Source organism: Dasypus novemcinctus, chromosome 5 (genome assembly GCF_030445035.2).
Source record: "Dasypus novemcinctus isolate mDasNov1 chromosome 5, mDasNov1.1.hap2, whole genome shotgun sequence".
Classification (NCBI taxonomy): domain Eukaryota; kingdom Metazoa; phylum Chordata; class Mammalia; order Cingulata; family Dasypodidae; genus Dasypus; species Dasypus novemcinctus.
The window spans coordinates 67,523,952-67,596,040 of NC_080677.1; the positions used below are offsets into that span (position 1 = coordinate 67,523,952).

A 72,089-nucleotide genomic window follows, 5' to 3' on the forward strand; every position below is an offset into this window, starting at 1 on the left:
GCAGCTGGGGGTTGTATACATATGGTAATTTAGAGCACAGCAGAAAATAGCACAACCAAAACGTGATTAAAAATGCATATGCCCTGCAGGAAGAAACACTAGTGTGGCTCAGAAAATAGAAAAGTGCTAGAAAGATCAGTATGTTCTATATTAGGCATTAATACAGCACCCAAATTAAACTTAAACTATAAAGATGCTGCTATTTTATGAAGGAAAATATGTCTTGTGGTTTTATCCTCAAACATTATCAATGCATGATGATATATGAACCTAGAAGGCTAAGTTCTCTGGGTGAAATGTGAATCACTGAAGGAGTAATTCTTTTCTGCTCTGCCATGCAATTTCATATAGAATATAGTACCTCATGTAATACTTCTACAGAGTTGGTCAAATAATGAGATTTGCAGAGAGGATATATATTGAGCTCATTGTACTTTCCATGAATAGATCATATTGTAAAATGGTAATATGGAGTCATTAATATGGCTTATTAAGTCTAAGAAGGGATTTTGATACTTTGTCCAATCTTTATATGTTGGGTATTTATTTTCGTGACTCAAAGACTCTTGCACTGTCAGCCCCAGCTGGCCCCTTTTCCTCTGTTCTGTATTTAAACGTGAATCTCTTGCAGTCCTACAGATTATCTTTTAATTTTTAGTAGAATTTATGTTATGACAAAATTGAGAGAAACTTCCCCTATTCACGTAAACTGTACCTTCCAACTTTCTTTGGTTACTCACTTTAATGTGATTAGTAAAGGCCTATAGATTAATGTTCTGGTTGGAGTTACAGATAAATTAATGCATTTTTAAAAAGCTGTACTGTGTCAGGTGTTGCAAAGGCAATACTGAAAATGACAGATACCTTCTGTCTGTCAGAACTTTCAATCTGTTAGGGAATATAGGAAAATGAATATAGGATTACATCATACAGTTTTAAGTGCTTTGGATGAAGTACAGAAAAGATAAGAGTAGAAAGGATTTGGAAGCTACACTGGGGTCAGGTAAGAAAGGAGATGGAGGGGGAGCTTCCAGAAGGAAATGGCTTTTTAATGGTGACATAAAGCAGAAAATAGAGTGGAAATTCTTTATATGGGTTATGGCATGCAAGATAGTCCAGAGCCAAGGAAAAATGTAGACTTTAAATATTTGAAAGAAGTCAAATTTTACTTTTTTAAGGGGGGTGTGTGTCATGGGAGAGTGAGAGCTAAAATAGGAAAAGAAAGTAGAGATGCGACCATTTTATTAATACATTTCATTCCTAAGCACTTAATATTTTTAAAATACCTGTCAAATAGATCATGTCTTTTGACCCTTTAACACTACTCAGATGGGTGCTGCAGTTAAAATGACAATCTTTCCTTATTTCAGGAGCTAAAACTGATAGGAACTTGCAAGATCATAGGGAATCTGGGGACAGCATCGGAACTAAATTCTCCATGTCTGGTCTCTCAGTCAAATAACTGCACTATGTTGCCTTCTCTCTTCTCTTGTCTGTAAGAAAGATAAACAACTGATTTTGCTATATTTAATCTCTTTCTTTGCTAGTACAATACTGACAAAATTGCATTCATAATGGAACTAAAATATGGAGCAAATATAGTGAAGTCTTTCTTGAAGAACAATCATATTTTGCTCTATTGGGGTTAAAGGGTATTGTATTAGTCAGGGTTCTCTAGGCACACAGAATCAGCAGGAGACACCTGTCAATAGTAAGAGATTTTATGAGTCTCTCACGTGACCATGGGGATGCACAAGTCCAAGTTCCGCAGGGAGGCTGCAAACCAGGGTTCCGATGAAAGTACAATGAAGGTCCTTGATGAGTTTCTAGGAGACGTTGGCTGTCCAAACATGAGCTGGGAAATTCTCTCTGAATGCTGAAATCACCTCCCCTTTTAAGGATTTCAACTGATTGGATAAAGCATCACTTATAGTTGATGGTAATCTCCCTGACTGATGTAGATGTAATCAGCTATCTATGCAGTAAAGTCACTGGTGACCAAAGTCCATAAATGTCCTTGTATTACAATTAGCCCAGTGCTTTGTTTGACCAAACAACTGTTCACAATTACCTGGCTGAGTTGACACATTAGCCTAACCATCACAGTTATTAAGTGACGATATTTTCATATGCAAGGCAAAATTATGGTCAGTACTCAATTTGGCCAAAGTGTTCAGTTTCTGAGCATCACCTGTAATTTGCATTTGATATTCTAATTCTAGGATGGAATAATTATAGCATATTATATACAATTAGGGTTGCATACTAACAATGTACAAACAGGAATGACATCAATTAAAGGTACACAGAGAAGTTGATGACACGTTTACAAAAAAAATCAAAGTCATTTACATCTGAGATAGAAGTGGTTTTAGTCTGAAGATGATGGCAGATTTAGGATTTGGGAAGGAGGTGTACAAAGTATATATATATATAATATCATACTTGGAATAGGAAGCTTAGTTTCTCACTTTGGCTCCATTTAACCAACCATGCAAGCTTATCATATTAATACAATACTTTGGTGTTTTCAGTAAAAGGGTGGAATGCCATCCTTTCTTAACTCACAAGGAAATTGTGGGAATGAAAATGCAGAACCTTTGGGGGGACTTTTAAAATATAGAAAGTACTATACACATAATAGAGGTAAAAGAGTTTAGGAGAAATTTAATGAAGGATAGGGCAGAGAAAAATTGTCGCCTTCCCTTTTATAGACTATAAAAGAAGATGGGAAACAAGGTTGTTTATAAAAGCTTAGAAAGTTATTTCTCCTGAGTTACATGGAGTTTCAGTTTAGAATATTTGGAAATCAGAATTTACCTTAGGGCCTCAGAGTCTAGAAAATCACTAGAATAAGGTATCTTGCTGTATTATCTTTTATGTGTATCATGTATTTTGTGACTTTAATGTTATTGTGTATCACCATTTTAGTAGTTTTGAAGCTGCCAACTTGTGACTACATTTACATAAATTTATTTTGGGTTTACTAGTGCTTGTTAAAAGAAGACACACTTTTAATGGTTTAGTCAATGAACAATAATTGAAAATGTTTATTGAGTATTGGCATGTTTTGGGTCAGAAAAAAATGTGTAGTTTAATAGAAAGTGATAGCTGCCTCAATTTAATTCGTTAGCCCTTCACTTAGAAAAACAAAGTTATGAATATGGCAGCACTGATCACAATATACATACCTGTGATAATGCCTAATAAAAGGATCTAAATTATGACAATTTTCGATGCTTATTCCCAGACTTATGAATAATCCTACTACACAAAAACAAATGTTTACAGTCTCAATTTGGTCCCCTCTGATCTTTTCAACTAACATATCTTCCATCTATCATTTATTTTCTTTCCCATGTCACTATCAATTTCCACTACTAATTTTATTTTGTACTTTTGCTTCTGTAATCTTATTTTCCATAGGAAAACTCCACATCCCTAACATCTTAATCAATATTTGTACCACTATCCCATTAAGCTGTTTACCTAACAACTGCCATCTTCATAATCATTATTAGGCTTTCCAATGAGCCCTAGGGTAACAATATTCCATTAAGATGTATTTTCTTATATCCTTGGGGTAGGCTAGTATACAGACCAAAAAGAAGAATCTGGGATCTGGCAGAAAAACACAGCCATGAAAAACATGGCCACGAAGACCCCACGAGATGGCTACTGGAAGAACCTTGTGAGAACCTCCATTCAGAATGGGAATTAGCCCAGGATTAAGGAAAAGTTCCAGATTTTCTCAAGGCGCTTTTATCATTGGACCATCCCAGGGGATTGATGGTTTGGGTAACCAATCAAAACAGCAAATAACTGGGATTCCTCCCCTGACCATTAGCAAAGGGGCGAGATAATTAAAGGTTTCAAAAGCAAATGTGGAAGCCAAATATGTCTTGTTTTCGCCCTTTCTCCCCCTTCCTGGATTAGGACACAAGTAGACCTGGGTATTTGTAATCTGTAATGGGGACTGGTATTCTGTAATGGGGACTTGTAGTATGCAAACCAGTCCTTTTTAGCCCTTTTTACCCCTTTTCCAATCTTTACCTGGGACCTGCAATCTGTTATTTTCTCCCATTTCTCTTCCCTCATTTTCTTAATAATCTACTGGCCCAACTGAATTGGCATGTACTTAAAATTCTTTTTTTTTTTGCAACATAGCCAAGAACCTAGAGGAAATATAGCAACATCCTCAAATATTTATATTGGCAATAATTTGACTCTTTTGCTCTAATTGAAATTTTTCTCTCTCATCCAGCTCTCTTCACTGTAGAGTGTTCTGTTTCCCCCTTTCTCCAATTCATTAGAATACTCTTCAGAAGCTGTGCTGATTATAGTCCTCTCTTCTGATATCAGCCAGCAATCATTTTTTGAAAGTACCTACAACAGCTTATCACCCGTCTCTTCACATCCTTGTGCCAGCTACAGATATTCAAAATATAATCCTTTCTCCTTGGTGACTTCATCAGCAAGGTCATAGATTCCATTGCTTGTCTTGATAAAATGCTTGGTAACTTCAATTTTAGCAGCATTTTCTTCTGCTACCTAATGTCAGACTTCCTCTATTAATTCCACGTACTTTGGTGCCATTTATACACCATTTAATTCACCCTCCATTAGAGATAGGTTATTTATTTATTTATTTTTTGCCATATTTGGAATTGATCCATCTCAATCAGCTTACATTTGCACAACAAAATCATTTATTAAATCTATTCTGCACCTTCTTTGTGATTTCTCATCCTTGGTCTCTTAATTAGCTTGGTCACCACAACAATTGAATGATTGCTTGTTTAATTGTTGCAGCTGATAATTTTTAATTGATTGTTACTTTTGAGGACTATAGCTAGGTTACAAGAGTGGGAGGAATTTGATAACAGAAACAAAGGTTAGCAATCATGATGACTTCCTTAGGGAATTTAGTTCAGTAATTCTAGAAAATCAGTTGCATTGCTTATTATCCAGCACAGTACAGGACAAAAGAACAGCCAGCCACTTGGAGCTGGTTTAACCAATGAGCCTAAAGCCAGCAAAATGTGAATGGAGAGTAGAATAGGGGGTCCAGAAGTTTCAAGGTGGGATTAGAGAGATAACCAGGTCTATAGTCTGGCTGGTTTCCAAAAAAGAATGTCATAGTTGAGGACAGATAGCATGTCACTGAAATTAGATGTTGGAATATTACCCTGAAAGATCTGTCAGGAAGTCACACCTCCATGATCAACAGCATAGATTATGAATACTAACTATAGCAGAGTTGAGAGGGGATCTGAAAAATAGAAGTAGCCTCAAGGTTCTTTATCCTCTACCATTAAGAAAACATTGAAGAATCTGATATACTCTGAGGTCATCTTGATGAAAATCGGGAAAAGGAGGGGACTTTTATGGTAGTTTAAGGCTTTTATAAGGACCCTAGAAAATTCTGCTCTTAATGATAATCCATTCCTGTGAGTGTGAACCTATTTTTGGTAGGAACTTTTTATTAGATTACTTTAGTTAAGGACCTTTTAAAAAATTAGAAATGTGAGTTTACAAAATAATCATGCATACTGTACAGGATTCCCATATATCACCTCACCACCAAACCTCATGCAGTTGTGGAACATTTATTACAAATGATGAAAGAACATCATTAAAATAAAAACAATGGCAGCAGAGGAATACTGGTATGGGATGTTATTGACAGGTGATATATGGTTGACAGGGAGTTATACAGGGCATGTGTCCAGGGAGCATGGAAATGTTTGGATATACTCATAGAGGAAACAATTAAAAACAACAGCTGGGGGGGTACTGGGTTACTGGCGGGGGGGTGGGGGTGGGCTCTGTCGTGGTCCCTAGGGGAGCAGCGGCAGTTCCCCAGGTGCAACGGTAAGGACCAGGAAGGAATTTGAGTTCAAAAGTGAGCCCCTGTTACTAATGACTATGCTTGTGAGCCTATACACCTGAAATAAGAACAAGGCCGAGAGCAGCACTGTGCCTAGGAGTTCCCTCCTGACAGCCTCCGTGTTACTCAAATGTGGCCAGTCTCAAAGCCAAACTCAGCATGTAAATGCAATGCCTTCCCCCCAGTGTGGGAAATGACACCTGGGGATGAGCTTCCCTGGCACTGAGGGATCACTACCAAGTACCAGCTGATGATGTAACTAGAAAACGACCTTGAATTAAAGGTTCAACATGGACCAGCAGAATATCCCTGTCTACATATAATAACAGGAGTTAAAAATGCTGTTAGACCTAAAGTAAGGGGGAAATGGAAAGGACAAATGAGTTCATATGGCTATGAGTCTCTAAAAAAGAGTCTGGAGGTTGTCAGGAGGAGTGCCCTTATGCACACCTGAGCAGAGTCCCAGAGACAGATAAAGTAGATACAACCCCAGGTATTGGTTCTTTTGAGGGCTAAAGAGACCCACAGGTTCTATGGTCATGGCAGAGGGAGTTCACTGCCATGTCGGTTGGCCCTTCTTTGGAGCTGGCGTTTCTGCGTGATAGAACTGGACTCAGATGTGATCTCTTTTCACAAGCCTTTCATGCTGCTTTACTGGAATTGTAGTTGGTGCTGGGGTTTAAGATATATCTAGGGGATTTGAATCTCTGGACTGACAATATGATAGCCAGGCCCTGAGACTCAACAGACTTCAGCTCCTACACTCTGATTTATTGGACTTACCCCACTCAGCTAACATGGAGTTGAAGAATGTCAACCACCACACCATGGAGCCTAGAGTGCCTACAACTGAAAGCAGGAGGATTGCATCCAGTATCCATGTGGAATCTAAACCCTCTCTGGACATAGCTGTGGAATGGCACAACCAAGCCAAGGTCCACAGAAAGGAGGAATACAGTAAGGATTAGAGTGGCCTTAATGATATCCTACTCATGAACTATTGTGTTTAGTAATCGAGAAAATGTGGCATTGGTGTGGAAAAAGTGGCCATGGTGGCTGCTGGGTGCGGGGAATGGGAGGAAGAGATGAGATGTGGAGGCATTTTCAGGACTTGGAGTTTTCCTGGGTGGTGCTCCAGGGACAATTGCCAGACATTGTATGTCCTCCCATGGCCCACTGGATGGAATGTGGGAGAATGTGGGCTATGGTATGGACCACAGGACATGGGGTGCAGCGATGCCCAGAGATGTACTCACCAGATGCAATGGATGTGTCATGATGATGGGGGAGAGTGTTACTGTGGGGGGAGTGGTGGGGTGGGATGGTGGGGGTGAATGCGGACCTCATATTTTTTGAATGCAATATTTTTTAAAAAATGAATAAATTGAGTAGAAGAGAGCATAACCTGATGATGCCTTAATTTGTACACTTTCCTCAGCATCAGAACTGTAACCTTGCAAACTAATAAACCCCCATTTTAAAAGCCAACCCATTTCTATTATATTGCTTTTGGCAGCTTTTAGCAAACTAAAACAATATTTGAAAGGCAGAATATTGATCTGAAAATGACTAAGTCATGGAAAATTTGTTTTTATGTTTGTGGAGACTATAACATCATTGTGGAGTGAGTTGCTAGAATGGTATGTCATGGGAATAAAGGTTCAAGGCACAAGAGAAACTCTCAGCAAATGATTCCTTTATTACTTGCAAAGTATAAAGAGTTTAGAAAGGGCAAATAATTTCTTTGTCACACAGTGCAAAGAATTCAAAAGCACAGGAAGAAATCCCATCACACTCAGTCTCCCATGGTAGCCAAAAACTACTTCAGGTCGGGGTTGTTGGATGACTGCGCCACATGTCCCACTTCATGTCAGAGAAGAGAGACCAAACCATACTGTTTGAGTATGGTTCTTATCTACCTTGGAGAAGAGGAGCCCCTGCCACTGAGTGTTCTATTCTAGTAAGCATCTGGGTCTGCTTCTTCCTGGTTTCTAGGTTTAATGTTCGACCAGGTCTTTTCATTAGATTTAGCATCTCTTCCAGGTTGTGGAATGGCACACAATAGAAAAGAAGGTGGGAGTAGCAGAAGGCCTGGGGCAGAGAATGGCCACTTAGCATGTGTTTGGGATTTACACAGAGGAGATGGGGATAAATGAGGTGTCTATGATTTCCTTAACCATCATAAAATGACAGATTAAATTGTATCTTCTTTATTCCCACAAACCAGCAAGATGGAAAGTTGTGAGTAAATACGGATCTTTTATAGAAAACAAAAATGCCAAACTTTCTATGCATAATATTGTAAATTTGGAACTCTGCTATGAAGATAATTTTTCCCTTTAGCACATAAGTATCTCTCTACTATGTTGGCATCAGTTACATTGAGTAAAAAATAACAAACATTTTCTCAGACATGGAAGTATTTACAAAATCCAATGAGCATTGATTTTCAAAGTTATCAACTACCTGACATTTTTTCTCAATAGTTGACATCTCTTCTGAGTAACAGCTCATTTGGAATGACCTCTAAAGACATTTTATAAGTGATTAAGAAACATATTTAGGTTCCTCTGTGGCCATACCTTGAATCTTTCATAACGTCATCTCTTTTAGCATAACTATCTATATACAAGCGATGTTTCTGCAGCCATGCATATTTTTAGCTTTAAGGGAGAATCAGTGATAATCCATCTGTCAACTAGCACTCAGGAAAAAAAAAAAGTGCTGTTGGGAAGGTTGGGATTTGCAATGATGGTAAAATTTTATCAGTTGCAGCAGCAGCAACAACCACAACAGTGAACACTGGCCTCCCGTGATTATGGACTTAATCTGTCCCAGGCACAAAGCCAAACTGTGTATATGTAATCTTCACAGCACACAGGAGATAGAAATGATTAAACCCATTTCCTACATGAGAAAACTAGCAATAGACAGAAGAAGTACCTGTCCAAGGTCACACAGGTTATAGGTAGGCTAAGAAGCTAATTCAGGCTAATCTCAAAGCCTGTACTCTTGAGAATTTGGTTTCTAAATTTGCCATTAGAATCTTGAGGGACGCCTGAGTTTGATGAATATGTTTGAGGTCTAGGATGATGCCAGAAAAGTTTATGAGGCTGATGAAACTGTGGGTAGGCCAAAATCTGTTTTCGGGGGGATGTCCTCTGTTCCTGTATCCTTATCTTCAGAGCTTGTTTAACTGCAGGTAATATAAGCTAAGCATGCACAGAAAACACTGACTCTTGTCCCTCAGATGAATGATCTTTGAGATAGTAGGAACTGAGGTCACCTGTCTTGGACCAAAATAATAAGGATAGGGTACATCGAAAGCAAATAAAAATATGAGAGGTCCTTCAATAAAAAAGATCTGGTCTAAAATCTATTCTACCATGTATGGACAGTGCTGTAATTAACCAACTGAACTATGCCAAGTCAAACACCTTCATTTCTCTCCACACCTCCCATTCCCATAAAATCTTCCTTAGCACTCACATCAGGGAGACAAATTTGAGCCTTGACTTCTGTCTCCATGCAGTCGACCTTGCATTAAAGCAGGAAACTTTTTTGCTCCACAGACCCCTTTGTCAGTCAGGTGAAAACCACAGACCCCTTCTAAGAATATAGTGGCAGATAATTTTATGACACCCAAAATTGGTATGTCTTCAAATTAAATTTTAGGATTATTCAAAATTACATTTTACAACTTTCCCATAATTTCAATACCCGATAAGCTAACACAGTTCAACATCAGTTCAAATGATCATTTTGGGGAAACAATTAGAAATTCAAGTTTTCCCACAACGTCATAAAACCCATCTCCACCATCCTTACTAACATTTTTGCAGGCAGTTATCCACTGTACTCAGAATATGCAACATCAAAATGAAAATCATAGTAAGTCCACACTATACTGTGTTTTATTTAGTAAATATATCACACTGCAGCAACATGTCCCCACAAGAACAATGGTTTTTTAAAATTTTCAATTCGGGCTCACGGACCCTGAAATCCTAGTTGAGGATCCCTGCATTAAAGCACTTTCTTTTCTTAAAACCCCAATGTCACAATATTGGCCTCTGTGTGCATTGGGCAGTAACACTTGCTCAGTAACACTGATACAAACAAATCACTTTTTATGCTGGATTATCTTTTGAAAAATTCTTAAACAATCAATTACCTTAATTTTTCAAAGAAATACCGAATGTTCCAGAAAGAAATGCTATGGCTCTGTACCTTGAGGACAGTTAATGCCTTCTAGCTTGAAATGACGTACAAGTTTTATAATTTGTCTTTTAAAAGCCAAATCAAAACGTCACAAAAGTTGGCATTCATAGTTTAATGACAAAGACAGAAAAGGAATATAAAATATAACAAAACAAAGTAATTTGGAATTTGAAAAGGATACGGGAGGAAGTGATTAGAAGAGCCATTCTGCATTTTATTTATTGATATTGTAATTATATATAATATACACAACGATTTCATAAATAAAGCTTCCATAATTTTATTATAAAATGAGAAAATGCAAATTGATTATGCAAATGATTGTTGGATGAGGAAAACTAGTTTGAAGAATTACCTAAGTAATGCTTACACATGCTTAAAAAAGCAGCATCATTTTTAATGGAAAACTAAGTTCCCTGCTCCATCCCATTTCTAATTCCATATTTTCAAAAATAATTGCTTATATTACTAATTTTGAATCATTATTTTCCCTATTATGATAAATATTTATAAAAAATTCCCAACATCCTCATGTATCTTCCAAGTTTAATTCCATCACTAATTTTGGTTAAATCAAAATATATTTACTTTGAAATGAAAATAAATATTTTTCTCTGACAACTCAGAAAGAGTAATATTACTATTATTTAAATGTATACTTTTTTCTCCTAGTTGTATTTGCTTCTCTCTTTTATGTTGCATTACCTGCCTTAAATTGTTCTAAAAACTGAAAGAGGCTATAAATTTCCTGAGTACTCTGTTTTACTTACCAAAAACTTCTTTTCTGGAAATTGAATTCTACTGTATCAATCTGGACTGATTGACATCTTTATGTCTGCTACTCAAAGAGACTGGAATTGTGATTTCATTTCTCTTGTGACTTCCTCTGTTGTGGTTATTTCCCTCTTCTGCTCTCTTCTGCTAGGCATATCCTCAAGTAACTTCCTAAATTAGGAAGATATCCAATTTGTTGCATTCCTAAAAATACCTTTTTTCTAGCTTACATTTAATTGAAGGTATTGCACATTGTACACCTGGTCAAAATAGTATCAGAATTTAGCAAATCTTGTTCCACTGTTGTTTTCATATTGTAAGGACAAATAGAAAATTAAAAAGAAGAAAGGCTTCTCTTTGTTGAACATAAGGGAAGAAATCTTCTCCTCCCTACCAACTTTCTCAGTATTTATTTTAGAAAACCCATATTTGTAAGTTCTTTCATTATCCTTTTGAAATGTATGTAAATTTGAAATGAAAGGTTATAAAAGCCTCTCTTAAATTTCACCACTCAAGATCTCCAAAAGGAAGACGTTTATTTAAAATGTAATCAAGCATGATATCTTCCAGTTTTCTGGGATGAGATATGTATTACTTTAGGAAGAGGGATTCCTATCTTCAAACTGTAAACTTACCTCCAGTCCTAAAGGTAGGAAAAATATCTTGAGAAGGTATATGTAATGGGTTGCACTGCATAGCCACATAAAATGGGTGAGTTTTCTTTCTGTTTTAACAATCTCTCTGCAAATTGCTTGTGATGCATCATCTTCTGGTTAAATATTTATTAATAATAAAGTTGTTTTTATTTGTCTTCTTCTTTTGTTGAGAGTTTTTCTGGTTTGAGAGATTTTTTTTTTTTTTAGGGGAACCAGGGATTGAACCCAGGACCTTGTACAGGGGAAGCACCTGCACAACAACGAGCTATATCTGCCTCCTAATGAGAATTGTTTTTTGTTTGTTTGCTTGTTTGTCTTGTTTTTAAGAGGTACCAGGGCTCAACCCCAGGACCTCATACATGGGAAGCAGGTACTTAACCACTTTGGCTACATCTGCTCTCTGAAGATTTTGTTTTTAATTATGTTTTCCCACAATATTTAGTGTTGTAGGGTTAGAATTCTGATGTCAATTCAACTCTCATTCCTTTCCAGGTAACTATTTCCTTCCTTCACACAAAATCCCTTCTTATCAAAGAAAAAAAAATTTCAGAATCTAATTTTGATCTGCAATTTCAAAATAATTTTTCAATGTGTTAGTATTTCTAAAAAAATTTTTTTCTTGGGCTTTGGGATACCCTTTCAATATGAAGACACATTCTTTGATAGATTGATTTTCTATGCCTTTTATCTGTTCTCTTATATTTTCCATTTTTTCTCCATTTGTATTTTCTTGGACATATTGCTCATTTGCTCTTTCAATGAGCTTACAAATTTATTTTCAGTAATCATACTTTCATTTATTTTCACTACCGATGTCATCCCTTTCTCAGCCTGTCTGACTCTTTCTCTTTCTCTCTCATTTCTTTTCATTGGAATAGCATCCCACTTTGTGGATTTTAGGTCTTCTCAAATCTCCTTGAAGATTTTTATTTGAGAGAGATTTTATTTATGTATCTTGTCCTCTATATATCATTTATCAGGCTTTCTCAAATGTAGGACAAGGCCAACTTTATGTTCATAAGTAAGAATAAGATGAGAAGAATGATATGGAAGCACTGTGTACTTTGGTGGGACTTATTAATTGGGGATTCCGTGCCTCAGTGAGTGATTGGAGAGTGGGCTGGTTTTATACAGGGATGTGTAAAGGAACATCAGTATGTGAATATCCTTTATCCTGGGGCCATTCACTGTAATTCTCTTTGCCTGCATGTCAAAATTCAGTTTTCTGTATGTAAGTTTTGCAGCAGTGCTGTGATTGGTGTGGGGTCTAATGTTCCAAATACTGTTCGATTAATATCCATGTTTTCTGTCCTGTCTCGCATTTGCCCTAATTGTTCCTGGCATTTCTGAATTCTCATCTCCTCAGAAATTACCCATGGCAGATTGCCTCACTTCTGGGCACAATCCTGCTCTATAAAAACTGCCCTTAATCTTTGGTTAATACTCATTAATCTATATTCTGGGTCTTAGAATTGTGGTGAAATTTTTTTCCAGCAGACACCTCTCATGTATTTTTATTATTGTGAAACTATATCCTTTTAATCTCTTTACTTTAATTTTAATCTTGTTTCAGAAAAAGGAAAAAGAAATATATGTGATCAAGCTATCTTTTTGAACCATAATTCTCAACCTTACAGTTTTAGAAATTAGCACAAAACTTTGGAACAGAAAGAGTGCATAACTTATGACATTTCAGGTCTTTCATTATGAGTGTTCCAAATTTATTTTTCTTTATCTAAGTAGACTTGAAATTCTCAGGGAAATGTCAAACTGCACAATTATTACCTGAATATGACTGACACTGAGTAAAAGAGATTTCTTTATTTTTTAAATTATTTTTCAAGATTGTATATGTATATTTCTTTTCATCCTTGGGATACCCAGGGCTTTAGATTCTTTTGAGACTGCTAAGAATAAAATACTTTAGAATTGGAAGGAGCCTCTATAACTGTCTAGCTCTAGCATCTCACATTAGGGAAGGAATGGCAGCTGTCATAGAGGATGACTACCCCAAACCACAAAGCTTCAGAGATAGTTCCAAAACTTCTTCTTACTTCTAATTACATTTCCTTCTATTCTCTAAAAATTAATTTTATATGTAAATGAAAGTTGCCCAGTTTTATTACAGTTGAATTTATTAATGAAAGTCTAATTCATCTTCTAGTCAGCAGTTTAATAAATAACAAATGAATCAGCTTTTAATTATCTCCCTCTTTAATTATGAAATGATTAAAAAGAAGTGCAAATGTTAGTGTATACATTGATTAATTAAAGAAATAAGTATTATGAATCTACTGTGAAGTAGGTGCTTTGCTGTGACATATAATGGCAAACTCTGATTTCTGGCCTATAAGAAGTGTTCTAAAATGTTACCAAGCTATGATAAATGCATATCTTTGGCACTAATGGGCATTATGGTGGAAACAGTTCATTCTACAAGAGACTTAATATTGGAGATGAACTTTAATTTATTAACTAAAGATATATGTGTATTTCTAAGGAAGAGAAATTTAAAAAGCATAGTTTTTTAGAGGACTTCTGGGAAAGATGGTCAAGTAGGGAGCTCTAGGACAACTATTAAATAGGCAGAAACTGTCTGAAAAAACTATATTGTAAGTGACATTTACTTGCAAAAATAGTGCTGATTAGTTCAAATGGCTACTGGAAACTCAAAACAAATGGGAAAACCCTTATTTTAAAAACCACATTCAATAGAAAGGATCATGAAACAGTTGTCTAGTAGGAGTAATTATTACCTCAAGAAAGGAAAAGTCACACAATATTTGAAAACTTAATAAAACCAGCATGTAAAATCATAATGAGTAAAGTTCTAGGACAAGTTACCATATGCAAAATTTTAAAAAGACTTTCTCCTAAAACAGCATGAAAAACAACATGATTCTGAAGACATTTTGTATAATAAATTGAAAAACAATTTCTTTTTTAAACAGTTTCTTTATCCAGGACAATGAGTAAACATATTCTGCCAAATAAATGTCATGCTCTAGCATTTTCAAAATTTATAAATGGTGGTGAGATTAAAATGGAAAAAATTTCATGAGACAAGCCAAGGTCAAGATACACTTATATTTTTGTCCTCACACCTGGAAACTAAGGTCTGTCTTAGAGGGACTATGTTGGTATCTGCACTTATGGTACCCCACCAACGGTTTGCTTCAAGAGAGGTTTCTTGGTAAATAAAAATAAATAAATAAATAAAAAGAAAGAAACAAAAAGAAATAAGAAAAATGAAAGAAAGAGGAAAAAGGAATGTAAGGAAAATCGTGACATTGTCATGATGTACTGCTTTCTTAACAGAGAGATGCTGAAGGTAATAATTTTTGATGATAAAATGATAAAATGAAAAAGGAAGTTCTGGATACTGCTACAAAAATGGCTATTTTATTAACCAAAGAGAACTTGAGAATGTTAAATAATTGTGTGAAAATGTGGGCAAAGAGGACTTGAGTCTTCTGCTAAATAAAGAAGTCTGATGGCTTAGCAGAGGAAGTCTTTACAGCAGGATGTTTTAGCTGAAAGGTAATTGCAAAAATACTTTTTAAAAAATGGTACACCAAATTTCACTTACTTCTTTGAAGATAAAGAATAGATTCAAACACTAGTCTACATGAGAGACAGTTTTCACCATATAAACTAATTGAAAAAGTCTCTGCAAGGCCCTGGAGAAAATGTTTTGACTTTAAATGACAAGATGCTTGGATTTAAAAGGAATCTAAATCTTTAGGAAAGTCATGTTGGGGAAAGAAAAAAAAAAAGGAAAGAAATCTTGAAAAATTTCCACTTCTATCTGGGCTTGAGAATGAGAAAAGAATTCACCAAGCTTTAAGTGTTATTGAAAACTACCTGGAAGAACTGCAGAACAAAATTGAACAACATTTACTACCCTTGTCAGGATGGGTGAATGTGACACTTTTTCTAAACCTTATGCTCAGCCAAAGAACCTGACTTTGAGAGAAGAACCAAGTGAGCTGTTGTGTGATTCACTCAAGCTGAAATTTACTGCTCTGCCTTAAGCAAATTCCTACCATCTGTGCCAGAAGAATATCCAGCCACTCTAATGAAATTTTGCTATCATTTTCAACTTCTTAGATTGTAAACTGTTTGTTTAATAAACATCTTGAACAAAAGCAGAATTGATCTAATTTAATTGAAAATAAATCCCTTTATATTTACTTCAGTTTGACTTAGAATTGAGTATTTTCTGAAGCAAAATCCAAGAAGTTTCACATTAAACAATTATGTCTTCACTTTAAGTATTAAAAAAACACTATTTATGCATACATAGGCTTATAACAGTGATTAAGGAAACAACATCTTTATGTGATAATTCTTGTAATTGCTATGCTTACATATTAGCCATTATTTTACCACCCAATAGGACCATGTATTTTTTAAAGTCTTATATGAATTTGTCAAGTACTAATTTGTATTCATATAGTCTTATATTATGGATTAATAAATTTGCTACTCAAAACTGCCAATAACATCCATGGAAATAAAGTTACAACATTTATATAAACAAAATATATTTAACCTATCTTTAAAATTTAAATATCATTTTATCTTAACAGTCATTTAACAGAAAATTATTATTTGTCTTATAAGTCTTTAAAATTTATGAAAAGAAAGAGATTAATTCCTCTTTTCCTGTCTCTTCTCTTCTCTTCTTTTTTTTTAATTCTCTTTTTTTTTATTGATTCTGTAAAAATATTACATTAAAAAAATATGAGGTCCCTTTCTTCTCTTTTCATTTTCTTTTCCAATAAAGTTTGCCTTTAGTTTAAAAAGGAGGCAACAGTATGGAACAAGTTGCTATAATGGTCCAACATGAGAACATAGATTCAAGGCACAGCAGAAAGTTTCAGCAAATGATCTCTTTATTACTTGCACAGAATAAAGAGTCCAGAAAGGGCAGAAATTCTCCTTGTCACTTACAAAGCAGAGTCCAAAATAACAGGGGAAGAAACACCATCACGGCCAGTCTTCTAGGGTGGTGGAAACTGCTCCAGGTTGGGGTGCATAGATGGCAGCTCCACGTGTATCACTTTGTGCTGGAGAAAATAGACAAATCTATACTGTTTGAAGGTGTTTTTTATCTGCCTTGGTTGGGGGGGGTGGCACTGCCCACTGAGAATTTCTGTTCTGATAAGCTTCTGGAGCTGCTTGTTCCTAGTTTCTGGGTTCAAGATGTGGCTGGCCTCTTTATTAGACTTAACATCTCCCCCAGGTTGTGGAATGGCCTGCAATAGAAAAGGAGGTAGAGGTAGGGGAGGGCCAGAGGATTACTGTTTCATTTCCTGATTTCCCCCAGAGAAGGAGGTAGAGGTAGTCTGAGTATTGGCCACTTAACAGGTGTCTATGACTTCCCTAACAGCATGGAAGTTCCCGTAAGCAAACCTTGAACCTTATATCTACTTCATTATTATTTGTATAATAATAAATTATTAGGCCTACTTGAATTATGTTTTAAAAAATCATGTAGGGGAATTTTTAAATGGAAAAACTAAAATTTTCTCTACCTGACTTAGTGATTTGCTTTAAAATAGGTATCTACATGGGGAGGGGGAACTGCACAAAGAGAGTAGCTAAAGCATTGCCTAAAATAAACTCATGAAAAGAAAAATATCATTCTGTACTTAACAGAGCACTGGAAATTATTGTAATATTGTATCTATGACTTATTGATCCCATTAAAATAGAGCATTGTGGGTATAATAATTTTATGTAGATCTAAAAATTATTTCAAGGGTTCCCCAGAATATCATTCTTTCTTATAGATTTAGCTATAGATGATGATATAGATGTTGATGATAGATAGATAGATAGATAGATAGATAGATAGATAGATAAAGATGGAGATAGTTCTCTTCTAGTATTATACCCCATGACCCCTAAAATACTCCAGAGTATGCTTCCTAAAAGCAAGGACACTCTCTCCTACATTATCTCCATACAACCCTTCCAATTAAGAATTGAACATTGATACAAGGCTATCTTTCAATCCATAAACCTTGCTTTAATGTTTCCAACTATCCCATCTTTTTATCTTTTGTATTTATGATTCGGGACCCTCTCCAGGAAAAAGTGCTGAATTTAATTTTTTAAAAACAATTTTATTGAGATACACTCATCATAAAATCCATTTAAAGTATGTATTCAATGTTCTTAATTTTCGTGTGTCATCAATGTCCTTTGATTTGGAACAGTTGCATAATCTAGTCCTATGCTTATATCCATGATTTTTTGGAAAGATTATAGTTCTTCCGTTCTGTAAAATGACCCTCTACCTGGATTTGGAAGATGTTTCTTCATAACTAGACTCAAGGTTTGCACTTTTGATAGAGAAACCATATGAGTCCTAAAAGTGATCTTTTTTATTTTACAATGTAGTGCATCAAGAGGATTAGATTTTAACCTTGATCACATGGTCAAGTTAGGGTCTGTCAGATTTCTCCATAATAAAAATCACCAGTATACTATTCCTTAGCAAAACTTCAGTCATCATTATGATTTTCTAAATTATGATTATCTACCACTCCTTCTACATTTTTAGTAACTTCTTTATTAATGAAGAGCTATCCTTTCTCCCTTATTTATTTAGATCAGTATGAACACATGGCTTCCTATCTAATTAAATGGGATGTTGTCTGATACTTTCATTATTTATTTTCATGCTCAAATTGTCCTAGATTTTCCCTGTGGGAGAACTTTCAATTTGGCTCTTGTATCTTTTGAAATGTTTCTATCATTCCTTGAACATATCCTCACTATAAATGTATTTCAGACAAAAGTCCTACTTTCATTTAGTGGAAAATGGTATTTAGAAACCAAGAACATCACTAAGTGAATATTAGTGCATCTATACCAATCTATGTGTGTATGTGTGTGTGTATAAGGAATTCATACCCATACTTCCAATTTCAATACAAAACCTTAAAGTTCTATGTCGCCTTCTCACTTTGATGTTTGCAAATCACAACTCAATAGGCAAATAATTGTAAAGCCAGTTATTCTCAATATTTTGATTTGTTTGCTCAATAAATAAAATTACTTGCTCAGTGTAACCTAACTCCTAATCACTATGACTGCATCTTCTGCCTGACCTTTTACCACCTCACTGCACTGGCTGCCAGGACATACAGAGCTTTTTCTTTGTAGGTCTCGTGTCCCATGACTGCCATATGTTTTTGTCACTGGTGCATATAGCATACCTTCTCAATGTACAGTCTCATTGGGTGAACCTTCTAGGTTTGCAACTGCCAGCTAGGTATCCAGGAGGCACGTCCTCTGCTTCCTAGAACATAGATGATTCAGATTAGGAGAAGAAAGAAAGAGAAGGGAAAGAAAAAATGGAGGATAGAAGGGAAGAGAAAGGAAGAAAGGAAGACTTCTAAGATCTTTCTGTGGACGTGTATGTCTTATCTTTTGAGTAAATAGGAATAAAATTGCTGTGTCATAGAGTAAGTAATGTTTAGCTTTATTTAATAAATGCAATTTTTGATAATTACTGTTACCATTTTTAATAAAATTTTATTGAAGTGTATCATTCATACATGAACATACATAAACAATAAATATATAGTAAATTTGTGAACTTAAAAAAAAGTGAATCATCATACAAGGTTCCCATACATCTCCTGATTGCTAGCACCTTGCATTGTTTTGAAACATTTGTTACAAACTATGAAATAACATTGTCAAAATATTACTACTAACTATAACCCATGTCCTACATTTGGTGTATTTTTCCCACAACCCATCCAATTATTAACATCCTATATTTGTATTATATATTTGTTATTGTTCAGGAGAAAACATTCTCATATCTGTCCTATTAACCACAGTCCATTATCCATCACTGGATTCCCTGTGTTTTATGGTCCCATGCTTTGCACAATCCATTTGAAGTGTACCTTTAATGGCTCACATTTTCATCACAGAGCTATGCTGTCATCACCTCAGGCAATATTAGATAGTTTTCATTACTCCAAAAGGAAAAATCCCATATACCTTCAAATCCCCTATTGTTGTCCCTTAGTATTGAAATAATATAGTCTTGCCACTGATGCAAAATATTACAATATTACTGTTAAGTATCATCCATAAGTGACATTAGTTGTAATTTTCCCATGTATTACCATGTTCTTAGCACTTTGTAAAAGAAGAGCATTCTTGTAGCATACTATCAACCACAATCTTCACTGACCACTAATATCACTGTTATACATTTCCTAGATTATTCTCTAGTTTCTATCAATTGACAATCACATCAACAGACTACCTTTCAGCCACAATCACATTAATAAATCAGCAGTGTTAATTATACTCATTATAATGTGTTACTCAAAATCTATTCATTTCCACACTTTTACAATAAAACTTATTCATAGTGCTACATATATTATCTTCTCTCATTCTCAACTCATATTTTATTCCCTAGTAAACTATACCATAGAGTTTATCTTCATGTGTTTACTCATTGTATTCAGTTTATATTGATGAGACCACATAATATTTATCCTTTTGTGACTGCCTCATTTCACTCAGTATAGTATTCTCTAGGCTCATTCATGTTGTTATATCATCCTGATTTCACAGCTGAATAGTATTCCATTTGGTGTATATACCACATTTTGTTTAACCATTCATCAACTAATGGACACTTCGGCTGGTTCCGTATTTTAACAATTGTGAATAATAATTCTGCAATAAATATCAGTATGCAAATGACAGCTTGCATCATTGCTTTCAGTTTTGCTGAATATATTCCTAGTAATAGAATTGATGGATCATATAGAAGTTCTATATTCTGCTTCCTGAGGTACGCCAAACTGTCTTCCAAAGAGGCTGCACCATTCTACACTCCCACCAACAGTAAAGGAGTGTCCTGTTTCTCCACATCCTTTCTAGCTCTTGTAATTTTCTGTTATTTCAATAATGGTCATTCTATGAGGTATGAAATGGTATCTCACTATAGTTTTTTTCTGCATTTCCCTAATAACTAGTGATAGTGAGTATTTTTTCCATGTATTTTGGCCATTTGTATTTCATCTTCTGGGAAATGTCTATTCAAGTCTTTTGCCCATTTTTTAGAAAAGATTTATTTATTTATTTCTCTCCCCTTCCCCCCGCCCTGTCTGTTCTCTGTGTCTATTTGCTGTGTCTTCTTTGTCCGCTTCTGTTGTTGTCAGCGGCACAGGAATCTGTGTTTCTTTTTGTTGCGTCATCTGGTTGTGTCAGCTTTCCGTGTGTGTGGCACCATTCCTGGGTAGGCTGCACTTTCTCTTGCGCTGGGCGGCTCTCCTTACGGGGCGCACCCCTTGTGCGTGGGACTCCCCTACACAGGGGACACCCCTGCGTGGCAGGGCACTCCTTGCGCGCATCAGCAGTGAGCATGGGCCAGCTGCACACGGGTCAAGGAGGCCCAGGGTTTGAACCGTGGACCTCCCATGTGGTAGACGGATGCCCTAACCACTGGGCCAAGTCTGCTGCCCTTTTGCCCATTTTTAAATTGAGTTCTTTGTCTTTTTGTAATTGAGTTGTATGATGTCTTTATGTAACATGGATATCAAATCCTTATCAGATATGTGGCTTCCTAATATTTTCTCCGATTTAGGAGGTTGCCTTTTTACTTTCTTGAGAAAGTCTTTTGAAGAACAAAAGTGTTTAAATTTGAGGCAATCCCGTTTATCTATTTTTTCTTTCATTGCTCATGCTTTGGGTGTAAGGTTTAAGAAACTACTGCCTACTACAAGAACTTGAAGATGTTTGCCTTCTTCTACGAGTTTTATGATTGTAATTTTTATTTAGGTTGGTGATCCATTTCGAGTTAATTTTTGTAAAGAGTATGAGATAGGAGTCCTCTTTCTTTCTTTGGCTATGGATGTTCGGTTCTCCCAGCATCATTTGTTGAAAAGACTGTTTTGGCCCAGCTGAGTGGGCTTGACAGCCTGGTAAAAAATCACTTGACTGTAGATATGAGGGTCTATTTCTAAGTCTCAATTCGGCTCCATTGGTCAATCTATCTTTGTGACCGTGCATGCTGTTTTTACCACTATTATTAAGTAATATGCTTTAAAGTTAGGAAGTAAGAGTCCTACAAGTTCATTCTTCTTTTTAAAAGACATCTTTTACTATTTAGCACCCCTTACCCTTCCAAATACATTTTGTAACTGGCTTTTTCATTTCTGCAAAAAAGGCTGTTGGGATTTTTATTGCTCTTGTATTGAATCTATAGACCATTTTGGGTAGAACTGACATATTAATGATATTTAGTCTTCCCGTCCATTTTTTCAAAAGTATTCTTTCATTTGTTTTAGTAATATTTTGTAGTTTTCTGAATACAGGTCCTTAATATCCTTGGTTAATTTTATTCCCACATATTTGATTCTTTTAATTGCTATTATAGGTGCAAGTTTTTTTCTGATTTCCTCCTCAGATTGCTCATCAGAAGAGTATTGACTTTTGCATATTAATTTTGTATACCACCACTTTTCTGAACTCATCTATTTTGTGGCGTTTTCAGGATTTTCTAGATATAAGATCATATCATAAGTGAATAGTGTAAATTTTACTTCTTCCTTTCCTTTTCAGGTGCTTTTTATTTCTTTATCTAGCCTAACTGCTCTAGCTATAACTTCTAGCACAAAATTGAATAACAGTGGTGACAGAGGGCATCCTTGTCTCATTGCTCATTTCAGCGGGAAAACTTTCAGTCTTGTACCATTCAGTATGATGCCAACAGTAAATGTTTCACATACACTTTACCAGGTTGAGGAAGCTATCTTTTGGAGTGTTTTTATCAAGAAAGGATGCTGGATTTTGTCAAATGCCTTTTCTGTGTCAATCGAGAGAGGCTTGTGTGATTTTTTTCTTCAATTTATTAATGTGGTTTATTACAGTAATTGATTTTTTTGTGTTGAAAAAGCCTTGCATATCTGGGATGAAACCCACTTATTCGTGGTGTATAGTCCTTTTAATGTGCTTTTGGATTCGGTTAGCAAGTATTTTCTTGAGGATTTTTGCATCTATAGTCATTAGAGATATTGATCTGTAATTTTCTTTTTTTCCTTAGAATCTGTATATAAATTTTGTATTAGAGTGATGTTGGCGTCATAGAATGTTTGGTAGCATTCTTTTGTGTTCCATTTTCTGGAAGAGTTTGAGCAAGATAGGTATATATTGATTGTCTTTGAATGATTGGTGGAATCACCTGTGAAGCCATCCGGTGTGGGCTTTTTATTTTGGAAAATTTTTTATGGAATTTTCAATCTCTTTACTTGCCATTGGTTTGTTGCGATCTTCCATTTCTTCTAAGATCAGTGTAGGTTGTTTGTGTGTTCAAGGAATTTGTCTATTTCATCTATGTTGTCTAATTTTTTGGTATATAGTTGTTCATAGTATCATCTGATGATCTTTCTTATTTCTGCAGGGTGAGTGGTAATATTCCCCTTCTTATTTCAGATTTTATTTATTTGCCTATTCTCTTTTTTTTCATCAGTCTTACTAAAGGTTTGTTGATTTTGTTGATCTTCTCAAAGAACCAATTTTTGGTTTTGTTGATTCTATTGCTTTTTTGTTGTTGCTGTTCTCAATTTCATTTATTTTTGCTTGGTTTGTGATTAGTTTCCTATTCTTTTTCTAGTTCCTCCACATGTACAGTTAGGTTTTCAATTTTAGCTCTTTCTTATTTTTTAAATATAAGTATTGAAGACTATAAATTTCCTTCACAATACTGCCTTGAGTTGTGATGTCTCAGATATTGTGATGTCTCAGATATTTTGATATGTTGTGTTCTCATTTACATTTGTCTCAAGATATTTACCAAATTCTCTCGCACTTTCTTCTTTGACTTGCTAATTATTTAAGAGTGTGTTGTTTAATTTCCATTTATTTATGACTTTTCCTTTTTCCATCTGTTATTGATTTCCAGCTTCATTCTGTTATGATCAGGGAAGGCATTTTGTATAATTTCAGTATTTTTAAATGTATTGATACTTGTCTTGTGACTCACATGTGGTCTATCCTGGAGAAAGATCCATGGGCACTTGAAACGAATGTATATCTGACAGTTTTGGTGTGTATGCTCCATAATTGTCTGCTTCCTCTACTTTGATTTATCATATTATTCAAGCTCTCTGTTTCTTTATTAATCCTTTGTCTAGATGTTCTATCCAATGCTGAGAATGATGGATTGAAGTCTCCAACTAATACTGTAGAGATGTTTACTTCTCCCTTCAGCTCTGTCAGTGTTTGCTTCAAGCATCTTGGGGTACCCAGGTTAGATCCATAATTTTCATTATAGTTATTTCTTTTTGGCGAATTGTCCCTTTTATTAATAGATAATGACATTCTTCATTCCTTATAAAAATTTTGCACTTAAAATCTTATTTTGCCCAATATAGGTATTGCTACTCTAGATCTTTTTGGTTAATATTTGGGTTGAATTTTTCCAACCTTTCTCTTTCAACCTGGTTGGGTCCTTACATCTGTTTTGAGTCTATTTTAGATAGCATATAGATGGGTCATATATTTTTTAATCCATTCTGTCAGTCTATGTCTTTTGATTGGGAAATTCAATCTATTAACATTCAGTGCAATTAATGTGAAAACATTGTTTACTTCATACATTTTATCCTTTGGCTTTCCTTCGTCATATCTTAATATTGTCTGCCTTTTTACTCTTTCACTTACCTTTCCTAATAATGTTCATTTCTATGCCCTTCTCTAAGTTTCTCCCCCTTGTTTTTTCCTTCCAGGCTGCAGCCTTCCCTCTCTTCCTATTTTCTATTATAGCTTATAACTTTTTGCTGAAGTCTAGGCATATGATGGTGAATTAACTCTGACAGTCAATTTCTCTTATTTGTCTAATTTTTTTTATGGGTCTTCTTTGATTTTTGGTTCAACTTATTCTGAGTCTAAAATTGCCCAGCTTAAGTAATCATAATCAGGCCAAGGACTCACTGATGCAGCATAGATTTTCTCCAAGGAATTTGGGCTGAAAGAGATATAAAAGGAGTTTTTCTCCTTACAATTTCCCAGTCAGCAAGCAGATGGCACTTGTTCAGCAAACCTTCCCAGAGGTATTTCTTTCAAATTCTGTTTGCTCATGCTTCTGTTCTGGCCAGTTCATAGGTTCAAAGTGGGCTCTGCTGGCCAATTTCACTAACAAACCACTCTTTACCCTCCACCACTCCCTCCCTCTTCCCAGGGAGGAAGACATTTGTTCTCCACTCATTTCCCTGCACTGGGCCATGGGTTTTATCTAGATTCCACACCTTGAGGGTGGGGGATAGGTGCCCTTATAGGCCACTTTGGGGGGTTAGTAATTCATGGCTGTTAATTTCAGATTCTTTGTCTCTCTGCCCTTCACCCTCCTGGGGATTGGGCAGTACTGTCCTAATCTGCTGACCCTCAAAGCTGGTCCTTGAACAACTTTTGGCCTTTTCTGCATTGTTTTTGTGAGAAAATTGAGTCCTACCTACCTATTCCAATGCCATCATTCAGGAAGTCTTCCAGCATTACCATTCTATTCCCTATATTGTCAACAGTATATGATGCTGTCAGTCTATTTCATTTTAGCTATTTTGATTGGAATGAGATATGATCTCATCGATATTTTAATTTTTTTTGTCCTGATGACTAATGATGTTATGCACTTCATGTGAAAATTCTGTTCAAATCTTTTGCATATTCTTTTTTTTTTTGGATTGAGGTAAAATTTGCTAAATGTGAAAGTCTCAAATCTTAAAACACTTATCAGTTGATTTTTCTAACTTTTTATTTTGAAAAACTTTCAAACTTGCTGGACAGTTACAAATATAATAGAAACCCATACAGAGAACTCCAAAATACCCTTCTATATGCCTTCAGATACCTAGATCCAAAAATTTTAACATTTTGCCACATTGGCTGTATCATTCCAACTATCTATCTTTCCATCCATTTTCTGAACAATTCAGACTAAGTTGTATATATCATGCTACTTGTACACATAGCACTGCCATATACACTTCCTAAAAACAAGGATATTCACTTATGTTACCTCTTTCTGTACAGTTACCAAGTTCAAGATATTTAACATTGAAATAAATATGACAGTCTATATTTAATTTTAAATATATCCCAATAATATAGACTCCCTTGATACACATCATCCAAGATCATGTATAGCATTTAATTATAATTGTCTTGTCACTTTAGTTGCACTTTATTTTTTTTTTTAATGTGGGAACTTATATACAACATAAACTTGCCCATCTCAACCTCTCCCAAGCATACCATTCAATGAGATTAATCACAATCACACTATTACACTTTTGTTTAACTGGAAAGGTCTTAATCCCTCCTTATTTTTATCTTTTAAAATTTTTTTATTAGACAATTTGTGAGTTTACAGAACCATACTGCATAAAACACAGGATTCCCGTATACCAACCAACCACCCAAATTTTGCACTGGGGTGGAACCTTTGTTATAACTGATAATTGCACATTTTTATATTTGTACTATTAATTAAAATTCAAGGATTAATTTAGGATTCACTGTGTAGTGTAGTTCCTTGGATTCATTTTCATTTTTATTCTGTTACCATATATATAATCTAAAGTTTCAGCTTTTAATCATGTTCAGTGCTGTTAATTGAGGTTACAAAGTTGTGCTACCATCACCTCCATCCACTACCAAGACATTTCCATTATTCCATCCAGCTACACTATATGTTTTAAGTCAATTTCCCATTCCCATCCCCTGGAAAACTGTATTCTACATTCTGATTTTATGAGTTTGCTTATTCTAATTGTTTCAACTGAGTAAGATCATACTACATTTGTCTTTTGCCATCTAGTTTATTTCACTCAACATGATATCTTCCCAGTTTATTCATGTTGTCACATGTATGAAGAATCTTTTTCTGTGTATGGATTAGAGCAGACTTACTGATATTCTACTATGGAACTATTGTGATTAGTAATGGAAGAAATTGTAGCATTGATGTGGAGAACCTGGCCACAGTAGCTGCTGAGGGTAAGGAGAGGGAAGAAGAGATATGATGTGGGGACATTTTCAGGACTTGGAGCTGTCCTGGGTAGTCCCTGGCAGGGACAGATGTTGGACATTGTGCATTCTGCCATGGCCCACTGGGTAGACTGGGGAAGAGTGTAAACTACAATATAAACCACTATCCATGTGGTGCAGCAGTGCTCCAAAATGTATTCACCAAATACAATGAATGTCCCACAGTGATAAAAGAGGTTGTTGATGTGGGAGGAGTGGGGTGAGAGGGTTAGGGGTTATATGGGGACCTCACATTTTTGGAATGTAACATTTAAAAAAAATAAAGAGAGAGAAAAAAAGAATCTATTCGTTTTTAGGGCTGAATAGTATAGTATAGCATACTGAGTAGTATACATTGTATGTCTATGTCATATTTTATTTATGCATTCATCAGTTGATGGACACTTGGATTGCTTCCATTTTTTGGCAGTTGTGATAAACACCTTATGAACATTAGTGTGGAAATATCTGTTGGAGTCCCTGCTTTCAATTCTTTTGAGTATATGCCTGGTAGTGAGATTGCCAGGTGATAGGTTAGTTTTACATTTAGATTTCCTAAAAAGGAACTGGCAAACTGTCTTCAACAGCAGGTACGCCATTTGACATTGCCATTAGCAATGACAAATGATTGTTATTTTCTGTTTTTTAGAGAGCTCTATGAACTATCTCTTCATGCAGGTCAATTTCTGAGATTGTGAGTTACTCAGGGTAACCTCAGACAGTTTGGGCCAGGCATACAAGCTCTCAGTAAGAACACAAGTGTTACTCTGCTTTCTGTAGTACCAGGAGCAGGCATCTGCACTGGGAGCACAGGCTGGCTGTTAGCGGAGCTAGTGAGCTGTTGGGAAGGAGCTATTCAAGGCACCATGAGATCCGACTACTTTTAAATAGCTTTTTTTCTTGATTCAGTACTCGCCCTGTTCCTGCATTCCTTTAATTGTTTTCAGTTGCTTTGAGGAAGATGTTTCTGCCAGTTCTTGTGGTTGTTCAAAGCTTCTGTGGGGGATGGTACCCTGAAGTGTGTCATTGCACAATATTGATCAGGGTCTTGCTAAGTGAATGCTAAAAATGAATATATGGGAAGTGAATGTAGCTCAAGCATTTGAGTACCTGCTTCCTACACCCAGGTTTGGTTCCCGATGTCTCCTAAAATAAAAAACAAACAACAAGCAAACAATGAAAAAACCAACTCAGGGGAGCTAAGTGGTCGAGCTCCGGCTTTCCACATATGAGGTCCTGGTTTCAATTCTCAGTTCCAGTACCTGAGGGGGGAAAAAAAGAGTATATTCAGGAGCAGATATAGTTTACTGGTTGAACACCTGCTTCTAGTGTACGAGGTCCCAAGTTCAATCCCTGATACCTCCTAAAAGACAAACAAACAAACAAACAGAAAATACAAATATCAAACAAACACACAGAAAATATCAGTATCATTAGGGAGCAGATGTAACCTGTTTCCCATGCACATAGGTCCTGTGTCCATTCCCCAGTTTTTTAAAAAAGAATATGTTCATATATCTCACATTACTATCAAGGCACAGATCATTCCCATCTCCCCACAATATTATCTGATGCCCTTTATCAATCCATCATACCCTCAACATCAAGAGGGAACCACTCATCTTTTTCTTATTACCATAGATTTGTTCTCCCCCTTCTTGGACTTCCTAGTAATGCTTTCTTTCTTTTTGCATATTAAGACTTATTCTACTTAGTAGAAAGTTTTAGAGATTCATCTAAGCTGTTGCATGCAACGGTATCTCATTCATTTTTATAACTTAGTGGTATTTAATTTTATGAATATACCACAGTTCGTTTATCCATTCTACTATTATTGGACATCTGTGTGTTTACTGTTTGGAGATATTGTGAATAAATATGCAATAAACATTTCTGCCCAAGACTTTTAATGTACTTATGCTTCTAATTTTCTTGTATTCATAATTAGATATGGAGTTTCCAGATAAGTGAACATCTTAAGCAACTAGAAGATATTGTGCCCCCAAATTTGTGCCTTTTAAACAATTTAATAAATTGTTTGCCATTTAATTATAGAGTTGTACGAAGTCTTAATATATCAGAGAAGTCCATTGTCATATACACATTTTGAAAATCTTTTCTGCTAGTTTGTGGTATACCTACTGATTTTTTTAAAGGTGTTTCTGAAGGGCAGACTTCGAATAATTTATTTCATTTATTTCTTTCTCCGTCATTTGAATGATGTATTTTCCTACTGCTAGGTAATAATGATGTTCTCTATATATTTTTTCCTTTTAGAATTTTATATTTTTAGCTTTTAGGTGAAGGATAATAATTATTGTGTATGCTGTTAGGTAAAGGTTGAGGTTCATGACTTTCTAAATGGATTATCAAATCAGGAACTATGAAAGTTCTGAAATATTACCCTGTTTGGAAGTCAATGAGTTAGGCTTTCACAGTTTCATAGATGCTGGCAAAGGGCATTAGAGTCCTGGTCCAGAAAAAAAAGACATTTTATTAATCACATCAATATGAGTTGCAGTAGCTAATATAGTATGTAGTATCAGTTCTTAAGACCCAATTCCCCAAAAACAATATCATGAGGACCAAGAATTTTATGCATGCATTTGGTATGCATTAAAAGAAGGAACAGCAAAGATGAAGAGGCCTGATTTTATATAGAGATGTATGAAAAGCCTGTACATCCTAAATTTTGGAGAGAGACAGATTATCTGTATTACCTTTGAATATAAGAAATCTGCTCATGGTTAGAGATAACAGGTGGATGTCTCTGTCTTTATTACCCTGGAAGGAAAGAGCCATCTCTGTATCTCCAAGACTGCATTTTTATCCAAATATCCTTGAAAAGATAGCCCAGAGCATTCTAGCTGGTAATGTGTAGGTAAGGGAAATCATGAGAAAGACAGAATTATCTCCCACAATGGATATCCATTGTTTGAGCACCATTGGTTAAAAAGAATTTATTTTCTATATGGAGTGCTCAAGTGCTGTTGAAAATCAATTGACCACATTTTTCTCAGGTCCAGTTATAGACCATATTCTGATCCATGGACTTATTTGTCTATCCTTTGCCAATCTATCCTGATTACTGTAGCTCTATTTTGTATTTTGAAGTTTGGTAGGCACAATCCTCCACCTTTGTTCATTATTTTAAGCTTGCTTTGACTCTTTCGGGTTTTTGTTAGTTCATGTAAGCATTAGAATAAGCTTGACAATTCAACAGAAAAAAAACTATAGAGATTATGATACATCATTTTGCAAATAATCTATCGATCAATTTGGTGAATATGATTGTCTTACCATTATTATATTTTATAATCCATGAATATTATTTTTTTGTAATTTATTTTTCTTAACACTGTTCAGAAATGTTGATCATTTTATGTGTATATATCTTGAATGATTTTTAATCACTTTATTGAAAGTGACATAAAATAAACTACATATTTAGGGATTATATAACTTTATATGCTTGACATGTGTATATATCAGTGAGCAATATCATAAACAAGGCAATGATCATATTTGTTACCCCCTAAAATTCACAAACTGACTCATCAACTATATTAAGTAAAAGATTGTTACCCATGTGCCAGAGTGTCACTTTTACCTCTTTATAGACAAACATATTTTTTCTTCCTTTCTTAATCATCAGTGTGATGAATTAACACTGATTGGTTTTCATATCTAAAACTAAATTTGAATTCCTGTTTTAAATCTGTTTTGTATTTTTGCTCTTTTTCTTTTCCCTTTCTTTCCATTACCTGCCTTTCTGTTTAGTCGATTAATTTGCGGTAATTATTCTTCATTTCTTTTCTTCAGAAGGCTTTCAGTTTTACCCTATTTTATAAAAGAATCTTACAACATTTTAAATCCATTTACTGTTTCTTGTTTTTATGCTATTGATGTCCTGTATTTTATGTGTAAATGCATTTTATAGTCATTAAGAGACTATTGCCATTGTTTTTTTCATTGTTATTAAGTCACTGTTTATATTTAAATGAAAATTTGTTGGGATTTTCTTCATAGTCAAATGGTGACTTTTTAAAAGAACTTATTAATAAATATTAGTTATGATTAAATCTATTTGATTTTTTGGTCCTGTCTTTTTGTTTTTTTGGGGGGGCAGATTGATTATTCATTGGTCAATGTTGCTTACATTGTAAATGGTACTTTTATTTTTTATTATGATTTCCATTTTTTCTGTTAATGTATATAAATATAATTAATTTTTGTATATAGAGCTTTTACCTTAGATTCCTTGATGAATGTATTATTAGTGGTAGGAAGTTTTTTGAAAATTCTTTGGGGTTTTCTAGATAGAAAATCATATAGGAAATGGACTTGGCCCAGTGGTTAGGGCATCCGTCTACCACATGGGAGGTCCGCAGTTCAAACCCCGGGCCTCCTTGATGATCTGTGTGGAGCTGGCCCATGCACAGTGCTGATGCACGCAAGGAGTGCCCTGCCACACAGGGGTGTCCCCCGCGTAGGGGTGTCCCCCACATAGGGGAGCTCCACGTGCAAGGAGTGTGCCCTGTAAGGAGAGCCGCCCAGCGTGAAAGAAAGTGCAGCCTGCCTAAGAATGGCGCCACCCACACAGAAAGCTGACACAACAAGATGACAAAACAAAGAGAGACACAGATTCCAGTGCTGCTGACAACAGAAGTGGACAGAGAAACAGGACGCAGCAAATGGACACAGAGAACAGACAACTAGGGTGGGGGCGGGAAGGGAGAGAAATAAATTAAATCTTAAAAAAAAAAAGAAAATCATATATTCTGTGAATGGAGACAATTTAATTAATTGTTTTCACTCCATACAACTTTTTTTGTTGGTATTACCTTGTTACAACAATAATCTTGTTAGAGTTTCCAGTATAACATTGAACAGAATTAGTGAGAGCAGATATCATGCTTTTTCATATCTTAGAGGGGAAATATTGAATATTTCAGTATTTTTGATGTTAGCAGTACGGTTTTTGTAAATTGCTGTTTATAAGATTCAGAAAGCTCCTTTCTATTCCAATTTTGCTGATATCTTTTTTTTTAATCATGAATGGATGTTGAATTTGTCAAATGCCGTTTACTGAATTTACAGCAATGAATCATATGTTTGCTGTCATTTTGTCTGCTATTATGGCGAATAACATTGATTTTTCAAATGTTAAACCAGCCTTGCATCTAGGATAAAATACATTTGGTCATAAATTTTTATTATTTTATATATTGTCAGATTCATTTAGTTAATATTTTCTGGAGGACAGATATGTTCATGAGGGTCATTGGTGTATAATTTTATCTTAATATCCTTAAATAGCTTTAGTATGAAGGTAATGTTGGCCCCATAAAAGTGTCCCTTTCTCTTCTATTTTCTGGAAATATTATATATAATTGGTATTATTCTTTCCTTAGGTACTTGGCTAATTTGTCATTGAATCCATCTGAGCCCAGAGTTTTCTGTAATGGAGGTATATAACCTCAAAATTAAAGATTTATTAAAAATAAGACTTCAAGGTTATGTACTTCTTACTGAGTGATTATTGGGTGTTTTCTAACTTTCGGGGAATTGGTACATTCTTCTAAATTCTCAGATATATGGGCATAAGTTGTTTGTATTATTCTTTAAGAGCTTTAATAATGCCTGTTCAGTCTGTAGTGACGGCCCATTTTTCATTTCTGAAATTGGTAACTTGTGTTTTCCTTCTTTTTTCTTGACCAAGCTGTACATAATATTGTCCATTTTATTGATTTTTTTCTATGAAGAAGTTTTTGGCTTCGCCACTCTCCAGCTCACATAGGCCCTGTTTACTGGTTCTCTGGACAAAAAAAGAGGTTTCCTCTGAGAGTTTTTGCTTTTTGTGACTACCACATATCTTGAGCCACACTCAACTCAAATCTTAGAGATAAAGGAGGGAAAGAAAAAGCAACAATGCATTGTAGTGGTCTTCAAGGTTTTATTTCCTAGTCAATCTACCCACTGTTGTTTACTTTTCAGAATCCTGTCAGCTATGTTTTATACAGAATCCTGTGCACAGTTTTTGATTATAAGTGGTGGGAAGAACATGCAAAATTGGACTTATTCCATTTTTTCTTACAGTGTAATGCTATTTATTTGCTATTTTTTAACTTAAAATTTTCTTTCCTATGTATTTTAGATGTGTCAATTTAAAATGTACTGAGGTAGATTTATATTTTTAATAGTCATATTATTGCTGTATTTTTTCAATCAGTCTAGTTAAGTTATATCCAATTTGTTGCTGCTGTAGTTGAATTATTTAATACCATCTTGTATTTTTGGTTTTATTTGTTTAGGTCTTTCCTATTTTCCTCATTAGAGCTTTCTTTTAATTCTTTTTTTTTTCTTTCTTTCTTTTAACTCTATTTCCCCCTGATAATTTGGAAATTCTATTCCCTCTTTTCATTTTCAGTGGCTCTTATTTCACAAATTTTAACCTGCATATTTGCTGTTACAAAGTTTACATCAATCTTGTTACCTTAACAACTTTGAACACTCAAACTTCTCTTCTATTCCAATGTATGCTATTTTATATTATTCCCAAATTAGATATTATTATTATTGTCTTATTTAATTTGTATTTGTTTGGCTATCCTGGCATATATACCACATTCTTTACTCAACATTTCCTCCTTTATTTCAGACTTTAAGTCATTGTTTTCTAGAACATTTTAAAATTGTTCCTTCTGCCTTTTCCCCTTTCATTTATGAAAGATGGTTTTTATGGGCTTAATACTCCAGAATGATAATGTTTTTCTCATATTTCTATGTTATTATTTAACTATCTTGTGGATGCCATGGTCCAGGAATTATAGCAAACCCAAAGCAGAAAACACATACACACACATGAAAAACTATGATCATCAAACTCTTGAAAAACTGATACTGAGCAAAAGCAGGGCTCATGGCCCAGTGTGCTTCATTAATGACCAATTCCTGAGACGTAGAGGTTTCAAAGAGTTGGATTATTACCAGTGCATGGTAAGGAGACCAGAGGCCTCATGGCCTAAAATCTGTCTTCACTAGTTTGAGAAGTTCAGGATTTTTATGGATTTAAACAAGGGAGGTTACTACATTACAATAGCAAGTATACACAAGGATGAAACTAGTTTGAAATCCTATAAACAAAGATAAGATCAATCTAGGGAGTTTAGTAATTTTAAGTAGTAACTTTTGGCTACTCTATAATATACTGGAAATATAAGAAAAAAACATTTTTAAAGTGTTTTACAAATCATAATACATTTGTTATTCCTTAACTGTAATTGTTCACAGAGCCATTGCATACAGTGTTTTTTTTTTATTTGATTGACAGGGAATATTTTATCAGACAAAACTATATTACCATATTGCCTGGCTAAATAATGAATAACATGCCCAGATAATGGGTAACTGGACCTAAACTTTTGCAAGTTAATTAAGTCGTAAAAAGCAGAAATTAAATTTTTAACACTTAGAACCACTAAAAAATAAGGCAAAACAATATAGCTAAAAAGTATAATATTAAAAACACACATGTAAGTAAAAACAAACATGTAAATAAGCCTATAAGAAGGCAAGAAAGGAAGAAAAGAGAAATAGGAAATAAAATGAAGACAAAGCAAATTAAAACACAATAGTAAAATAATTGAATTTCAACCATTTTGATAATGATAGCACAAGTTAATGGATGAAACACTCAATTAAAAGACAGAGATTTTTCAGTCTATATGGAAAATCTAGACTCAACAATATGCTTTGACAAAAGAACCATATTTACTATAAGGATACAAATACATTGAAAATAAAAGGAAGGACAATTCTTTACTCTGCATACATGAGTTGTAATAAAGTTGGAACATCTAAAATAGGGATAAATAGATTTTAAGAAAAGAAGTGTTGCTAGAGAATAAAAGTGCAATTTCATTATGATTGCAGAGTCAGTATATCAGGAAAATATAGCATTTATGCTTTCCCTAAATAATGGAACTCCAAAACACATGATATGGGGAGTGGGTGTAGCTCAGTGGTGGAGTGCCTTCTTCCCATGTGTGAAGTACTGAGTTCATTCCCTAGAACCTGCTAAAAAAAACAACCAAGAACAAAAACATGATGCAAGAACTGGCCAAACTATAGTGGCAAATCCACAATCATAATTGTAAGTTTTAACACCACTCTCAGTAACTGGAAGATCTACTAGAATATGGAAGATCTGAATGTCACTATCATTTAACTCAAATGATATTTCTAGAACATGACATCCAAAGTTTGGCGAATCTAAATTCTCTTCAAGTGCACATTAAACATTTACCAATATAGATCATGACCTGGGCCATAAAACAAGTGTCAATGTATTTCAAAAAGGGCAAATCTTGTAGAAATGTTCTTTTGGCATGAGAGCAGCAAAGTAGGACTCAATAAAATTAGATACCTAACAAAACCCAAATGTTTGGAAATAAAAAACCTACAACAACAAATCACTTGTAAAAACTCATAGGTCAAAGAGGAAATTATGGGAGAAGTTAGAAAATATTTTGAAATAAATCATAATGACAATATTACATTTCAATATTTATAGCATGGAACTAAAACTGCTAAAAGAGGTGTGTGAAACTTTAAATTCATATAATAGAAAGGAAGAAATGTCTAAAATCAATTATTTGAATTTTTACCTTGCAAAGCTAGAGAGTAAAATCAAATAAATTACTTAGTATATAAAAGAAAGGGAATGATAAAAATATGAAAAGAAATTATTGACATAGAAAGTAAACAATAGGTTAAATTGACAAGGCCCCAAATTCTTTAAACAATTAACAAAATTGATAAATCTGTAGTAGTACTGAGAGAGAGAGGAGACAGAAAGAATGCAAATTACTACAATGAAGCAAAAGTGGGGCTATATTTACAAATCCAAATATATAAAAAATAAAGAAATATTATGAACATCTTTATTCTAGTAACTTCTCTTGAGTTAGAAAAGTTTTCCTGAACTTTATAAAAGTTTGCCAGAGAATTTCTAAATGTTTTGGAATAACTAATTTCATGTACAAATGAGCAGCAGAAAATATTGCAGTCAAACACCATGTTAAGTTATTTTTTTTAAAAAAGAATAAAGCACAGAATAACATCTCAACACTCAATGAAAATAATTCAGAAAGATAATGCTCACAAATCAAGTAGACTTGTGATTTACTATTTTAACAGGAAAATTCCTCAAATGAGGTGACAGTATTCAAGAAGGAACTAATAAAAGGAAAATTAACTTTGAAAATGAAAAATAAACTACAAGAAAGACAAGTGTGAACAAACACTACTTACACTTCCTTACGGAAAATAAAAGTTTCCACATTTTCTGTGTCCTCATTTTAAAATGCTGTGTTTAAAGATAAGAAATTTAAGTAATAGAAAACACATGTGTAGGAGGGAAATTTAACAAAACCAAAAGCCTGTACTTTAAAAAGTATAATAAATTTGATGTGCCCCTTTACATTTGTTCAAGAGAAATAAAAGGGAAATAAAATCATATAGGTTATAACTACCAAGATTGAAATAGAGGACATGATTTCAGATCTAAAGAAGAGATAAAAAGAAGTAAATTTTGGGAACTGATGTGGCTCAAGAGGTTGAGCCTGCTTCCCACATGGGAAGTCCCAGGTTGGGTTAGCATGAACCTCCTAAAAACAAAAAGCAAAAACAAACATGAAGCAAAACAAACAAAAAAACAACTCAGAGTGGAAATGTGGCTCAGTGGTTGAGCACTGGCTCCCCACATATGAGGTTCCAGGTTCAATGCCTAGGCTGTAACTCAACAAAAAAGAAGAAGAAAAAAGTGAATTTAAATTTCCACACATTCTAATATTTTTGGCAATTTGTATGAACTGGACACATCACTCAAAAATAACAGTTACTGAAGCTGACAGAAGGAGAAATATAAGGTCTCAATAGTCCCATGGTTCTAAATCTGTGTGCCAAAGCACACTAAAATGACCCAATAAATTGAGAGCAATAAGTGCCACAATATATCTTAAAAATTTTGAAGTAAATGCAGTGAAATGTAACATCTGTCACACTCCACAAACTACCAGTTCAAGGTAGTTCACAGTTTCTACTTTAGATGCTTTCTACATTTCTCACATCTTTTTGAAACTGGTATTTTCACTCTTGCAATGATTAAAAGCAATTGCTGGAAAACAGATGTGGCTCAAATGATTGAGCTCCTGCCTAACACACAGGAGTTCCTGGGTTCACTTCCCAGTGCCTCCTAAAGAAGATGAGCACGAGAGCAAGCCGACACAATGGACTGGTGCTCAGCGAGCCGACACAACAAGGTGATGCAAGGAAAGAGACACAGGAGGAAAAGAATGAGAGACATAAAGCAGGGAGCAGAGGTGGCTCAAGTGATTAGGCGCTTCCTTCCGCATGGGAAGTCCTTGGTTCCACTCTAGTACCTCCTTTAAAAAAATAAAAAAGGCAAACACGCAACAAACAGACACAGGAAGCCCAAACTATGGGAGGGCGGGGGAGAGGGCAATAAATAAAATAAATCTTTCAAAAAAAGCAATTGCTATTAAAAAATATATATATACCTTTCAAACTGGAAATGAGGGTGGCAATGTCTGATCTGATTCTAAAGTTTGAAGGGTTGTACAATACCCAGAAGGTATATTAACATCCCATTATTAATAAATCATGACTATAAAAATGAAATGAAAATATTTTTCTTCCAATTTATATATATTTTTTCAAAAAGTTACTAATTTATTAGAGCATAAATCCTTATTTACTTGTTTGGACCTTATAAAGAGAATTTGTATTTATTGTTTGTTTTGACCTAGCAGAATAATGAAAAATTTTAGACCCAAAGGGTACCATGAACTGAAAAAGTTAGGGACCTCTAGAATAGCCAGAGAGCTATTACGGAAATTGATTCATTATTAAATTATCTCCTCACAAAGAAAACAGCAGGCTCAGATGTTTTCATTTTTAAATTCCTCAAAGCAGTTAAGAGAGAAATAATATTAATCTTATACAAATTATTCCAGACAATAGACATGTGCTTTATCCCAGTACTTAAAGTTTGGGATTTAGAAACAGTACAAAAATAGTTTTCATATTCTTCTTTTGCCATAAAGGATGATTCAGTATATTGCAGTCTTGATTCCTTTCTTGTTCACCTCCTTTCTTTAAACCCAATTTGGTTTCAGGTTCTGTTCAGTATAGCTAGAATGTTGCTGTGTTCCTGGTGATTCATTGGGAAGAACAGAGGTAAGCAAAATGATAACCTGGTTGATTTATTTTTAATATTAACATTGTGCAGATTGTATATTGCTTAAGTTTTTTTATATGACAATAACAATTCGTGCCAACATACAGAACCTTTTGGTGCTCTACCTGAAATTTATAAGGGAGAAGGAAACAAATATATCTAAACTGGAGAAAACTGTTTCATTCATGAGTAAATTTGGGACATGGATATAACATATCAACAATGCAGAAGACTGTTTTGTACTAATATACAGAACTTTGTTTATGACGTTCTTTCCAACTCTCTCCATTAATTAATCAATTTAACAAATGCCTACTGGTTGCCTACTGTGAAAAAGGCACAGTTTTAATTTCTGGGTACATAATAACGTGCAAATATTTGAAGGTTTTTGCCTTAATGAAAATTACAGCCTAATAATTGAATAAAAAAAGGTACAAATCAAATGTGATAATTGATTTTTTAAAAAGACAAATAAATTATGGTATGAGGTCATTTAATAAGGGTTTTTGCCTCAGTAAGAGTATGGCCACCCCTCCTTCACCAATCTATGCTGACCATTTTCTTCAAACACTTGTCTTAAGTCATGAAATCTTATTTGATGAAATCTGTTTCATTTTGAATATTCCTTTAACCTTGGTATCCAAAGGCTTTGGTGCAATATCAGGTTGTATTTACTTACATATTGATTTTTAATGTTGCTTTAGCATATGTTTTATTACATGTGCTTTCTGGTGTATTCTGTCCATTTTGTTTTATCATAATACCTAGTGAGCTCCTATTGATATAGGAGATATTCCTAAGTGTTCAAATTATAGTATTAAATTAATATGCATTGAGTGAAGTAGGTTAAAGCAGGGTAACAGTAGTATTGTCCTTTTATATGTGAACTTTCCTCATTTTTAGAAATATAGTAAATGCTCTAACTGACAGATTAATCCTTTAGAGCCATCACATGGGGATAGTTACACTATCTCATTTGTTCAGTTTAAAATTTACTGTGACTATCTGACTATGACAGGCACTTTAGAGCTAGGAAAAATCTTCTAAACAAGTGAAAGGCATTTAGCCATCTAAGTTATTCAGGTTTTATGCTTATAATGAGCTTCATCTGTAGGTATTAAATTAGCCAACAGGGAGCCTGTTTGCTGGTCCATAAATGTCAGAAAAGCATATTGAAATTGATATAGGAAAAATAAAAAGAATTTATGCAGGTGATATGGAGCTTAAACCTCATTCCACAGATTGGAAATGCCTCAATATACAGAGTAATTAACAAAAAAAGAATAAAGATATTTATTTTTTACAAGCTTTCTAAAGAAAATAATATGAAGGAAGACTGTTTACTTTTTTATGTTGCTTCACATAATTCTCGCTTAAGAAGAGTGTACAACGTGCATTTAACGGCAATTTTTAAAAGGTCGTAAATTAAACCCAAGCCTTATTTAATATTTACATCTCTGGCAGAAAATCATCACAGAAACTTGGTTGTTGTATAAGTGGTTCCATTTCTCTATCAAGAAATTAATTATTAAATGAGCATGTGCCCTCAATGACTGAAACCTGATGTTCTCATTATATCTCTTTATACAGACATTAGTGACTATTTGAATAATTATATTATTGAAAAATTGAAAATATGGAGGACTTGTAAGGAAAGGAAAACAAAAAATCATAAAGATGGGTGGAATATGAGAAACTGAACTTCTTGATGTACCCTTTACCAGTAGGAACATACAAAATACCTTTTAAGTCCTTTTTTTCTGTCAAATTATTTTGCAACATATTTTGCCAAACGATTTACTACCATAATCAACATACAGAAAGAGCTTGAGAAATATTTGTAACATCTCTAAATGTGGTGTAAAGCTCTGGTTTAAAATAAAATTATAGTTGGGTTTCACTTTATTTTGTTTGATCTTTTACTTCCTTTCCGCTAGCGCTAGGAAAAAAAAAAGGTTGCTTGCTACTTTAACTGAATGAAGCAGCAGAATTGGGAAAGAAAAAATAACAATGTGGTAAAGATTCTTTATATTTATATTTGCAGCTTGCCAAGAAAACTGACCAAACTTTCTTTAGTACAGCACAGCTTGTGCCACTCAAATTCATAAAGAAACCCTTTAAATAATAAAAACAAAGCTAGTTTTTAAGAATCCAAACAAAAATATTTTTCAATGAAATGCAAGGTTTTTATGATCTTGGAAACTCTCTTCCAGAATTTATTTGCTTGGTATTGTCACTTTTTATGATGATTGAGTACAAATCAGTATGTTTTGCTTGCTTTTGGAGGGACCAAAGTCAAGTAAGTAGTTATCAAACTTCATCTTCTAGTGAAGTTCTTTCCTCTTGTCATTTACTTTTTTTTTTTTTAGGGTTTATTTATTTTTCCTTCCCTTCATTACTTGCAGTTGCTGTCTGCTTGCTGTCTCCGTTTGCAGTGTGCTCTCTGTGTCTGCTCATCTTCTCTTTAGGAAGCACTGGGAACTGAACCTGGGGCCTCCCATGTGGAAGAGAGGTGCTCAATTACCTGAGCCACCACAGCTCCCTGGTTTGTTGTGTCTCTCATTGTCTTTCCTCTTTGTGTCTCTTTTGTTGTTGCATCAGCTCACCACACCTGGCTGCCAGGCCAGCTCACCTTCTCCAGGAGGCACACTGGGAACTGAATTTGGGACCTCCCCTGTGGTAGGCAGAAGCCCAGTTGCTTGAGTCACATCTGCTTCCCATCATTTGCTTTTAATTACTCAGATTTCCTAGTTTTAAAAGTCATTCCTATTTTTAGTTTTGAATGAAGCTATTGATTTGGCACTAGTTCCTAAAAAACAGCTGAGAATTCCTGAGGGTCATCACACAAACAAAAAGTATACAAAAACTATATAAACCATTTGGGATGAACTGAAAAGTGACTGTGTCACCAAAATGATAAATTTAATTTCCAAGTGAACGATTCCTTATAGTGATTCCACTGAGATTGTGTTATATTTGTACTTAAATTTTGAACTTTGAGCATATGTATGAATGGAATTATTTCAAACTGTGCTCTTTGCATTGTGGAAGGCAAAGTGGAAGTTTTGAGTCTGCTCACCCCTTTAAAAAGGAAAACTAGAGAACCCTTCCTTTTTATCTTTTTTTCATATCTAGCTTGCACACAAGTGTTCTTTCCTCTAAGGAAAGACTTTCATTCTCAAATAGATTTAAAAATCAATGGAGAGAGCAGATATGGCTCAAGTAGTAGAGCACCTGTCTCCCCTGTGGGAGGTCTGGGCTCGGTTCCTGATGTCTACTTAAGAAAACAATCAAACAACGAGCAAAACAATGAAGAAACGAGCAAATAGACAAGGGAGCCAACACAGGGGAGCCGATGTGGCTCAGTGGTTGAGTGCTGGCCTCCCTCATACAAAGCCCTAGGTTCAATCCCTGGTCCTGTTATCTCAAAAAAAAAAAAAAAAAGGAATTAAATATTTTCAAATATTCATTATTTGAGGAATTTTGCCTCATTATTTTGTATTCAGTGATGTAAAAATCTCACGGATTAAAACATTATGACCTAGGGAGTGGATATAGCTCAAGTGGTTGAGTGCCTGCTTCCTATGTATAAGGTCCTAGGTTCAATCTCCAGTTCCTTCTAAACAAACAAACAAAGAGCACAAAAAAAACCCACTATGACCCAAAATAGCATCCATTAGTCATCAGGTTTATTGGCCCATATGGGTTCAGATGTAGGACCCAACAGACAAAGACAGATAATTTTTCTCTTTCAGGGATTACACCCAACAAAGATTGCACAGTGCATTTTGGTAACATTTAAATCATACTTTCGGACTTTCCTGGGAAGCTAGCAAGGGAATTTGGCATTGTATGAAGTGAAAAATGCTAATAACTAGCCAAAGCTATAAATATCATGTTTGATGTTGATATATATGGAGATTACTAATAGATAATTCAGGTTTTAGAAATTTCTGATTATTGCTAAATGTAAACTAGGATTAAGGTTAAAAATTGGGAAACCTTGAAACTCAAATTAAATATACCAATATTAATATATCAGATATGTTTTGTGGAAGTCATGCAGAAATACTAACTTCTCTTGTAGAGTTATTGTTCTTGCTCAAATTCTCTCCCTCCTTATATCCCCTCTCTCTTTTAACCCATGTGTTTTGCATAAAATAATATAACATAAAGAGTACAACACAGGATGTTACAATTTAATAATATATCACAAATAAACATGTAGTAGGTAAACAATACAAGAGGCAGGTCAAGGAATACTTTACTTCTAGTATACCAAACTCCTCTCAAACCTCTCTCAATCACTATCTTCTTCTTCTCTCATTTAATGTTGCTACTATCTTGACATATATAGTAATTATATCCTTGTAGTTGCGTTTCTTTACAGCTCTAAAATCCCTAAAATCAGTGGCTTGGTTTTGCACTTTCTTTTATATATTCCTTTGGGTTTGGATTCTTCACTCAAATCTGTGTTTCTAGATCCATTTGTGTTGTTGCATATAGTTGTAGTTTTTTGATTTTTAATGATGCATAATATTCCATTCTATAAATAAAATACTTTGTATTTAAAATATTGTTGTTAAATGCCTGTCTCTTGCACATATTTCTATTGCATTATTTATCATATCCTATAATTATATATTAATTGTAATTATATGTTAATTAATCATATATTCTAGGCACAGGCTTCCATAGGTACTGCAAATGCATATATTTCTTAATTTTGTGGTTGGAATTTTATTCTCTTAATGGTGTCTTTAGATGTACAGATGTTCTTAATTTAATGTACATCAATTTGTTAGTCTTTTATGTTATATTGAGTACTTTCTAATAGTTCTCATTTAATAAATGTTTACCTACTTCAAGGCCTTGAAGATAGTCTCTTATATTGGCATCTGCAAAATTATTTAGATTTTTATATATCAATCTATAATATATATGTAATTTAATTTTTATATATCATGTAAGGTAAGCATTGGATTTCATTTTCTGCTATAAGGTAATCCAATTATCTATCATCATTAATTGAAAATGACCATCCTTTCCCAATGTTTTGTGATGATACTTTCTCACTTAAATCAGGCACCGGGGCTATTTCTGCACTCTCTTTTCAATTCCACTGGTTTGTTTGTCTATTTTTGAAACAATAGCACACAGTCTTAATGACTGAATTCATAGACCAATTTTATCTACATTTGGATATACAGTAGTCAAATCCTCTTTGATTATTCTACTATTTCATGAATGTCCTAAATGTTCTTAGCCTTCAGAATTTCATATACATTTAAAACCACCTTATGAAGTTCCCCACAAACATGAAAAAAAAGTTTGGAACATTGTTTATGGTTACACTAAAAGCATAAATTAATTTGGGAAGTATTTATATCTGCACAGTATTGAATAATTTTTAGATATTACGTTTATGCTGGTATCATAACAATTTTATTCTCTGCAAGAGTCTGTGTAAAATTGGTATTATTTATTCACCAGTAGAACCATCTGACCCAGAGTTTCCTTTCAGGCTGGAAAAACCACATTTATGGATTAATTTAATTTAACAGTTATGTGAGTATTAGATTTCAGTTTTTCTTGGGTCAGTTTTGGCAATGCATATCTGTCTAGGAAACTACATAATAAAATAGTTTATGGCTAATAGCATAAAGTTATTCATAATATTTTATTGTAGTTTTAAAATATTTGAAGGAAATTTAGTAATTATCCCTTAATCTGTTTTATTGGTTTCTTTTTTCCTGTTCATCTGTTTTATTGCTTTCCTTTATTAATAATTTGGAAGAACTCACCCTTTTTATTAATATTGTTCATTGTCTGTATATTTGTTTTCAATTTCATTAATTTCTATCCATATTTTATATTTTTTAGTTTACTTTTTGGGTGGATATTTAACAGAGATGAATATGTACTTAATTTACTTACTTTCTATTTTCTAATGTATGGATATGAAGTTATAAATTTCCTTCTGAAGTTGGCAGCATTTCACAAGTTTTGCATATTTTGGTTCAAAACTAGAAAAAAAGACATCTTAATAAAACTATAAATTGCAATCAAAAGAAGTTTATAAAAAAGTTATATTTTCAAATCTTTGGCAAATTGATGATAAAAATGAGAAACGCAAATAAACAGCATTTTAAATTGAGAAGTTATTTTAAAAATTAAGAATATTTCATATATAAATTTTATACACATATAAAGTATAGATATACAATGGTCAATTTTATATGAAAATATGCAATATCAAAATTGATTCAAGAAATATAAAGTTGATTTTCTTCAATAACAATGTGTGAACAATAAAATAGAGACAAAATAAAATGATAGACAAATAGAGCAGATACTAACACATTCACTACAACCTCTTGATAAGCAAATTAGAAATAGACAAAATAATTTGACATAAAATTGATGAGACAAAAGTTTGAAGTTTATTTAATATTTAGGTCATATAGTCCTTACTGTAAAGCAGTTCCTATGTAAAACATATGGTGTTTTTTATATGTCTAAATTAAATTTATATTATCATTTTTCATTTTCTGTGTGATCCAGAATGACAACTTTACATTCTTGAAATTGGAACTAGTATTAATCTCAAACAGTACTTAGTTTACAGTTTTTCTTGAAAACTCTTCTTGGACACCTACACATAGAGAGAAAAACATTGACTTCCTACTTTAATAGGCAGTAGAAGAAGGGATTTATTTGTGAAACTCCTGGAGGGATGCAGCCTAGCACTAGACAGGAGTCAAAGCTGTCAACCAAGTTAGACAGAGAATATGTTTAGCACATAAGTGATCATGCCTCCTAAAGGAAAACGTGCCCTGAAGGTGGGGCAAGCAGTGGGAGCCTGCCTGGGAAGAATTTACTGTCGAACATGTATACTTTAGTTTGAATTTTTATGAACATCAAAAACATTGAAATTGTTTAATTACTAAAAGTTTCTTTTTCCTTAAGATAATAATCAGATTAAAATTAGCTTTGAACTTTTGCAACATAATTGCTTGGGGAAAAAAGCATACTCTTTTATAATGCATTTTTTAGATTAAATAAATCCTAAAGAAATGACAGATATAGTTTTTTCCCTGAGGATTATTAATTCCTGATTGAATATTATAATTATAATCAAGTTTCTTTCTGTTATGAATTCTAATGACTGAATCACTAAGAATGAAGACTTTGGTATTTGTTATTGGGTTGAAATAATTACGTATTCTGGGAATACAGTCGTAGAAAGAAGAATCAATTTTGCTGGGAAGTTAAAGTGTAAATTCCTTCCAATGATGCCTGTGATTCTTGATTCTGATAACAGTATTTGCAGTCATAATTGTCACAAGTTTCCAATGCTCATGGGTGCTACAATCTGTCACACAAAATATAATAGAAAATATGTTTCTTCTAATTATGCTGAAATAAGCAGTAAATGCTCCTTAAGTGAAAGGAATGAAATATCCTCTTCAGATAATCTAAATATTTTAAATATATTTACTCACTACTTTTATAAATAATTTTTCTCTAGAATATAAATCACTAACCACCATGACTAATTTACTTTTTCCAGATTTTACTGAGGTACACTTGGTTCAGAAACTTAGTTCCATGGTTAACCAGACACATAGACAGAAATGTTGTAGGCCATAAACTGCCTCCTTAATTAATGATGCTTAAACAAACAAGAGAGAAAAGGGAAGAAATCAAGGTACAGAACAGCTCCATGTGATAAATAAATTAGGCCAGTGACCTTTACATATTTTTACATTGTTGATGGTTTTTTTCCCTTCTCATAGCTGCAAAGCTCTTAATTCAATGAACTCTTTGGTAGTGATCTAATATTTAACACAAAAATAAACAGAACTGTGTAGGATGAAGCAAGTCTAAATCCCTTGGGTCTGCTTCTTACACCTGAGGCCCTATACTCTACCCAAGGATAGAGTTGTGTTCTGAACTAAATAGAGGTCAATAGACATCTCAAAAGAGGCTTTACCTTCCTCAAAACAATTTTTTCAATTCGCTGTTATGACTCGTTTACTTCTACAAATAAAGTCCATCATCTGTTATTAATACACTATAATAAATTATTTTTCACATCCCTTTTTTAAACCTAGTAAAGAAATTATAAAGTAGATATTTTCAAAAAATAAAGGAAAACACATCATATGGGGATTCAAACTTCAGCTCCTTCATGATTTCTATAAAATGAAGGTCTTCCATTTTAATACACTTTTGATTTAATTTTATTTACTTATAAATAAATATATGGAGATATGATATATGAAGTCCTGGATTTGGAAGATCCACAGAATCTAAGAACTGGAATCTGAAGTTAAGATATTCTGACCAAGAGAGAGGAAGACTAAAGAGATGAAAGTCAATTGCAAATCTCAAGGCATGCAAGAAAATTTTGACCATTTGCATAATGAGGTTGCATAGTGAACAATCATGCATCTGTTGGGAGATGATTCTTCATAGGTGTACCCCAAAGTAAAAGGTATATTATTTTGTGTACCCCAAAAAAGAGAAAGATGATGTTTATAAACTGGTTTGTTCCTCTGGGTGTGATACCCTTTGAATGCATTAGATTCAAAAGACATGTCTTGATTAAATTACCTGTTAAGATTAAGACTTTGATTCTGACCACTTCAGCAGGGCGTGACTCAGGGTTGAGTCCCCACCTCCTTGGTGGGCTGATATAAACAGGCACACACAGAAGAGGATACAAAGGAAGAGAGAGAGAGCTTCATAGACATGGCAGAGAGAACTTTGATCCTGCAGCCCCAGGAGGAGAGATGAGCCACTGGCTTGATATTTTGCAACTGAACCTGGGAAGAAAGAAGCCCTATGCTAGTCTGCCTCTGAAAGAGAGAAAGGCTGAAACCTCACAGAGATCGCCGGCCCTCTTGCTTCAACACGTGGCAAGTGACTTGGGTGAGAAAGTACCTCTTATGGTACCTTGAGTTGGACTCTTTAGGGCCTTGTAACTGTAAGCATTTACCCCTAATAAATACTCTTTATAAAAGCCAACAGATTTCTGGTACTTTGGATCAGCATCCCTTTGGCTGACTAATACAATGAGTTACTTGTATTTCTTGAAAAGAGACATAGACAGCTTATGTTCTGGACTATCATTTCAAAATACCCTTGAATGATAGGGGGCAGAGAACAGATTAGTTCCTTACTAGGATAGTAAAGACAATACCTTCCTCTGGGGCACAGGTTGGACAGGTTTGCCAGCAGCCCCCTTGCAAGATTGGTGGTTCCTATACTTGGGTTTCCACAGCTAAGACACAAACACATTGTATGTGCATCATCCCCTGTGGTACTTGGAGGGGGAGGGTCAAGTAAAACAGATGTGAATCCGAAGCTCATGTTGACTGCTTTTCAGTGAGTAAGAACTTCCTTTGACTCTGGCATGGGAATCTTGTGTCTTCTGCCAGCATCTTTAAAATTGTGACAGGTTTAAATGTTAGCTTGCAAGTAGGGTAAAATCTTAGATCTGTCCCTAGTTCTTTACAGCAGCATATAATATAACAAAAAAGCAAAATCAACAACCTTACCACTCAGTGAGTGTTAAGTTAGCTGCTTCAAGACACTGGAAAAAACTGAGACTGAAATGAGAAGCAAATGTTCAACAAAGGTTTTTGTGCTATCTTAAAAATGACTATCAGACATGAAACTACCAGGTCTAATCTCATTATGTTCTTTATTCCTGTTTCTGTAGGTAACCATAAGGAAACAAGGATTTCTATGGAAAACGGACTTGGCCCAGTGGTTAGGGCGTCGTCTACCACATGGGAGGTCCGCAGTTCAAACCCCGGGCCTCCTTGACCCGTGTGGAGCTGGCCCATGCGCAGCGCTGATGCGCGCAAGGAGTGCCGCGCCACGCAGGGGTGTCCCCCGCGTAGGGGAGCCCCACGCGCAAGGAGTGCGCCCTGTAAGGAGAGCCGCCCAGCGCGAAAAAAGTGCAGCCTGCCCAGGAATGGCGCCACCCACACTTCCTGTGCCGCTGACGACAACAGAAGCGGACAAAGAAACAAGACGCAGCAAATAGACACAGAGAACAGACAACCGGGGGAGGGGGGGAATTAAATAAATAAATCTTAAAAAAAAAAAAAGGATTTCTATGACGTTCATCATCACATTTGCTCTCACACCCACATGACCCTGGCCCTGTCCCCACAGGTCCGCCTTCCATGTACTATGTGTCTTCCTTTTCTGATTTACTTTTTTCCATAATATTTATTACCATCAGATGTATTATGCATTGTGTAATCTCTATTTGTTTGACTTCTTCCCTAGACTATAAGATCTGTAATGGTAGGTAGAGATTTTTGTCTTTTCTCTTCGTTTATTAATCCTGAGTTCCTAGGATAGTTCATTGAGTAGTAATCAGCATTTGCCAACTGAATTGAGTAGATGAATTAATGAAGAATGGAAGGATGTGAGTAAATTAAGCACTTTCAAAGGTTTATAGTATTCTTTCAATTCTTTCTACCTTCCCTGGACTCCCTTCTTCTTAGTAGTTATCTCTTAATCAGAATTCTTGATGGGTTGATTCATAGGAACTTTCTTTTCAAATATATAAAAGTAATGACAGGTACATCCCTCTCCCTATTTCCCTCTGGTTAACTATCCCTTCCTGTCTCTTCAAAACCTACAAAAATATATGCAAAAATAGGAAAAAAAACAAAAATATCTTAATGCAATATGTTTTTTCTTGGGGCTTATACATGAAATAATGCTAGTAATCATCTTTCATGAGTGATATCAGTTCATAAAAAAGGACAGATGCATTTGAAGCCTGGCTCAAATGCAAGACATTTACAAGGGTTACTAATTATAACCAAAGGGAGATTACCTTATCTTCAGATTATAAGTCTAAGCAGATGCTTAATTTACAGTTTTTATATATTTTCTTTATTGAATCTTAGGCACAGTTCATGCTCCTCTCCATTTTTCTTTTTCCTTCTTTTATAAAATATACATTTTATTTATTTTTAAAAGATATTTAGATTACTTAAAATGTTACATAAAAAAATATAAAGGATTCCCATATGCCCCACTCTCCACATCTTCCACTTTTCCCCACATTAACAACTTCCTTCATTAGTGTGGTACATATATTGCAATTGATGAACACATTTTGGGGCATTGCCACACAGCTTGGATTATAGTTTACATTGTAGTTTATACTCTCTCCCACTCCATTCTGTAGGGTATGGCAGGGTATACAATGGCCTGTATCTGTCTTTGCAATGTCCTTCAAGACAACTCCAAGTCCCGAAAATGCCCCCATATTAATATTAAAAATGCAATAAAATATTCACTCTACAATTTTTTAAGCCTAAGAGTCTTTTCTTTATAATTATAGAGTGTGCCGTGATGAATAATGTTCTCAGCCTTCAAACTGAATGGAATTTGTTTCTCTTTCCATAAAATGTTATCAATAAATAGTGTCAATATAATTGGGACTCCTAAAGCTAAGAGATTTTCTTTCTTACTGTTTGTTAAAGATTATTCTCTGTGTCTTAGAGCACATTCAAGCCCAAGACTGACTCACACATTTTACCAATTTCTGGAACCAGATTCAATCAGAACCATGTCAAATTTTTATTTTTCCAGAAAATTTAAATAAGAATTAAAACTGTATCTTCTTCCTTAGGTAACAATTGTTATTATCTCTCTGAACTCTCTTACTGCAATCAAGAATTGATGTATGCAGTTCAATAAGGAGAAGAATGAAACAAAGTAAAAGTGTCTCAACAATTACTCTAGAGGTACTATTACCAGTTTAGATGAACCAGAACTCTAGATTTAGATCTATTCTAATTTTTTTTCAGCATTTAGGAAGGAAATATTTTTATGGCTTATTAAGTGTACACAATATACTCTGACTGTTAACTATTTAAAAAGTTCCCCAAAATTAAGTTGTTTGATGTTATTCTGAGTATGTTGCTTTCATTATTTTTTCTTAAAAAAAATAGTAACATTTTTACTGTAATCCTAAATCATCAGTGTAGGATTTTAAACATTATCAAAATCCATTGTTATATTTCTCTGAAAAGCTAATTTGAAATATCTGACAAATTTAACAAGTAGGTCCACTTCTGAAGTGTTGCTTATAATTGTTAATAAATGACTAGGACTACATAGAAAGGGGAATTAAATCACGAAAAGGCTCAGAAAAAAAAATTATATTTAGACAGTTATTAATTTATCTTCATTTTAAAGAAATAGTTTAAGCAAAAAAAGGCCCACTTGTGATGAGTTACTCCAATTCAACCAAGTGAAATAGAAGCTGGCTAAAAGTCAGAAAGAAACACCTGCATTTAGTAATGGCTTTATCGTAGCACAGGTAATTAAAATAAATAAAGAAAAAAGACAAGCTTATATTTATATTCTATTCAGAAGGTGAAATTATGGTTACACTATTTTTATACCTTTGGAGCCACCAATTAATGATGGAAATAATAAAGTGAGTTCAGATGGGTAGAGTTTAGTTTCTACTTTGGGATTTGCACATAGAGTATGCAGTTTCGCAGATAGGAGGTTAAAATTAGCAGTTAAAATTAGTAGAAGGGTAAGTATTTTGTTCAATGTGTTAACTCTAAATTCTCTAAATGCCATGGGATGATTGTAGAACTATACAAAAAGAAAGTTATCATTCTCCTTATCAACCTCCCTCTCAAATATCTCCCTCCTGCTTTTCCTTTCACTTTCATCCTCATGTTAAGGTAAAGAAAGGGCCCTGAAAAAAAAATTGCACTAGAGATATTTAAAATGCAATGGATTATTATTATTTATTAGCAGGAAAGGGACTGCATTAAGAAAAAAGACAGTCATATTGGGGATTTCTAGGGTTTTACAATTCAGGGATATTTCTGTGATTTCATTTTATTTTTTGAGTCTAGGATCTTTCAAACAATAGAAGATTTAACTTTTCTCCACATAAATATGATTTTAAGTATGTATACACGCTCCACACTAAACTATTCTCTTCCACATCTGCACACACTAACACACTAATTCATATCTATTCAGCATCTCACACACATGCATTTACAAAAACGTGCATATTCATATGCTTTCAAAGACATTTTCAGAATGATCCATGAACATATCTGAATCCTGTCTGTGTAATCAGTAACAATCTTTGCTCCAACCAGGAGTCAGCAACCAGTGGCCAAATTCAGCCTGATATCTGTTCTTATAAATAAAGTCTTATTAGGTTTTAGCATATTCAGTTGTTTTGTACTGTTTATGGCTACTTAATTAATAAGAATGGATGTACCATTTTTATTACAGGTGCGTGCTGTGGTATTGGCAAGGCTATTGCATTAAAGCAGCCAAAGATGGAGCAAATATCATCATTGCTGTGAAGACCACCAAGGTATACCCAAACTTCCAGGCACATTCTCTTTGCTGCTAAAGAAATTGAAGCAGCTGGAGGATAGGTCTTTCCATGTGTTGTGGATGTGAGAGATGAACAGTTTATCAGTGATGCAGTAGAGAAAGCAGTTGGGAAATTTGGAGGTGTAGATATTTTGGTGAATAATGCTTGTGCTATTAGCTTGACCAACACATTGGAAACACCTACAAAGAGAGTGGATTTGATGATGAATGTCAACATCACACGTACCTATTTTATGCCTAAAGCATATATCCCTTATTTGAAAAAGAGTGAAATTACTCATGTCCTCAATCTTAGCCCACTCAACCTAAATGCTTTGTGGTTTAAACAATACTGTGCTTATACCATTGCTAAGTATGATATGTCTATATGTGTTCTTGTAAAGGCAGAGGAATTTAAAGGTCAAATTGCAGTCAATGCCTTACAGACTAAAATGGCCATACACACTGCTGCTATGGATATGCTGGGAGGATTTGCTATTGACAGCCAATGTAGAAAAGCTGATATCATTGCAAATGCTGCACATTCCATTTTCAAAAAGTCAAAAAATTTTAGTGGCAACTTTGTTTTTGTTTTACAATTTATTTATTTATTTCCTGTTGTCTGCTCTCTGTGTCCATTTGCTGTGTGTTCTTCTGTGTTTGCTTGTATTCTCATTAGGCAGCTCCAGGAACCAATCCTGGGTCCTTCCAGAGTGAAAGAGAGGTGATCAATCTCTTGCACACCTCATCTCCCTGATCTGATATGTCTCTTATTGACTCTTCTCTGTTTCTCTTTTTGTTGGTCATCTTGCTGTGCCAGTCTTTGTAGGCCAGCACTCTACATGGGCCAGCTTGCCATATGGGCCAGCTTGCCTTCACCAGGAGACCCAGGGCATTGAACCCTGGACCTCTTATATGGTAGATGGGAGCCCAATTGCTTGAGTCATATCCACTTCTTACAACTTTTTCATTGATGAAAATGTCCTAGAAGAAGGAATAAAAAATTTTTATGTCTACACTGTTAAATCAAGCCATCGTTTGGTACCAGATTTCTTCTTAGATGAACTTCAAGATACAGTTGCCAAGAAAATGAAATCACACGGTGCTGTTCCAGGATTTAAAGAAGCCACAGCAAAATAATTTTCTGTGCAGCAGCCACAACCAAAATAATTTTCTGGAGCTGAGGAACAAACATTTAGAATTGTTAAGGAATCTCTCAGTGATGATGTCAAAGCCACTCAAGCAATCTATCAGTTTGAACTATCAGGTGAAGATGGCGGAATGTGGTTTCTTGATCTTAAAAACAATGGTGGTGATGGTGGATATGGAGAGCCCCACAATTGGGTAGATGTGGCAATGAGTATGTCTACTAATGATTTTGTAAAAATGTTTTCAGGGAAATTAAAACCAACAATGGCATTCATGCCAGAAAAATTAAATATTAAAGGTAACATTTCCCTAGCAATCAAATTAGGCTAATGAATCAGATGAAAGCAAGATGATGAAGGAAAAGAAAAAATTAAAACTGTCAACCCTAAGCTCAACCAGTAAAAGTCTTAACTGTTTAAATTCTAATGTTTGTTTACTTCCCTACTGTATTAAAAGAATATACACATTTATCCTAGAGAAAATGGAATTTCTGTATCTATCATACTTGATGTTATAATTAAAACAGCTAGATAATCAAACATAAGCTACATTAAGTAGAATTCTAAACATTCTGTTTAATATTTTGTGGGGTTTGCCCTCTGAGCATTCACTATCTTCTTTCAGGAAAGATAAGCAGTTAATCAGAGTCAAGCAGTAAAATGAGTTTTTTTAATCACTTCTACTTATGTAGAATGAGGTTATTTTGTCTTAAAATTTTTAGTTTTGGGTTATGCAACAATGAAAATTTTAATGATATTTTGGATTTTTATATACTTCTTTTTAAGAAAATCTTTTATAATGCATTGACCCCAAAATCACATAATAAACTACTTAATAAATGCTACTTTGCATCCTTTCAAAAAGTATATAAAAAGTCCTAAAATAATTTTCTCTCAAGAAAAGAATTTTCTTGAATAAAATATGTCAACCAATAAAATTCCATACCAATTGTATTAAAACATATTTTTCAACATAAAAATATTGTGGCCATCTTTAGTATTTTTTATAAAATTTTACTTAACTACAAATCAGATTCTGACATTTGCTGTTTGTGATTGACAGAATAATGGCTTTCCAAATTGCCCCTGTCTTAATCCAGAAAGCACGGGAATATTACGTTATATGACAAAGGAAATAAAAGAATGCAAATGAAATTAAGGTTGCTAATCAGCTGAATTTAAAATATGGAAATCATCCTGGATTATCCAGGTAGATTCAATGTAATCACAGGAATCTTTAAAAAGTAGAAGAGGGAAGCAGAAGAAAAATATGCACATTCAAATAGTACCTTTGAAATGAAAAACTAAAGTGTTTTTGTTTCATGTTTTATCTCTCAAGGAGAATTTTGCAAGCAAATTTAAACATTAAACATAGATAAGTCATGTAATAACTCATCACATAGATTTTAGAATTAACATATGAAAATTAATTTGCTGTTTCAATCATTTTTCCCAGGAAAGAAATAGCTTAACTTGTCTAGAAATATTTTTTTTTCTAAATTGGTTTTCTCTTAATATTCCACCATCAAGTCATGGCTTACATGTGTGGTACTTTTCTATCTCCTCCAGTGACTTGAGGAGAGTGAAATTAGGTATCCGTGGTCTTGGTCTCTTAAGAATGCTTCCAAAATGTAATGAATTAGTTGATTGTAGCATCCAAACTATTTCTGGAAAATTTCTAGCTCAGAAGTTCATATTTTAAATATATTGAGTTATTAGAATTTGAGAACCTAACATGAGTCTTACCTAACTTTCTTCCCAGTCCAGAATTCTCTCTTCACATTTAACTACTCAATTACTTGTATAAAGCATAAATTCCACAATGGGGAGCCCCTCCCATATATATGGGCCATCTGACCTCAGATAAGGATTAGAATTTTCTTCCTTGATTTTTGGAGAAACTCAGTGTCTCTGTAATTTTTACTTAGAGGCTGAAAGCTGACAAGATGTGTCTAAATACCCTGTATCTAAAGATGGAAAATTTGTCCCCCATGTCTTCAGAAAATTTCATGGGTATCTGGCAATACATTGAAGTCTTTCTTAAATTGTACATAGAAATCTATTTTCTCTTTTTCTTCTCTTTGGAAATAGGGAATATTAACTCTGTGCCAACTTGGCATCAGTAAACGGAGGGTTTGGTGAGGATCATAATAAGGGGAGTCAGGAAGCATTAACAAGGAGATATAGTTGGAATCAGAATATTCAAAATTTAGAGAGCTAAATCATGCCTTTGACTTTGCAACTGTGTAGTCTCAGGCTCCATATGGATCAAAAGGCATTCATAAATTATGAAATTCAAGTGAAAATGGGAGATGACAGCATTATCTAAGAACAAAGACTGACTTAACATGGTTACCTGCACAGTCTCTCTGATATGGCCATAAGCTACTGAATTGGGTGGAAGAGAGTATAAATTACTGAAGCTGTCTAGTAAGACAGGAAATCAATATCAATAGATGGATCTGGAACCTGGCAAAAAGTCCACATGGACATTAATAATCCCAAGATGGCTGCCAGAAGCCCAATCTCCTGTCGCCCCCCAAGATTCTGCCTCTCAGAACAAGATTTCCTCAGGAAGCCAGGAGAAGCCCAAGGTATTCCCCAAGGACTTTATCATTGGGCCCTCCTGGGAGATTGATGGGTGGGATAATCAATAAAAACAGCAAACAGCTGGGACTCCTCCCCTGCCATTGGCAGAGAGGTAGAATAATTAATGGTTTAAAAAACAAGCACGAAGACCTCTTGATCTCTTGCCTTTGCCCTGTTCTGGTGCCAGTCCCAGTGCTGTTCCTCACCCTGTTCCTGCCTTCTGTGCCCTGTTCTCTCTGTGTCCCCCTCACATGGATCAACACACAAGTAAAACCCGGGCATTTATAATCTATAATGGGAGACTGTAGCCCGTGAATCAGCCTGCTTTATCGCTTTTCAGCCCAATCCTTTCTACCTGGGAAAATGTTATTTTTTCCCATTTCTCTTCCCTCCCTACCTTAATAAGTTACTGGTTTAACTTACCTGACATATTCTTAAAATTCATTTCTGCAGCATAGTCAAGAACCTAGACAAAATCTGGTAACACTACAATGTAAACTATAATCCATGATTAGTTGCAATGCTCCAAAATGTGTTCATCAATTGCAATAAATATACCACACTAATGAAAGAAGTTGTTAATATGAGGAAGGGTGGGAGGTGTGGGGAGTGGGGCATATGGGGATCCCTTATATTTATTTTATTTAGCATTTTACAAAATCTAAGTATCTTTGAAAAATAAAAAAAAATAAAAAAATATATATATAAAAAAATAAGTACCAAATGCATCAGTTGCTAAATTGATGGAGTTCTCAGATCCAGTTACATGCCCATACTATCACCTTATACTTTCCTCATAGTTATGATTAAAGTAGTCATTTCTTTACTTTAATCTTTACTGCTAGATATTTTTAGGGTAGTGATCCTATCTGTCTTTTTCACTGATATTTTTCCATTGTCTGAAAAATACTAGGCACTCAGGGAATCTTTGAATAAAATGAACATAGTTGCTTTATTTCACTTCAGTTAGTCAGACTGTTATTTACTGAATACTTACTACCTCCTGGGATTACAAAGCTCAGTTAACAGAACACTGCCTATGAGTAGCAGCTGGAGCGACAATATTATATTCCCTATCTAATGGACCAGCTCTGCTCTAAGTCTGCAAAAGTATTAATATCTATGGGGAGTACAGAGAATAAGTTAGGTCTCCGTAAGTTAATTTCAAGAGGCCTTTTTGCCAAAATTGAGTTCTTAGATATAGCAAAGGAGTTGCTAGTTAAATAAGAGTGATAAAAACATTCCAGGTCAAAGAAATAGAAAAAGCTATTTAGAAAGAATGATAGAGCATGGTAAATGGGGAAAAGTTTAAGTAATTAGTTATTAGTTTATTATTAAGCAATGGCTCAAGACATTTTTGGTCAAAGCTTTTTCAAACTGAAAGTGCCATATGACTCCAATGTCTCCTTTTACATTAAACTTACTCTTAACAAACAAAATATATCATGACATGAAAAAGAAGTTATAGCATTTGTAGATATTTGAGCTTGGAATAAAGCAGCAGGGTGAACCTAAGCGCTCCAAGCATGCAAAGGTCATCTTTCAGAGCACTCAAGAGGAAAATATGCAGTATAGTTAATATATAAAATGCATATTTTTGCATTTTTCTAAATATGATGAGAGGAATAAGTTATTTTCTGACATAGCTTACATATAACCTTAAAAAAATAGTGCTGCTTAAATGCATTCTCATTGTGTGGAATTTTCTTTCCAGGGGATTGTATTTTACTACACACACATACCATTTTACATACCGTATATTGGTTTCCACTTTAGTATTGTACAGTATCAATTTAAATTAAAATACTTATATGGATATACAAATGACCATTAGAGAAATTACTTAGAATGTTAAAATGAGAGGTGTTTCTAGAGTTGCTTCTACTAGCCCATTTATAAACTCTGACTGATAGACTTAAAAATTTTTTTCCCCAGAATGATTTACAAAAGCTACTTAGATGAAAGAATGAAGGACAGGATTTTAGAATATTTTTTAAAAGAAGTCTTATTCTGTCTCCTGTAACTTATCTGATGATTTAAAGGCTTAACTGGGATACTAAACCATGTGAACATTAGTTCTACTGAGAGTTAGAAAAACCTACAGAGAAAAATAATGAATCAATATGTCAAGTGGATTTTGAAAATGGCAAAAAGGCAATTTTCCCTATAATAACATGGTTTTAAAAGGGGAAATGTATAGGTCAACTCTTATAAATTGGACCTTATTAAAATTACTTTTGACTTTCTTTTTAGTTACTTTAATTTCCTTTTTCTATGCATCATTATCATCAATATTACAATATTTACAATGGTGACCTCTCCAAGGCACGAAAAAGTTCTGATATTTTCATACTGCTACTGGGCAAAAGTTGGTTCTTTCCACCCAATGCACTGTATTTATTTATTTTTTTAAACAGAATCACTTGAAAGACCTTTAATTTCTTGTTATGTATGAACGTATATATTTAGAGACAATTCTTGGACAATTCCATTCGTAGTGAATAGAATAATAATAATAACAAACTGAATTTTTTATATTGGGGGAAAGACCTAAGTGTCTTTTTCTTTTTTTTTTTAATGTATTTTTATTTATTTTTAAAAGATACTTTGATTACATAAAATGTTACATAAAAAATATAAGGGATTCCCATATGCCCCACTCCCCACACCTCCCACTTTCCCCCACATTAACAACTTTTTTCATTGTTTGGTACATTCATTGCAATTGATGAACACATTTTGGAGTATTGACACTACGCATGGTTTGTAGTTTGCATTGTAGTTTACATTCTGCAATTTAAAGACCAATTCCTGAGACACTGGGTTTTCAAAGAGAGAAAGAATTAATTTGCTTGTGCAAAGCAAAAGACGTCAGTGGCGCTAGGCCCCCAAACTGCCTCCTGGAACAGCCATAATCCTGATGGTTTTATAATATCCAAGCTTTGCAGTTTATGCTAATGAGTAATTGGGGTAGTGCTGGCTCAGGTTCTTTCATTTAAAAAAATTAAGGGGCCGAATAGGATGGGGGGTAAGTACAAAACTGGGGTCTTGTCACAAAGTTGTTACAATCCCAAGACAACCGTTATCAGAGATGAAGGCATCTTGGGATGGGAGGGTAGAGAATGAGGGCTACTTACAGGGTTTTTTATGGATTTCAGAAAGAGAAGGTTGGAATGGTTACCATTTCAATAGAAAAGTTCATATACAAGGGTAATATCTGTCTGGAATAATCATCACAATGGCAGGTGATGATATTAGAATTTCTGCAGATCAGAGAGCCAGTTTGGGGCCAAGAAGCCTCTGTGCTCCATTGCTTATGTAACCAAATAAAACTATCTCTTTGAAACCCAGATGTCTCAGAATTTGGCTTTAAAGATGCATCCAGAGGAAGGAACCCTCTTTTGCTCAGAATCATGGGGAAAGAAAATTTTTGGTGGTTTCTATCAAAGCCGAACATATGTATTCCCAATCACCTAGCAATCCCCCTCCTAAATATATTAGCCAACAGAAATGTGTACACATGCTCATCAAAAAACATGTGCAAAAAATGTTCATAGCAGCATATTTAATAGATTCAAACTGGAAACTACCCAAATGACATCAGCAAGAAAAAGTGTAAAAATAATTTGGTATGTTCATGCAATAGGAAATAATTCAGCAGTCAGAATGAACGAAGTATGACTACATAAAGCAATATATATGAATCTCTCAAATATAACGTACCAGTTTGAAATGTCTTCTTTATATTTTGAGCACTCCTTACAGTCTTGCACCACAAGATGTATCAGATTTACCCTGTACTTTTTTTAAATCAATCATGGAATCAAGCATTGCTTTAAGACTTGATTTCTTTTACTGAAGGGTGATTTTAGAAACCAAGATCAGGGAACCAGATGTGCTGATTACTCTCCTGGGTGTCATTCCCCCTAAGAGGAAAGTCCTAGAAATAACCATGAGTTCATACTGATTCTACCCATGCCAAATCATCACATCAAGATTTATTCTAACCTTTCTCTTTCCTTATTTGCAACTACTTTCTCTGACAATGAGAGACTTGACTTTTAGCATTAATGATATAATTATAAATGTGTTCAATCTTTAACATACATATTTTTATAATGGCTAGACCATACACCTGGGAAAAACAAATTAAAGGATTAGATTGCAATAATTGTGTTCAAATCATTTTTTTTTCAAACTATTGAGTCAGAGGCAGCAGTTACTTAGGTTAGTTCCTTTCCTCTCTACCCCTTTTAGTGTAGTTTATTAATCTCTTTTCTGTCAACTGGGCTTTAATATTAAAAGTGCTTCTTTTGACTTTTAATGCTTTTTGGCTTGAATTATACTTCGTCATATGTAAGAATCGATGCCCTGCTTTGTCCATCCCTTAAAATTTTGCTTCTGTATATTGCTTGTCTGCTTCTAGTATATAACATATAGTTGGCCCTTGTATTGAGAGCATATTGAACATTTTTCTTTTTTTGTTGTTTTAATAGGTAAACTGGGCCCATTCATATACATTAATATGCCTGATATGTTTGGACTCACATCTGTTGTAAAATTTTAATTTTACATGTTTTATGCCATAATTTTGTATTTTATTCTCTATATGATATGTTTTTCTCTTTGATTAAAATTAAATTTTGGAAAGTTCATATTGTTTTTAAAGATTTATTTATTGCAACCCCTCTGCCCCCATTGTTTGTGCTCACTGTCTGTTCTGTGTCTGTGCTCCTTCTTTTTTTTTTTTTTTTTGTAGGAGGAAGGCTCCCAAACACTTGAGTTACATCCGCTCCCTGCTTATTGCATCTCCCATTGTGTCTCCTCATTGTGTCATCTCGTTGAGACATCTTATTGTACACCAGCTCACTGTCTTGCTCATTTTATTTAGATGGCACTGGAAATGGAACCCAGGACCTCACTTGTGGTAAGGAGGTGCCCAACTGCTTGAGCCACATTTGCTTCCCTGGTTTGTATTTTTTTTTTTAGTTTTTTTTTTTTTGTCTTTTTTTTTAATGTTACATTAAAAAAATATGAGGTCCCCATATACTCCCCACCTCCATCACCCCACTCCTCCCCACATAACAACAACCTCCTCCATCACCATGAGACATTCATTGCATTTGGTGAATACATCTCTGAGCACTGCTGCACCTTATGTCAATGGTCCACATCATAGCCCACACTCTCCCACAGTCCACCCAGTGGGCCATGGGAGGACAAACAATGTCCAGTAACTGTCCCTGCAGCACCACCCAGGACAACCAGTGATTTTCATTATACTTATACCTTTTTTAATGCTCTTAGTTCCCAATTTTCATATTTAAACTTTTACTAACTGGTTTATCAGTTTTTAATGGTATTCTTTATTTCCCACTGATTATTGATACAAGAAACAATGAACTCTTTCTATTTTCCATTTTCTCTCCTGTATCCTTCCATTAAAAAACAATCTACTTTGTCATGATGTAACCAGATTTTGTCTAGGTACCTGACTATGGTGCAGAAATGAATTTCAAGAGCACATTGAGTTAATTAGGCCAGTAATTTATTAAGGTAGGGAGAGAAGAGAAATGAGAGAGAATAACAGATCATGGGTCCCAGGTAGAGAGGAAGGGGCTGAAGAGTGATAAAATAGTCTGACTTACAGACTTCAATTTCACGTTATAGAATATAAATGCCCAGATTTTACTTCCATGGTAATCATGGCATGGGAAAAACAGTGGAGCAGGGTGCAGAGGCAGGAATGGGCACATGGACTGGCACCAGGACAGGACCCTGGACAGGGCAAAGGCAAGAGAGTGCAAGAGAGAGATTCTGCCTTTGTGCCTGCTTTTTAAACCATTAAGTATTCCATCCCTTTGCTAATGGCATAGGAGTAGTTCCAGCTGTTCGCTGTTTTGATTGATTAGCCCATCAATCAATCCCCAGGAAAGCCCAATAATAAGGCCTCTGAAGAATATTTGGGTCTTTTCCTGGCTTCTGGAGAAAATCTTCACTTGAATGGCAGAATTTCATGAGGATCTTCAAGCAGCCATCTTGGGGCAGGGGCACCTATGTCCACATGAACTTCTTGCCAGATTCCAGATCCATATATTGATTCCCTATCTACCCTGCTTCAATGTCATATAGAATGTGTACATAAGAAGTCCACCCTAATTTCTACTTGTGTTTTAGTATTAAATCTAAATTGCATACATTTAATGCTAACAGTCCTTTTGCAGAATTTTCTCTAGGTATCTCTTGGCTGGATGGTGCTCAGACTAATTTCAATAAGAAGCTCTCATTAGAAGAGAATTTCCTAAGACCATATATGTTTAAAACTTTTTATATTACCATTATGTTTAAGGAAAGCTCAACTAGCTATAAAATACTTGGTTTACACTTTCTTTTATTGACTTTTTAAAATTCTGTTCCAGTGTGACCTTGCTCTCAATGTTGTTCTGAAAAATAGAATACCAGTCAGTCTAATTCCTTGGTAAATTATTTGATATTTTTGACAGAAGATCTTGAATATTTTCTCAATCTCCATCTTCAAAGTCTAATATTTTTACTAAGACATTTCTCAGAGTTAATCATTTTGAGTTAATTTTCTTTTGCATATCTTGAGGCATCCTGGTTAGGTGCAGATATATTTATGATTCTTATTTTTCCTGGCCAATCATCCCTTATATTTCTATGTAATATCCTTCCTTGTCTCTAATAACAGTTTGCTTTGAAAATCTATATCATTTGATATAAGCATAGCTACCCCAGCCTTTTGTTTTGGTTACTGCATGTATGGAATATCTTTTTCCAACCTCACTCTCAATCTATTGGTACCCTGAGTTTCTTGCAGACAGCATATAGATGACTTATATTTTCTTTTCCATTCTGCTAGTCTTGTCTTTTGATTGGGGAGTTTAATCCATTAACATTCAATGTTACTACTGTAAAGGCAGTTCTTATTTCATCAATTTTGATATTTGTGTTTTATCTGTCATTTTATTTTGACACTTTTAGTTACCATTACTGATACATTCATCATTTCTTGACTCTCTTCCAAGCCTCTCTCTCCTTTCTTTTCAGGCTGTAACACCCCCTTTAGTATTTCCTGCAAAACTGGTCTTTTTGTTATAAACTCTCTCTGTTTCTGTTTATCTGTGAATATTCTAATCTCACCCTCATTTTGGAAAGATAATCTTGCTGGGTATAAAATTCTTGGCTAGCAGTTTTTCTCTTACAGTATCTTAAATATATCATACCACTGCCTTCTTGCCTCCATGGTTTCTTATGAGAAATTGGTATTAAATCTTATTGGGTATCCCTTATATGTTAGGCATTGCTCTTCTCTTGCTGCCCTCAGAATTCTTTGTCTTTGGCGACATTCTGATTAGTATGTGTCTCAGAGTTGGTCTATTTGGACTTACTTGGATGGGAATACATTGTGCTTCTTGGACACAGATATCTAAGTCCTTCAATAGAGTTGGGAAATTTTCAACCATTATTTCTTCAAATATCCCTTCTTTTCCTTTTTCCCACTCTTCTCCTTCTGGAACACCCATGACACATATGTTTGTGTGTCTCTTGGTGTCATTTATTTCCCTGGGACTCTTCAATTTTTTCCATTCTTTTCTTCATTTGTTCTTTTGTATGTTCACTTTCATAGGCTATGTCTTTGAGTTCACTGATCCTTGTCTGTTTCCTCAAATCTGCTGCTATATTCCTCCAGAGCATTTTTAATTTTATATATTGCAACTTTCATTCCCATAAGTCCTGCTATTTTTCTATGTATGCTTTCAAATTCTTCTTTTTAATCATCCTATGTCTTCTTTTTTAAAAAAAGATTTATTTATTTTCCCCCTTCCCCGCCCCCTTCTGTTTTTGCTGTCTGTATAGCCATTTGCTGAGTGATCTTCTATATCTATTTCTCTTTTGGTCTTCTCATCTCATTTTTTCTTCTCTAGGATTCACTGGGATTAAATCCTGGGGTCCTCCAAAGTGGAGAGAGGCTCCCTGTTGCTATACCACCTCAGTTCCTGGTTTCTGCTGCACTTCACCCTGACTCTCCCCTTCATCTCTATTTTGTTGTGTTATCATGTGGCTCAAGTGATAGGGCTTCTGCTTACCATATAGGAGGTCATGGGTTCTATCCCTGGGTCCTCCTTGTGAAAAATAGGAAGAGAAAACATGCCTGCATGGTGAGCCAGTGCCCACATGACAAACCAGTGCCTGCATGGTGAGCTGAGTGACTAAGCAGTGAGCCAAGTGTGAATGTCTTCTTAATATCCTTAATCTCTTTAGTCATTGCATTGAATTTATTAAGGAGATTTGTTTGAACCTCTAAGATTAGTTATCTGAACTCCTTTATGTCATCTGCAGGCTAATCTCAGTCCTTTAACTGGGCCATATCTTCTTTTTTCTTGGTATGGATTTTAATTTTTTGTTGGTGTTTTTGCTGGATGTAATTATTTTGGGTGCAGTTTCTCCCTTTAATTTAGGGCTTTATTGTCTTTTCTCCCTTGCTGGTTGTGTAGTAGGAACCAAAGATATAGTTGGTGCTGGAAGCTATGGATGCTGAAACTGTCCATGTTGCCCTGTGAATTGATGAATCTTCTCCCACTTTTCTTCTCTGTCAGGGGTAGGGACAGAGCTGAGGCCATGTATAATAATCCAAGTTGGGCCAGGCAAGACTGTCTGTAGTGGCCTGGAGAGACTGATCAACCTTCACACCCCATTCTCCCTTGGGTGGGGAAAGAGCTATAGTTGTAGGTGGGAACCTATGCTATATGGGTCCAAAATGACCACAGTTGCTCAGATAAACTGACATAGCACCAAATCCTCTCCCTGCTAGAGTGGGAATGGACCCTCTGTAGTGCCCAACAGTCTAATCTCTGTTGGCCAAATATGCCTGAAGTTGCCCTGAAAGCCTGAGGAAACACTAGCCTCCTCCTATCCTATGGGGACAGAGGTGGAAATTGTCTTAAAGGCACCCTACAAACCAGTTCGTGTGGGCTGAAAACTCCTGCCATTGCCCAGGGAGGCTGAGAGTACCCAGCACATCTCCTATCCTACTGGGGTGTAAGTATGCAGCCCCAGGTGCTTGACTATTCAGTCTGTGCTAGCAGAGAGCACTTGCAGTTGCCTGGAGAGCCTGGTGCAGGTCCCATCAGCTTTCTCTCTGTTGAAGGTGGGGCTGGAGACTAGCCTAGGGCTGCAGTTAGATCTTGGTGTAAAGAAGCCAGTCCCTAATTTCACTGGATTTTCAGTCTGCCAGGCTTCCCCTCATGCCAGGGGTACAGTCAAAATGGCAGCTACTGGATTCTTTCCTACTTGGACAGGTTTGGACTCTTATTGTTTCTAGGATTATACTTTAGCCAGTCCACTTATCAGTAGCTGAGGTTGGTGGATGACTGTCTCTTCCTCTATCATTTATGGGAAATGGAGCTCTAACTCTGGCCATGGAATAGCTCCTGAGGTGGCTTTACTGCTAGAGTAGGATGGGCATGGGCCTCTGTGGCATGGCTTACAGCTTCCCAGGGAGGTTGTGCAGGTCCCCCCAGCTTCTTCCTTGCTGGAGGTGGGGTTGGGGTTTAGGCTATATCTGAAATCTTACCTGGGTGGAAAAACGCCAGTCTTACCAGCACTGTGATTTTCAGTCAGCCCCACTTCCCCTCATGCCAGGGGCAGAGTCAAAATGGTGGCCTCTGGCCTCCTTATTACCTGGACAGGCTCAAAATTTAGTTGTCCCTGGGATTATAGTTCAGCCCACTGAATCCACTAATCAGTAGCTGAAGTTGGTACCACACCAAGTCTTCCTTCCCCATTTTTTGGGAAATGGTGCTTCCAACACCAGTCACAGAATAGCTCCTGAGGTGGCTTGCACCACAGTCACCAATCTCCATGGCATGGAGGGAACTAATCAGTAGCTGAAGTTGGTACCACACCAAGTCTTCCTCCCCCATTTTTCAGGAAATAGCGCTTCCAACACCAGTCACAGAATAGCTCCCGAGGTGGCTTGCGCCACAGTCACCAACCTCCATGGCATGGAAGGCTCTGCTCATGAATCCTCTGTGCAGATGGGCAGTCTCCTCCTTCCACACTCTCAAGGATGTTTCAGGATACTCCTCTGGTGTCCTGGGGCCCCCAGTGCTTTAAGTAACTCTGAGTGACCACAAACTACCCTGTATCATGAGCTGACTGTAGGAGCTCCTTCCTCTGTTGCCATTTTGGTTCCTCCCTCTTCCTTTTTTTTCTGTAAGTTATCCTGGATTATGGTTTGAAATATTAAGTTATATTCCATTATTTTTCCTCAAGGAGCAACTCTCCCTTCTCTCTTCCTTCTTATTTCCAATAAGTTATGTTTTTTAAAGATGCCTCTTAGCATAGTGAGAATTTTTAAGTTCTGTTTGTGTAAGTCATGCTGTGATTTTTATGACACTTTGCTTTTTAAAATTTTCACAATTATAGTTGCTGCAGTCTTTAATAACAGCATTTTAAGAATAACTTTAGGTCCTTAGTTAGCTTTCCTCTTCTCTTTCTCTTTCTAGCACTTTATTTAATGCTCTTTTTTTCACCACAAAGCTTTGCAGCAGGGCAGGAACATGAAAGGTTATGCTCTGGGATTAGGTGACATCTCTATTTTTTCCCTCTTTTTACTTTAAGTCTGGGTATTCCCTGTCTTCACCAACAGGGTTTTTATGTAATTTCTTCTTTTCTTTTTCTTATTCTATGTTGTTTTAAGAGAAAATATAGGGAGTTGCAGAAATAGGTTGTTGCCATTGTCTTATCAACCTGGAATTCTCTTACTAATATATTTTACGACACAAAAACAAAACTATATATATACATGTATATATATAGTATACATATAGTTTTGTTTATATATATAGTTTAATTTTCTCTCTTTTATCTAGTTCATACAAAATGGAATCATATTATGCATATGATAACATATTTCTTTTATGCAATTATATATTTTGAAAATCTATCCAAAACATTTACATAAATGATTTATTGCATATATAATGCAATATATGTGTTGCTAGAATTTTTCAGATGCTAACAAATTAAACACAAATTATAAGAAAAAATAAGAATAGGAGCACTCAACACCAATGAAATTTTTAACCAGAATTCTAGCACAAAAATCCTAAGAAAAATACTAACTCAGTTAAAGACGTTGTTTGTTAAAGATCAAATAAGAAAGCACTATATTAAGTATTGCTCTTACCTTAAAATAGTAAAGATAGAGCAAAAGAAGGGATGTAAAGAAGAGTTAAGGCCAATGACCTGTGTATGAGGGGATTAGAGAGAACCCCCAATAAGCACTTCAAAGTCAAAGCCTGTGGTAAAGAGGAATCAAGTGGAGCGAATTTGCATCATATAGAGTTCTGTGGCTTACTGCTTTCAGCTGATACTATAGATTGTACTCACCTGCTGGAACTTGTTAGTACAAAAATATTAAAATGCTGAGAAAGATCCTGTATAAATCAACATATTCATAGTGACATCATTCTTCTATTTACCAGTCACATATGACCATTTTGCATTTCTAAAACAGATTCTTCAATTTTAAACTTTTAGCTTACATACACATATATAGATACATGAAAATTTATTTCATCTATTTGGAGCTGTTTACAGCTGGTATATCTTTTTGCCTTTTATATAAGCAGTCTTTCTCAATTCTATGGTGACCCTTGATTATTAATGTACTAAAATGCTGTTTGGAATCTCTATGAGGATGGTGTGATTATTATCTGAGAGCTTCACTAAAGGATGATCTTTATTACACCACTACTGATAAAAATGTTTTCTTTGGGTTGGTCAGGTACCCTTAAGAAGAATCTTCCAGTTTTTGCCTAGAATTTGTAAATCCTGTCTGCAAAATTCTTGTAGTCAACTGATTGAAGAGGACAATACTAATAGACTTTTATCATACTGTTTTCAGTATGGTACTTCTTAAATTCAGGGGACCTGGTGTCCCCTTGTCCAGAGACCTCTTTTTACATTTTGTCTAGAATAAATCTTCAGTTTTCTGTCAGAATTGTGGAATGTTATATAGGGCCCATTTCCCTCTTAAGGAGAATTTCTAAAAATTCTCCTGTTTCAGCCATTGTCAGATTCACTTGCAGAAGGGTCTGCTGCTATCAAATTTTAAGGCTTTCAGTATTTTTTTAAAATTTTGGTTAGTTCTTGAATTTCCTTATTCTGCTCCTGGATTCAGTTTTTTTTTTTATTCCTCTAACATTGTGCTTTTTATCTTCTAAATTTGGGTGAGTATCATCACATCTCCCATTTTCTTTGACCTAGTGGGTTTATACTCTGTTTTTTAAAAAATCCTGCCAGAGTCATTATAATTGATATAAAATTCCCATTTTGATCATATAAAAACTTAAATAGCCAATATATAACTATCATTATAATTAATCAAAGTATAACACACACACACAAAACAATTTCCCTTCCCTTCATGGCTACTAGTTTATACTTTCCACAAAAAGGAAACAATTTAGTACAATTTAGGATAACATGCAATGTAGCATTTTGGTTAACAATGTTGGTTTTAGAGTGTAATTATCTGGGTTTGAATCCTTGCATTTTTTGACATTTATTAATTGTGTGACTTTCAATAAGTAGTTTAATTTTTTCTGATCTTCAATTTTTACAAATACATACCACAGTATTGTTGGGTAAATTAAATATGATGAAAAGAGGTGGTAGGAGTTAACATTTTTAAGTGCACTATATAGACAGTACATATTCATTCAATAACTTTGTCAGAAGATTTATTTCTCCCTTATCTTACATTATAGGATGTATATTAGAGTCAATTGACTAGAATGAGAGGAATTTGAATCCTGGCCTAGGTTGTTTTTAGAGGACATCCTCATTTTTCATTATTGCTATGTATGGCTTGAGCCTTGAAGTAAAAAAGAAGCTATGTACAAACATGCTTATCATCTTACACAGAGTTAATTAAAGCTGTCTTGTATAGTGAGGGTTGCATTCCATTATAAAGTATTAGTCTGAATGTGAATAAAACCAATGAATATGGCTTCACAATATTGTAAAGGAATTTTATACTTATTATCTATGTCCTTCAGCATATACTACATAACCTTGAATGCTTTTGTTAATACTTTTTAGCTAACCTAAAATTACATTTAGGAAATTGAGGACAACTCTAAAAGGTGAAGGATTTCTTTAGTCAGCAACACTGTCTCTTCATAGGATTGTTTTTTCTCTTGAGACTAATATAGAGCTTATTAATTTTGTTTAGTCAGCCTCATGGTTCAATGTTTCTTCTTATCAGTACACTTTCATATGACTCTTTAACATAGGAATAAGGATTACAGAGTACTGCCTAATTTACTTTTTAAAAGACATTTCAATGAGATGCTGACTTTGGTTTTACTGGGATAGATGGAAATTTCCTACAATTTTAGTGTCAGCAGTAGTGGCCAACTTTGAAAATTATAAACATCAAATCTTAAACTGCTTTCATATCATTATCCATCTGTCCCAAAGGGTCTTGATTGTTAAGTATTGTTTTTTCAAGCAAGCTATTTCTCATCATGTGTATTTTTCTACTAAAAATGGAGCAATCCATGTAAAAGTCCCTTTTTTTAAACTCAAATTTTTTTTTTAGACTTATTTATTTATTTTTCTCCCCTTCTCCCCTGCCCCCCCTCCCCGGTTGTCTGTTCTCTGTGTCTATTTTGCTGCATCTTCTTCTTTGTTCACTTCTGTTGTTGTCAGCAGCACGGGAATCTGTGTCTCTTTTTGTTGCATCATCTTGTTGTATCAGCTCTGTTTGTGTGCGGTGCCATTCTTAGGCAGGCTGCACTTTCTTTCATGCTGGGCAGCTCTCCTTACATGGTGCATTCCTTGCACGTGGGGCTCCCCTACGCGGGGGACACCCCTGCATGGCGCAGCACTCCTTGCACGCATCAGCGCTGCACTTGGGTCAGCTCCACACGGGTCAGGGAGGCCCAGGGTTTGAACCGCAGACCTCCCATGTGGTAGATGGACGTCCTAACCACTGGGCCAAGTCTGCATCCCAAAAGTCCCTTTAAGGTGGATTTTTTTACTTTTAATTAATAATTTTAGAGTGACTTAAATGAGTCCTGATGTACAGAAATACTCTAGATATTTTAATTGATAAGTATTTTCAACAGTTAGGTCCTCTTTTGAATACCATTGCCTTGCATTTCATAAATTTAACTAGAGGAATATTAATATGAGTATATAAGTATATATGTACATACACACCCAAATATGCACATATATGTGTATGCACATTTGTGATTGTGTGTAGATTTTTGTTATGTGGATAACAAAGACTACCCTCTAATTTATCCATCCTGTTTCTCAAAACAAGACTTGGATATAAGTGATAGTCTCCTGATGGGTACTCATTTCTGTGTAATTCCTTTTTCTTATTAATGGTCGGTGTCTCGGCAGGATTTTTATATATATTTCAGAACCTTAATATTCTTTGCAAAATGTATCTAACTACCCATCTATCAAGCATCTGCGAAGTAAAACTAAACAAATGGATTGACCCATGCTAGTTTTCATTAAGTAATGTTTCTATGAGGAAAAGTCTAGGTAATGGAGTAAAATAACTACATTTTAAAAAGAGTTCTGAAAGACACAATAACTAAACCCTAATGAAGAATATTTTTTAATGCTGAAATTACAGAGATGCTATGTCAATACAGAAACATTTTTTATAAATGAGCATTTTCCCAGTTTGTACCCTGGTAACTTAAGCAAGATAATTATATATCATGTTTAACACTAGATATCATTGTATGTCTTATTTTAAGAATATGTACACACAAGTACACACACACATAATAATGTCAATGAAAAGTTAAGAAGGAAGTTTCATATTTTCCTGAGTAGAGATTTACTTGCTTGCCTCAGAGAAGAAACTGACTCTAAAAGTCAGAACAAATTCTGTTTAATTTAATCAAATTTGTCTTTAAAACCAGATACCTGGACATTTTAAAAACTGGAAGTCTTCTGCCATAAACTGATGATAATAATTCAAAAGAAACATAATGATTGTAGATACTTTTTGTAATGTCAAGATAGTTTAGCCTGGCTAGACAAAAATAATCGAATCTGAAACAAGTGGTACTTTGTCCAACTCTTTTTAAAGAATATTGGAATTAAGTTCATTCCACTTTACTTAGATTTACATGCTAATTAAACAGTCTAGAATTTACAGAATATAGAAGCTTCACTAGAAAATTTGAGTGTTTTATCTTTGTAGAAATTTATCTACCAAAAGTGTAATGCTAGAAAGATAGGTAGCAAATATGTAAGAGAAATGTCCTGGATAATACTTTATGGGAAAACAAAATTAATTTGATTTTCCTGGTACTGACATTATTTCATTTTATTAGATAAAATATTTCCTGTTTTGATGCATCTTTTTTTTTTTTTAATCTTTGGATGTAACATATACTCAAAAAGTAGCCCTAAAAAATTTAAATTTGAAATACCACTATAATTCTTCTTCCATAACTTTCAAGTTACCTAAGGGGATTTGTTATAGATCTTACGTTTTGTAAGATATTAGCAGTCCTTGTTTCCCAACTCAGACATAAACAGTGTCTTGAAATTGCTGTTTATATTCTATGCAAGTTTTTTAATACTCTACTCTTATGTGTTAATCCATAAGAAAGATATTGTGGCAGTGTGAGATTATTTTATGAGTCCTAAAAAGAGAAAGATTATATTTGTAAACTAATCCATTCCTCTGTGTTATCTTTTGATTGCATTAAATTCAGCTGAGGTGACTTTGATTAGATTACCTACTAAGATTAGGGCTTTTGATCAGACTATGTCAGTGAACATGACTCAGGTTGAGTCCCTGCTCCCTTGGTGGTTCTGATACAAATTGACTCATACAAACAGGTAGACACTGGAAGAGAGACTCTCATTTTTTTATCCTGCCATGTGACAAAAAGAAGGCCCAAACAGTTGATACCCCAGTGAAAGATGAGCCATTTATTTGCCTGATAGCTTATAGCTGAGATTGGGAAGGGAGCAGATCAGCCAAGACTGATATAGAAGACTGGGAAAGAAACAAGCCCTATCCCAGGAGAGAGAGGAAACCCTAAGAGACAAGCCCTATGCCAGCCTGTAGCTAAAATCATGGAGAAAGCAGAGCAGCTAAGCCTGAAAGAGGAAGCCCAGAAGGGAAGGCTGAAACCACAATCAGAGATGGGCAGCCATCTTGTTTTACCATGTGGTAATATACTTGGATCAACGGTAGCTGGTTCTGGTAAGAAAGCATTTCTGCTGATGTCTTGATGTGGCCTTGGAACTATAAGTTTTTACTCCTAAATAAAAGTCCATTATAAAAGCCAAAAACTTTCTGGTAATTTGCATTGGTATCCCTTTGGTGGACTAACACAGATATGTAGATATATGCTATATGTAATCTAAAAATTTATATTAATGAAATGTTATACTTTTCCAACTTGTTCCTTTCAATCAGTATTCTATTTTTGAGATGTAGCCTGCTGATATTGGCAGATCCTGTTTATTAATATTCCATTGCATGACTGAATCAGATTTTATTTAGTCATCTATTACTAAGCAATTCCCCTTCTAGATAAACTGCATACAACATATTCCAGTACTTCATACAATCATGCTGTTACATTCTTTCTCAAGGTGAGAAAATGTGGGAAAGGAGCTGAAATGATTACCACTTCATTTTACTATCTTCTCTAATCTATACTTAATGGGAAATACTTTTTACTGCCATCAATATGGCTATGTTACTTAAAGATATTTAAGATATGAATCCTATGTCTATAAATTATAAATGGGTAGATGAAGGGTTTAATATCTCTCTGGACTTAGATTGGAGTATACCTGTCAGGAATACACATTGTATTTCATCTTTATGCTATATTTCAAATTATATAGAATCAGTCACTTGGTTATCTTTTTCAGTTTTAGGAATTATATGGAATAATTCTTTTATTATGAAGAAAATAGTTGGTATAACATTTTCTAGACAGATCATACATTAAGAGTCTCTGCCTGAAGTAGCTGCATAA

General features: G+C 34.8%; 1 pseudogene; it reads left to right on the plus strand.

The window, feature by feature from the left end:
* The first annotated feature begins 1,742 nt into the window (after window positions 1-1,742).
* On the plus strand, window positions 1,743-52,782 carry LOC101423122 (hydroxysteroid dehydrogenase-like protein 2; annotated as a pseudogene).
* Window positions 52,783-72,089: the final 19,307 nt, after the last annotated feature.